Consider the following 72,089-nt stretch of genomic DNA (forward strand, 5'->3'; position numbering starts at 1 on the left):
GCCTCCTATTGAATAATCGTTGGCATCTAGTGGGTATACCAGAGTGTCAGCACATTGCTGACACCCTGGTATAAACGGCTGACATAAGTGATGCGATGTCAGCCGTTTAACCCTTTCCATACAGCGGTCCGTACGGACCGCTGTATGGAAAAGGTTAACAGCCTTTGCAGCCCCCCGATAGGAGAGGGAGAGAGCCCCCAGACAGCCCCCCGAGAGCCCCGTCCTTCCCCGTCTGCGCAGTTCTGACCACTACTGAGCAGACGGGGAAGGTTCCCATGGCAACAGGACGCCTTCTCAGGCATCCTGCTGTCCATTGTGCTGAACAGATCTATGCTAAAGGCATAGATCTGTTCAGACAAAGTGTAAGTTAGCCCTCTTTCACACTTGCGTTGTCCGGATCCGGCGTGTACTCCATTTGCCGGAATTACACGCCGGATCCGGAAAAACGCAAGTGAACTGAAAGCATTTGAAGACTGATCCGTCTTCAAAATGCTTTCAGTGTTACTATGGCAGCCAGGACGCTATTAAAGTCCTGGTTGCCATAGTAGTAGTGGGGAGCGGGGGAGCGGTATACTTACAGTCAGTGCGCCTCCCGGGGCGCTCCAGAATGACGTCAGAGCGCCCCATGCGCATGGATGACGTGCCATGCGATCACGTGATCTATGCGCTTGGGGCGCCCTGACGTCACTCTGGAGCGCCCCGGGAGCCGCACGGACGGTAAGTATGCTGCTCCCCCGCTCCCCACTACACTTTACCATGGCTGCCAGGACTTTAGCGTCCCGGCAGCCATGGTAACCATTCAGAAAAAGCTAAACGTCGAATCCGGCAATGCGCCGAAACGACGTTTAGCTTAAGGCCGGATCCGGATCAATGCCTTTCAATGGGCATTAAATTCCGGATCCGGCCTTGCGGCAAGTCTTCAGGATTTTTGGCCGGAGCAAAAAGCGCAGCATGCTGCGGTATTTTCTCCAGCCAAAAAACTTTCCGGTCCGGAACTTAAGACATCCTGATTCATCCTGAACGTATTTCTCTCCATTCAGAATGCATTAGGATAAAACTGATCAGGATTCTTCCGGCATAGAGCCCCGACGACGGAACTCTATGCCGGAAGAAAAGAACGCAGGTGTGAAAGAGCCCTAAAATACAGTGGGTCTGGGTCAAAAAAATGTAATAAAATGTGGAAAAAAGTTAAGATAAAAAAAAACACATTTATCACTGAATAAAAAACAAATAAAAAAATACACTACACATATTAGGTATCGCCGCGTCCGGAACGACCTGACCTATAAAATGGTCATGTTACTTTCCCCGCACGGTGAACGCCATAAAAATAAAAAAATAAAAACTATGAGAAAATTGAAATTTTGCCCACCTTACTTCCCAAAAAAGGTAATAAAAGTCATCAAAAAAGTCGCACGTATGCCAAAATTGTAACAATCAAACCATCATCTCATCCCGCAAAAATCATACCCTACCCAAGATAATCGCCCAAAAACTGAAAAAACTATGGCTCTTAGACTATGGAAACACTAAAACATGATTAGGTATACATATTAGGTATCGCCGCGTCCGTATCGACCGGCTCTATAAAAATATCACATGACCTAACCCCTAAGGTGACCACCGTAAAAAAATAAAAATAAAAACTAATTATTGGAACTCAAATTGGCTTGGTAAGCTAAGTGACCCCTGACCTACATACACAGGTGAATCCAATTATGAGAAAGAGTATTTAAGGGGGTTGTTGAGGAAGGGTGGCGCGTATTGTGTGGGTGTGTGTGTATGTATATGTATTGGCGGTGCAGAGGACGATGTGCGCAAATGCGCCCAGCACCTGCGCCCATCCGCCTCCGATATTCCCCAGGGGCTCATTCATGCCCCTGTGGGAATTCATATAGTGTGGCCCGCGAATGCCTATACATATACACGTGCCCATTTAATAGGTGATGGGCCCCTTTAATATGTTGTGGGCCCCTTTAATATGTTGTGGGCCCCTTTAATATGTGGTGGGCCCCTTTAATATGTGGTGGGCCCCTTTAATATGTGGTGGGCCCCTTTAATGTATATGTGGGCCCCTTTAATGTATATGTGGGCCCCTTTAATGTATATGTGGGCCCCTTTAATGTATATGTGGGCCCCTTTAATCTCTATACATGATATATATAGATATATATGTCCCCCTTCATGCCCCCTGAAGTAAATGCCACATACACAGCCCCACATACATTAAACCCCCCCTACATGGACCCAGATGCATCAATGTGAATGTGGCCCAAGCATTCACATTGATGCATTCTGAGTAAAGGCGCCAGGATGACCGGATAAGGTCCGGTCATTCTGGTGACCTCAAAAGGATTCAGATTCTAATGAATCTGAATCCTTTTGTTCCAATTATCTCCAGCCCGGCTGGAGATAATTGGAGCATAATAGAGAAAGTGGAGACACCTCCGCTCCCTCTATTATGCGCATTCCGGCATCGCAATTACCATTGCGATGTCCGGAATGCTAAGAGCTGCAGACGGGAGATCAAAGGATCTCCCGCCTGTCAGCCAGTACACGCGGCCCTGCGGCGCGCGTGCAGGGATGCGCGGGCAGGCGCGGTGACGTCATCTCACCGCGCCGGCCCACGTGTTCCTCACAGTGGTGCGCGCTCGCGCGGCACTGTGTGGGCGGTACGGAGTGCGGGCGGCTGGACATATAAGTCCGGCTGGCCCGACACTAGAGGAAGAAGAGCCGGCCGCCCACCTTACCTGGAGAATCATCCCCTGGACTGACGAGCCCCCCTGGACAACGAGCAGGACCCTAAGTATCTTTATTAACCCCCCCCACTATCCCACTAACGATACCCCATTAATCCCCACTATCCCACCAACGCTATCTACCCCCCCACTATCCCACCAACGCCACTCTAAGCCCCCCACAATATAATACCCCTTCCATACCCCCCATTATTTGTATACCCTTGCCATCCCCTGATATACCCTCATTCCCCTGGTGACCCCTGCCATACCCTCATTAACCCTTGCCATCCCCTGATATTAACCCTGGCCATACCCTCATTCCCCTGGTAACCCCTGCCATACCCTCATTTCCTTGCCCCTGGTTATATTAACCCTTGCCATACCCTCTTTCCCTTAGTTATCACCCCTGCATTGGTTTGTGGTCTGCTTTACCCCAGCACGACCACCGTCAACCCTCGTCGTGCCCCCTAGGGATAGAAATTAGTCAGGTGGGTGGGTTGTTATACCTGTATGTGTGTATTATATAGTTAGTTTGTGGGTGGAATTTGGGAACGTGTAGTGTAGTTGAGTATTGTATATTTAGTGCTGTATTGTTACTGTATTGTGTGCGTAGTGTTAGTGTGTTAATAAATACTGTGTTACTTGTACCCTTTGTAGTGTGTACTTGTTAGCGGTAGTAAGTAAGGCGCATGCAGCTAGTATAGTGATTGGTGTAAGGCATAGCAAAGATATTGTGTTATTGTAATATAAAGGTATAAATAGGCGGAGTCTTCACTAGACGGCTCCTCCTATTTAGGAATATTAATTATCGACATTTGCATAATATTGGTCATTAATATTCCCCCTTTACAGGGGTCAATTGCAAGTTTCCCTCCTCTTTTAATTTTCTCTGAAGAGTAGCAACATAGGGGTCACAAAACAACTCTCAAATGACCTGAAGACAAAGATTGTTCACCATCATGGTTTAGGGGAAGGATACAGAAAGCTGTCTCAGAGATTTCAGCTGTCTGTTTCCACAGTTAGGAACATATTGTGGAAATGGAAGACCACAGGCTCAGTTCAAGTTAAGGCTGGAAGTGGCAGACCAAGAAAAATCTCGGATAGACAGAAGCAACGAATGGTGAGAACAGTCAGAGTCATCCCACAAACCAGCACCAAAGACCTACAACATCATCTTGCTGCAGATGGAGTCACTGTGCATCGTTCAACCATTCGGTGCACTTTATACAAGGAGATTCTGTATGCGAGAGTGATGCAGAGGAAGCCTTTTCTCCGCCCACAGCACAAAAAGTGCCGCTTGAGGTGGGTTAAAGCACATTTGGACAAGCCAGCTTCATTTTGGAATAAGGTGCTGTGGACTGATGAAACTAAAATTGAGTTATTTGGCCATAACAAGGGGCGTTATGCATGGAGGAAAAAGAACACAGCATTCCAAGAAAAACACCTGCTACCTACAGTAAAATATGGTGGTGGTTCCATCATGCTGTGGGGCTGTGTGGCCAGTGCAGGGACTGGGAATCTTGTCAAAGTTGAGGGACGCATGGATTCCACTCAGTATCAGCAGATTCTGGAGACCAATGTCCAGGGATCAGTGACAAAGCTGAAGCTGCGCCGGGGGTGGATCTTTCAACAAGACAACTACCCTAAACACTGCTCAAAATCCACTAAGGCATTTATGCAGAGGAACAACTACAACGTTCTGGAATGGCCATCTCAGTCCCCGGACCTGAATATAATTGAAAATCTGTGGTGTGACTTAAAGAGAGCTGTCGAGGGGGGAGGGTTGGGTTTTTGAATACGTTAGGACTGTTATGTTGGTTGTTCTAATATTGGATTGCCCTTATGATAAGACATCCTCCGATTGATATTTCTGTATATCGCTTGTCAAAATGTTTTTGAAAAACGTTTTTGTAAACATTGGAAGGATGTATACTGTATGTATAACTGATATTGGTCAAACTAAATGAATAAAATTTGGTTTAAAAAAAAAAAAGAGAGCTGTCCATGCTCGGAAGCCATCAAACCTGAATGAACTAAAGATGTTTTGTAAAGAGGAATGGTCCAAAATACCTTCAACCAGAATCCAGACTCTCATTGGAACCTACAGGAAGCGTTTAGAGGCTGTAATTTCTGCAAAAGGAGGATCTACTAAATATTGATTTCATTTCTTTTTTGTGGTGCCCAAATTTATGCACCTGCCTAATTTTGTTTAAACAATTATAGCACACTTTCTGTAAATCCAATAAACTTAATTTCACTTCTCAAATATCACTGTGTGTGTCTCCTAGATGATATATTTAACTGACATTTTTTATCGTAACAACCAACGATTTATGCAGGAAAATCATGACGATTAACAAGGTTGCCCAAACTTCCGCATCCCACTGTATATGTGGTGAAGCTCTTTTTGCTGTATGGATCGAATTATGTAGTGGTGAAATTTTTTATGTGAAACAGGCTTTTTGGGGGTAAATTGATGGGTGATTGTAGACCTCCTTTTGCTGTATGGACCGAATTACGTTGTCGTGGGTCCTTTAAACATAATGAAGATGTTGATGACAACACACCAGCAGACTTTGCCTTTACCATCTATTCACAATTAAATCAAGCAGCTTCAGTAAGTTGAAAACATTCATGTGTTTTTATCTGCTCCGTCTGCATTCGATCTCCACAGCACAAAAAGACATCACAGGAGAGCCTCTGCTTTGGAGTCCAAGTCCAGTTTCTTAAGATCAGGAGTTCCATCAGAATTGTGCGTAACATTCTTGCTCCCTGTGCAAAGCCATAACAAAAGGACTCCGTAGGCAAAGGAAAAATATATTTGTCGTTTAGCGTTGCACTTATGTGTTAAAAAGCCTTGTGTAGTGTAAAAGTTGAAAAAAATAAGGGCCTTTTTGCCATTCAGCGGTGCACTTATATGTGGTAAAGCCCTTTTTGCAGTGAAATTCTTTATGTGACACAGGCTTTTTTGGGGAAAATTTACGAGTGATTGTACACCTCCTTTTGCGGTATGGACTGAATTACTTAGTGGTGAAAATCTGTATGTGACACAGGCTTTTTTGGTGAAAATGTATGGGTGATTGTATATCTCCTTTTGCGGTATGGACCAAATTACATAGTGGGGAAATTCTGTATGTGACACAGGCTTTTTATTGGAAAATTTATGGGTGATTGTACACCTCTTTTTGCTGTACGGACCGAATTACGTCGCTGTGGGTCCTGCAGTAAACATAATGAAGACGCTGATGACAACACACCAGCAGACTTTGCCTTAACCATCTATTCACAATTAAATCAAGCAGCTTCAGTAAGTTGAAAATATGCATGTGTTTTTATCTGCTCCATCTGCATGTGATCTCCACAGCACACAAGACATGACAGGAAAGCCTCTGCTTTGCAGTCCAAGTCCAGTTTCTTAAGATCAGGAGTTCCATCAGAATTGTGCGCAAGAATCTTTTTCCCTGTGCAAAGCCATAACAAAAGGTCTCCGTAGGCATACACATCAGAGGAAGCTGAAGCTGGTTGCCCCAATTTTATTTCAGGAGCAGTAAACAGCGGGAAGCAAATAGAGGTGGCTGAACTCCGCTGCTCTGTATCTCTTGTGAAGTCAATGTCTCCAGCTATGCCCATCTCACGATTTACAGCAAATACATTATTTTCTTGTAGAGATCCAAGAATTATGTTGGAGGCATGTAGTGTATGCAAGCCACTCTCACGCTGTTCTGCACAGGTTTGGATGGGCGAACGGAGTCACATGGGGAGGAATTGCTCTGTGTCTTTCAGCAAGAAATCAAATCCTGCCTTTCTCCGCGACAACTAAACATCGAACAGAACCGGAACCAGCAGATGATGGCATACTTGGAGTGCACCCTGACAGCCGTCATTGAAGTTCCACTGGACTACTGGACAGCCAAACTGGATTTGTGGCCGAGTTTGCCCTGGAAAAACTGTCCTGCACAGCCAGTAGTGTGGCATCAGAGCGGGTGTTTAGTGCGGCGGTACCCCAAGGAGAACTCGTCTGTCCACCCTAAATGTGGAGAGACTGACCTTTGTCAAGATGAATCAGGCGTGGATCAGCCAGGATTTCCACCCACCAATGCCTGATGCATCAAACTAGATCATCCATGGTGCCACACCAACACTTTGACAAAAGAGACCGGTTTCTTCTGGCTTCCTACCTCAGCTACTATTATGATGCTGCCACCCGCCTGATGCCACACATCTGATGCCAAGTGCTTCTTCTTTCACCCACCATCTTCAGATGGTACTGGTATTGCCTTCCACCTCCACACTATGTCACCTTGCCACTCTGTGGCCTCCTGATGCTGCTGCCACCTCCACACTATGTCACCTTGCCACTCTGTGGTCTCCTGTTGCTGCCGCCACCTCCGCACTATGTCACCTTGCCACTCTGTGGCCTCCTCATGCTGCCGCCACCTCCACACTGTCATTGGGCCACTCTGTAGTCTCCTCATGCTGTTCCCACCCTCCACACTTCATGACTGGGCCACTATTTAGCCTTTTTGGCTTGGATGACATCATCATTTATTTGACCCTTCTTCTGATCTGTCTTCTGTCAGAAGGAAGTAAAAAGGATCTGTTGTGCGTCTCATATCTGTGTAGCAGCTGTAAGGCCTGTATGATCCAATCAGAATTGGCTTTTGATTTGGTAGCCAAAAGCAGGAGTGGGTACAAAACACAGAAGACATGCAAATATTTTGTTCACGTGTCATCTCTGTTTTGGATCCACTCCTGTTTTTTTGGGCATTAGCAATACTGATGGATAACTGACCAAATGCTGACCGAGTGAAGGCGGAAACTCAACAGACAGGATCCATTTTTTTGGGTTATTGTTCTGACGGAGCAGAGGAAGGGCAAAATAATTTGTGACGTCCAAACAAACTTACTGCTGACATCCTCTCCACTCTGTCGGGGGGCTCTACTTGTATAAGCGTTTAATAGAACAAGTTCTGTAGACATCTATGTGGATTCAGCTGCCGACGATGTAAAAGAAGTGCACTTCTTCTTGGCGCTAACATCGACCTGTAAGGCGGAGTTCATACTTGAGTTATGTGGTCAGGTTTGGCCCGTGACTGCCCAAATAAGTGAAGTGTGCAGTGATTTTAAGAGCGACGCCTGTCATCTGCATGTCATACTGACTCATCGTTTTATTTCACTACTAAACCAGAATCCCTATGTGTGTTACTGCAAGGCAGTGTTCTACACCACTATAAAAGCTCTCTGCAGCCAGAAATAGCAGATTTTAACAAAATTCGCCGCAAATATATTCGGATCAAACCGAATTTTTTTTAAATGTGCTCATCTCTAATCATTAACAAAATAATTAAACGAAAGAAACAACAGGGCACAACAGCTAACATGCCCCTTCATGTATGGCAATTAAAAACAACTCACAGTCAACTACAAATTTTCAGCACTAAAAGCTGATGTCGTTGGTGGCACAGTATACAAATATGTATCTCATTGTATGATGGGATTGGTAGGGATAAAATGGAAAACACGACTTCCGGTTCCGGCGCTGGGATGCAGGAAGGAGCTCCGGCAGTCTCCCACCTGTAAAATCACCTCCGCTTCTTCTAAAATCTGCAAGAGGGGGACAGGAGAAGTGCAGTCGGATCCCCCAACTCACTGGGTCCTTTAGTACATGGACCGTTATCTCCTGCGGAGCGGTAAACGGAGGATCTCGAAAAGCAAGAGCAGTGAAGCGGGCGGCATGCTCAGTAAAATGGCGGATAAGCGCTCTTCATCACCAGTCCCGGCAACTCAGGAAAATGGTGAGTCGCTGATTCAGCCCAGCTTGCAAAGCGAGCCCCCGCAAATTGATTATAAATCTCTGGCCATAGAAGTGGCCAAACATCTGGCACCAGACATCAGGGACACTTTATCCAAGACGCTGCAGCAATTGCATGAAACAGTGTCCCAGCATGACGCAAGGCTCGATGAGCTAGAGCAGAGAATGTCTCAGGCTGAAGAGGAATGCATTTCCTCTGCCCAGAAGATAAGTGGACTATTTAAACAAAATACCATTTTATTAGACCGGATTGAAGACCTTGAGAACCGGTGCAGGCGAAATAATTTGCGACTTCTGGGCCTACCGGAAACGGGTAAACCACAGGCTCTTATAAACCTGTGTGAAAGGGAGCTACCGCTGGCTCTGGGGCTGGAGGGATGCCACAAAGTGGAAAGAGCGCATAGAATTGGCCCTGCAACTGAAATGCAGCAGGGAGACACGTGGCGGAACGCCTAGACCCCGTCAAGTGATAATGTAATTCCTGGATTACTGTGATAAAGAATCAATATTACGTGCCTTTAGATCCAGGAAGGAGCCATTGAAGATGATGGGGCACACAATTCTGCTGTTTGCAGATTACTCTACTGCTGTGGCGAAGAAAAGGAAAGAGTTCAGCCAGATTTGCTCTACTCTATACCAGAGGCGGATAAAGTTCCAACTATTGTATCCAGCCAAGTTGAGGGTAACACATCCAGATGGAACTGTGTCAATTTATAATGATCAGAACATGTCCTTGTTACAAATCATTATTAGAATATTACCGTATATATTACAAACTCTGTCAGTCTAGTATAAAACGACTCAGAAATCGCAAAGAATTATTCAGCTTGATGCTACTTAATAGTGACAACACAAGTCTTAGCACTCTTAGCATTCAGTTCATCAGACATGATTAGTTTGGATAATACGCAGTTCTATAGCAGCACAAAAATAATTGATAATGTGTCTGTATTATCAACACTGTTTCTGTTATCACATGAAGAATGGACACCTTAAAGGGATTCTGTCACCAAGTTTTGGGTTATAGAGCTGCGGACATGCACGGCTAGATTGCTGCTAGCATGTCCGCAATATATCTGTCCTATAGGGCTGTGTGCTTTTAATTTCTTTAAAAAGGGATTTTATACATATGTAAATTAGTCTTGTATGTGTCCAAGGGGCTGTACGAACCTTTCTGGAGCCCAGCCACGCCCGCCTGTGAAGGAGCCCAGCACCGCCTATGTCCTCCGAATCTCCTCCTTTCATCAACTATAGATTGCCGTAATCTCGCGATACGCGAGCTCGCGCATGCGCAGTTCTTTCCCTGAGGCTGATGCCAGCACAGGGAAGGAACACTAAACCGGGATTACGGCAATCTATAGTTGATGAAAGGAGGAAATTCGGAGGACATAGGCGGTGCTGGGCTCCTTCACAGGTGGGCGTGGCTGGGCACGGCTGGGCTCCAGGAAGGTTAGTACAGCCCCTTGGACACATACAAGACTCATTTACATATCTATAAAATCATTTTTTAAAGGAATTAAAAGCACACAGCCCTATAGGACAGATATATTGCGGACATGCTAGCGGCGATCTAGCCGTGCATGTCCGCAGCTCTATAGCCCAAAACTTGGTGACAGAATCCCTTGAAAGGAGTAAAACCACCTCCCTAAGCTCCAGAAAGGGTCCTTTTAGCCTCTGTGGCCATGATGTCAGAAAAAACAGTGTCTGAGATATGTCCAATCACAAGCGCTATTTAATCCTTAAACAGGTGAGGGTACTTCAGAGTCTTGTATTTAGAGAGAGAATACTTGGCAGACTTTATGTAGAAAGGTTCTGGATGTAGGACGCAGCATAGAAGAAGGGATGCAGTACTTATTGCTGTGGTAAACTGGAAAGAGAAGCAAGGTAAGCATGAGCAGAGAATTGGGAGGCAGTGAGACTGTAATCTTAGATATAACTGGTGGAAATGGATTAGGGAGCACCACATCATCTTAGAGGAAGAGAATTTCATTGGAACCGAAGATGAAAATTGTCCTTAGTCATTGATCACTTTTGGGAACAGAAGGTGATCCCAGTAGGGAGAGAGAAAGATATTGCAGCAGATATTTTCAAAATATTGTTGAGGGACAACGATTCCATTGTAGCAAGATGGAGGTTAAAATGCTTTTATGTGCATTTATGATGGTATATTGCACCAATGCAAGAGCATTGAAAGAAAGGAATATTTGAGAAGGTTTGGGGGCATGGGAGGGAGATACTGGTTGAGCCAGCAGAGGGTGCATACCCCCTTCCAATTCAGTCCAGGGGAGCACCTACCCTTTCTGCTGTTTGAAGCGGAAATTGAAATTGCACTCTGCCCACCCCCCGGCAAATTCTTAAACTAATCTCTTCCCTCCTTACATTACATACAGCCAGCCAGGGGCGTGAATAAAAATCATTGGGCCCCATGGCAAGAATCAGAATTGGGCCCCCTAACTCCGCCCATTACACACCCCTGGCTCCTTCCCTGCCAAACCCATTTGCTAACCTTTTGAAACAGTTATGGAAAAATCAGATGCACATCCCGGCGGCCATAGGCTCCAACTATTGCACCAGCATCCTCCCCTGTTTACCTCCAGCGGCACAGTGCCTGACGAAGGCCAGACACGTCCGAAAACGTTTGCACAACATTTTTTGGGGCCGCATATCCATTGAAAATAAAACCAATGAAAGAAACCCATTGCTGTGATTTATGATTTTGATGATAACGGGGCTGGGAACCCTATCTACGGCAGAAAAAAGCAGTACAGCCACAAAGTTTGGTACAAAAATGATGATGAAGTCATCACGATGCCTGCGCCGGCCTCTGGTAGGCTACAGGCACTAGGCCTGGAGCCTTTCAGAGGGAATGGTGAGACAGGGAGGCATCTTTCCAGTGCAGTGTCTCACCGCAGCATTCAACTGTATCGCTGTCCTGAGGACGGTGGTACAGTTGAATATAGAGAGATGAGCGCTTCTACAATGGAAGCGCTAATTTCCCTCGGCCCTGCTGTCACCTCCCCCATTTTCTCCAGGTCCATGCCACTTTCTGCCCCTGTCCCTCTGCTGTGCAATCACGTGCCCCTCTGGCATCCATTCACACATCCCATTACTATTCTCTCAAATGCCCCCTGTAAAGAAGAATTTATGTCACATAATCCATTTTTCTGGCCTACTTCTTCTGCATAGATGTCAGCAACACTGAGCTTTTATTTATTTTAAGCATTTATATGGTGCTGCTATGTTCCACAGCGCTTTTACAGACATCAGCATCAAGCTGTCCCATTTGGGGCTCACAATCTAAGTTACCTATCAATATATCTTTAGAGTGTGGAAGGAAACCCACACAAACACGGGGAGAACAAACAAACTCCATGCAGATGTTGTCGCATTCAAACCTAGGACCCCAGTGCTGTGAACCACCAGTGCTAACCACTGAGCCACCTGAGGTTGTGCCTAGAATGTATCACCTCCACAGTATGTTATAAATAACAAATTTATTCTTCTCCTTTGAGGTCTTGATGATAGTAACTTCATGAAATTTGAGAGCCATAACTTTCTTTATTGGTTGGTGTAGCGGTGTTTGGATGCATTCACAAAGGTAGATTTTGTGGCTGAGATTTCTGTGACTGACATTTAGTTTTATTCACCTAAATGGGGGTTTTCAAAAATCCCTGCACCTGCTGCAAAAACAATCCCTTTCTGATGAATGGAACTAGTTATAGAGCAGGATGGCCAATGCCGTAATCATTCCCTTGCTCCTCCACCTCCTCCTCTTCCAGTGGCAGCTCCTCATCCTTCTTCTCCATGGCAGTTTCTCCTTGTGGATCCCCAACAGCTACAGGTCAGGCAGCAAAATGCATTCACTTTTCTTCTTCTGCCATCCCCTGCTGTATGAGCTTCAGCATCTGTTCTAAGAGAAATATAAGAGGAATTAGATTGTTCATGCCACAGTTGTCCTTACTGACAAACTTTGTGGCCTCTTCAAAGGGCTTTAACAATCAACAGGTGTCTTGGATGTGCTGCCACTGCACTGCCAATCGATAATATCATCCTCTTTCTTCTCAATGATAATGTTGCACCTTTTCAAACTTAGTTGGGACAAACTGAAGACATTGCTACTGACAGTTGACTTTGGAAATAATGTAGTATCGGCACCACTAACACATTTGGGCCTAATGTCTTCTGTGCGTTAAAATATGCAGATTCAGAAAAAAGCTTTCGGTAGTGTAAAACACAAGTTGTCAACCTACTATGCAAATATTTTTGAATTTATTGGATTTTTTAAATGCAATTATTTCCTCCCCATCCTACCAACACTTGAAGTGCCTGAAGATGCACATACACAGATTTTGGCCTAGGAGTTCATGTTATCAGTTAGAGATGTAAACCCAAACAAAAAAAATACATTTGCTATCTAGTTTCGATGGTAAAACATAAAACATGTGTTTACAGTTTTGAGCTTACAACCCCCACCCAAACAAAAAAAAGTATTTCTGTTAAAATGAAAAAAAAAAAAAAAAAAACTTTAAATAAATATGCTTATGATGTTCTTGAGCCTCAGCTCCTCACTTCTCACTCCCTGACTGACCCTGCCTTCCCCTGTTCTACACAATTATTCTTCGTTCTAGCCTTTCCCGTCAATGTACCTCACAGTAGAACAGCAGCTTGATTGTGATTGTACACTTTCCATAAGATCATTTTCTTTCAGACACTGCTATGAGCCATTTTACTGGATTCGTCTGAAAAAAACAAAACCCTGACGTTTCAGGTTTGGCTGGCGGATGCAATTTTGGAAAGTTCGTAACCTGGCTCGTTACACACTGGCTCGCTCATCTCTGCAGGGTACAATACAGTACCTGAGCATCTGAAGTGAAGCCAGGCCCTACATTTAGGCTGGCAAGGGCCAATAACCATGGGGCTTCCCATCCTGATAATGCTAGCCTGCTGCTGTTTTGTTGTATCTGGCTGGTTATGCAAATAGGGGGGGCCCCACACTTTTTTTTTTATAAAAAAAAAATGCTAGGGGTCTCACAGACTCCAGACACTCCTAAATACATACAGACCCCAGACCCCCTAAAACTTCAGATTTCAGGAAACCTGCAATGCAAAACAGAGACCACCACTCTTAATACAGATCTGTCCTCTCCCTGTACACTGACCCCAGAAATGACCTACCCTGCATATAGACCTCAAACCTGTCAGCAGTTTACACTATTGCTTGTCTCATCTACATGTCTACTCCAGCCCTCCTATATACATAACCACAACCCTCCTATAACACAGACCACTGACCAGATTATTTTTCCAGATATGCCAAAACAGCCTCTTACAGCTCCCAGTCAAAACCCCCAAATTACATTTAAAAAAAGAACAGATCATGTAAATTAATAAAGATGTTCCTGTCATGGAAACTTACTAAACATACTCAAGTCTCCAAGACTTGAGTATGATGGCAAATGATTGGCTGAATTTCAATCATGCCATGTAGTTTTAAGTTTTCAATGGACAAAAAGCTGAAATTTTTCAACCTGGCTGATCACATTTTTTCAGACAGAAGTTACTGGCCACTGCAAATTTTTCAAAAGTGTTTTTTCTCATGAACATCTTTAGAAAGTGTAGGTTCTGGAATATGCCTTCTTCCAAGCATAGAAATGGGGTTGATGCATTGCATTAACAAAATGCAAGGCTGGTTTTAGGTGGCCTCGACCTCCACAGTTCTACTGAACGGAAGTTCATCAAAGTACAGTTCCGCAAAGTTTGCAAAAATTTCTGATTATTGCTGTATTTTTCTAAACTCATAAAAACCATGACATGACCAAGACAGGTTACTTTCAAAAGGTCAGTATTTGTAAGCCAAAACCAGTGGAACCTACAGAGAAAAAGGATAATGGAAAGTTTAAAGAGCATATGTCAGCATGATCAACCCTTTTAAACCAGGCATACAGCTGATAAAAATGATACCCTGGTTATAACATAAGTTACCCCATTGATGAGAAAACTGGATTTTTATTCATATGTAAATAAGATTATTGGAGCACCGAGGGGCTGGAGAGAGCCTTCAAAGCACCAAATGGTTACTCCCCTTGAGCTTTAGTCCCTGCTCCTTCACTGGATTGAAAGCGCTGGATTTCTGGTCCATCCCACTCTTCTTATGCCTGCTCCATGTGTCTCAGTCTCGCCCCTTGCACAGTGCATCTTTTGCTGCTCGCCAAGCAGCCCAGATTCACACTTAGCAAGCACCGAGACCTATTGCCCTGTCAATTTAAGGGATGGGTACTCCACTTTAGCTTTAGTCTCTCCCCCTTCCCCTGGATTGACCACACTAGATTTCTGGTCCAGCCCAGTCTTCTTATGCCTGCCCCATGTGTCCGAGCCACTTGCGCTGTGTGTCTTCTACTGCTGTCACGGCCATGGTCATGGTCGTGACTCCTCAACCGCATGCTGTTGCCTGCGGTTTGTTATTGGGTGTTCAACCACAGGTGAGGGCCGCTAGTGTGCTGCCTCACTTGTGGTTGCCGCGGGCAACAAGTTATTTTGTATTGTCGCAGTAGAGCAGCCTGAGCTGGTGCTAGGAAGCTTGCGGCAATGTTCATGCGGTTGCACCTAGCAACCTCGCAGTTAGGGGTGTGTGTATGTTATGCACTTTGTATGTCTGGTGTGCACGAAGTTTATGTTTGGTGTGCACTGTGACTCTTCCCTTCACTGTGGCTGCCCGTGGCAACATTTGGTTTGGATGTGTACATGTGGTGGCAGTGTCTCGGCCTTCTGGCTGACTCCCAGGACATGGTTGCCACCCATGTCGTTGCCTGCGGTAACAGCTGCAGTGTGATCTTCTTTTGGACACTTCCCCTTTAAGTGGTTTCACTCCCTGGTTAGTGTTGGAAGGGTTAATTCCCTCTCCTGTGTGTGTGTGTGGGTGTGGCCACTTTGGGCTATAAAGCCTCTTTGGAGATCAGAAGCTGAGGGGTTCTTCAGCCATGCTTTGCTGGAGACACCCTCCTGGTAATTCCATCTGCCAGTGGGGGCCACCCTTGTGGTCATAAACAAATTGTTATGTATTGTTTATACACGATGTTATGAGGATGTGTTTGTGTGTCATGTCTATTCTTTGCAGCGTATGGTTTCCTGGTGTCCTGTGTGGTGTGTGTGCTCTGTCGTTTGTGTTTGTGGACAGCAGCACTGATACTTGGGTCCCAGGCTCTGTGTCTGTGGCAGGTAGGTGTTAGTACTAGTTGCACTTACCTGCCATTGCCATATGCCTGTTTCAGTTTCCCCTGTCTTGATAGTTTGGCCATCTTTAGACTCCTATTTCTCCATGTCCAGGAGGAGCAGGTAGTCTACCCAGCTCCTAGCTTAGGGACCTGCGGAGGGCTAGTAGGGACCCGAGGTTCCAGAGCATGAGCCCTCCTACCTTCAAGGTCGGCTCATGTCGCTAGGAGTTAGGGTCAGATTAGGGAAGCAATAGGAGGTGACCTGCTCCCTAATTCTGTGGTTCTGGCCAAGTCGTGACTACCATCTTCTCTCATCGCACGGCTGAGGGTTTTCCCCATCCTCAGCCGTGACAGCTGCTCATCAAAAAGCACAGATTCCCACTTAGCAAGCACCAGGTCCTTTCACCCTGTCATTCCAAGGGAAGGGACTAAAACTGAAGGGGTATAACAATCTGGTGCTCAGAGGGCTCTGGCCGACCTTTTGGTGCTCAAGTAAGCTTATTTGCATATGAATAAAAATCAGCTTTCTCATCAATGGGACAACATACTGTCATAATCAGGGTATTGTTTTTATAGGCATGATCAACACTATCCGGCTGTATTCCTGGTTTAATAGGGTCTCAAAACTAACTGATATTTTATTTTTTTGTAAATTTGTACGTTTTGACCGGCCTTGCATGCTATAGTCTAAATGAGATGAATACAAAAGTCAATACAAGACATGAGTATTTATTATATTTTTCTACAGTCGTAGTGCAGAAAAAAATTAAAGGATATGGCATGAGGATTCTTTATATTAGAGGTGTATGCATTCACTCTGTGCAAAATACATTTTTTTATTATAAACTTATAAAATATGATCATTCTTGTAACAAGATATTTTGTAGGTGAAGAGTGGCTCCTCTATAGCTCCCTCCATCATGTAGACTCCACTTTAGATTGTACCGGTGTCATTAATAGAGCACCAATGTAGCAAGAAACACAGTTTCACCAGAAATTTCAGTAACTGCCTTATAGTACAATTTATTTAGAATACATTTTCACAGTTGTTAGTGGTGTTTATCAAACCACTGCTCAAAACATGTATTTCCCATTGAAATAATTTGCTACATGAGAACAGTTTCTATAGTTTTTTTGCTAAAATACTTGCATGTAGTATCCTTTCCCCTCCTACATCCAAAACTGATACATATTGGAATGGTTGTTGGAGCTCATGTGTGCCTAGCTTGATTTATTCATATATTCCACTAGTGCCATTCACTTATCTACCCAGCTTTACTGGAGTGTTTTCTCAGATATCAAAAATTTAGTATTTTCATTCTGCAGTAAAGGGCTTCAGTAGCTTTTTTTTTATTTTATCTATTGGGGGCAAGCAAAAGGCATTATTTCCGAAAACAAATGCCTACCGCACTCCCACCCAAAACACATACAAAAATTAGGCCCCATGCACACAACCGTATTTTTGGTCTGTATTCGATACACATTTTTTGCGGATCGGATGCAGTCCCATTCATTGCAAAAGATGTGGACAGCACACCATGTGCTGTCTGCATCTGTATGTCCATTATGTGGCTCCACAAAAAAGAATAGCCATTTGTAACATAGTGCCGGACCCATGGAATGGGAAAATGTGGGATGCATGCAGCTGGTATCTATGCTGTGCGGATCTGTGATTTGCAGACCGCAAAACATATACAGTCATGTGCGTGAGGCCTTAAAGAGATTGTCCGTTTTTTACTATTGATGACCTAGATGATAGGATAGGTCATCGATATCAGATCGGCGAGGCTCCGACTCCCGGCAACCCTGCCGATCGGCTGCTCTTGTACAGGTGCTGCCTTCTCTGCTCTGTTTACCTGCTCGGCGCAGCAATTGTGGTGGTGAGCAGGTGTAATTACAAGTATGGCGTCCCCATTCACTTGAACAGACAGAGCAGTCCTATAGAAGTGAATGGGAAGCCCTTACTTGTAATTACACCTGCTAACCACTGCAATAGATGCAGTGAGCAGGTAAACAGGAGCTGATAGTTAGGAGTGCCGGTAGTCAGACCCTCACCGATCTGATATTGATGATCTATCCTTAGGATAGGTCATCAGTAGTAAAAAGCAGACAACCCCTTTTTAAAGTAAATCTACCCTGTGTGACAAAGGTTCAAAAATGACAATCATTGTGTGATCTAGTTGTCATTTTTGCAAAAATGGCAGCAGCAATGGAAAATAAAATTACCGAGTTTCCAGATTTTGGGTGGAAATATCCTTTCAAATGGCTGTTACTTATGAGCAAGGTTTTCCATAAATGGGTTGTCTGATGAATACAGTATCATTATATATGCCCTGTGAGGGAAAAAGGACATCATAGAGTGGGGTCCCTCCTCCGGACTCCCATTCTGGTGGCCCTGGTTCATCCATGTAGTTCGCAAATTTATGTGTAGCGTTGTAACATAATAATCTCTGAAAAAAACATAACTAATTTATATGTTTTTCGACTAGATGTATTTAGATTGCTACAGATGTCTAATGAAATTATATTTACTAAAAAAAGAAAATATTATGTAATTTTTGTAAGATAAATACGGTATGTACATTTTGACACAGACTATTGATATTAGTGTTCTAGTGCAAAAATGTACAAACACAAATTTATATATAGATTTTATTTATTTTTTTAGATTAGCCAATACCTGAGTAGTAACAGTTTATCAGTGAATTCACACAAGGCCACTTGCCCATATAATTTGAAGCTGTTTTGTAACAGAACTCTTATTTTGATTCCTCAGAGGTTTCCTTGGGAAGTCTCCCCATTGTATAGAATTCTTCATTTGGTCGCAAGTCAGTAAAGTGAGCAATTCGGTTAGCCATGGCAAAAAATGCAGTGACCATAGCTATATCCCATGCATCTTCACGATCAAAACCATGTTCCTCAAGTTTGCTAAAATGCTCTTCAGTTATATTTTCTGGCTTGGCAACTGCCAAAGCAAACTCCAGAATGGCCCGTTCTCGAGGGCTGAGATCTGCGAGCTCAGGATTGACGATGACCTAGAGAAAGGAACACCGTTTAATCAAAGCAGTAATACACAGTATAGTATTACACACCAGTTAAAACATAACATCTCTTAGATACATAAAAGTCTAAAACTGTCCAAGGAAGATCTTCAACCCAATCCAAATCTAGCTGGGGCTGGATCAAATAACTTTTACATGTTTATAAAAATTTAGATGCAATGTGGTACTAGAAGAATTATGAAAAAATAATTTCCAGGAATGAGCGCAATTTAGGGTTGATCTACCGTACTACTTTGACCATAGCACACTTACCAACGTTTTAGTTGGAAAAACAGGGTATCTAACCCCTGCCCTGGGAACATCCACTTATCAGTGAATTTTACATTAACCCTGTCCATTTTTAGCCAGGGACAGCATTAATTTGCCAGGACTGTTTCTGAAAATCAGGACAGTCGGCAACTACAGCATAGTCTTACTCACTTAGGGTCCCATGATGTAGAGATTTTAGAGGTTCTTTCCAGACTTTTTTTTCCATATCATGATCACTGAAGAGTCTGCATAGCTCATACCACTAATCCAGTTGATAAAGCTTATACCATATGTCAATGCATATTCCTGCCCTAAATTGCATGTTTGGTGAATACAGAGGCGGATACACGGGTATTATGTAATAGAGATAGGTACACATTGGAGACGTACAATGCCTTAAAGGGGTTTCTGGCTGATCGGATGTTCTTTCACAACTTGTACCCCTGCCAATCAGCTGTTTAGGTGCTGGAACTTCATAGCACAATCAACCTTGTAGTGGAGGAAGCTTGTTCCTACAGCACTACTCCCATTGACTTCTGCCAACGGAACTATGCCCATATACCCGATCAGTGAGGTGCGGGACATCAGACCCCCATCCATCATTTAAGGCCCTCACTTAGTAAAGGTTGGACAGCCCCTTTAAGTCTGGGGCATAGGTCACTTCAAATTGGGACCCAGATGTGGCAACCTTAACAAAAACATCTGCAGAAAAGAAACTCGATAAATAAACTCACCTGTAGAAGATAGTATGTAATATACTTATCATATCGAAGTTGCATGGATTGGCCACTCACATGACACTACCCTTCTAATACTCCTGCTTCAGACAATGTCATGTCTGTTACCAGGTTTCTGAGCCATGGACAGCAGGTCCCTTCCACAGCCCAGGACAGGAGAGGGCCTGTGGAGGGTACCAGAACTATTCCTCTCCATGGCGCATGCACCGATGGCAACGATTCGGGAGCTTGCACATTTGATAAGGAGAGACATAGTTTTGATCCCTTTCACAGTACCTCCCCCATCCTGGGCTGTGGAAGTGACATCCCATCCATACCCAGCAGCAGAAACTTGGTAAAGAATGTGATGTTGGCAGAAGCAGGATTTTCGGAAGAGGAGTATCACTTGACCGGGTTACCCAGCAGCTGATCCATGCAACTTCAAGACAGTAAGTATATTACAAACTTTCTTCTACAGATGAGTTATGTGTAATTAAGGTAGTTTGCAGAGCACACTGGGCCCTGCAATACCCCTTTTAGGTTCCCACATACATGAAGTTGGCTTTTGTTTCAGAAAAAAAAAAAAAAACATCAGAATTAGCCTATTGATTTTCTTTGCCACCATCAGTTTTGCCACTTTTTTCTGGTATGTCATCTGGTGTTTTTTGCACATGCTCGCCTAGATTTACTAATTCTAATGATGGCATAAGCTTACATAGACTGTCTAGTTATGCACTAGATTTATCATAGGGAATCAGGCTGGATGAGAAATCTGGTGCAGTGATAGACATTTTTCTTTGGCTCAATGCCAGCTATTGATTGGCTTACTTTGAACCAGATTTTTACATCAGAATTGTGGCACACTATTGGAACAACCGACACATGTTAGGCTGTGCCCCTTGTTAAGCAAGTCAAGGAAAAAAATTTAGAAACCCTAGATGTGTCAAGATGCACCACGTTTTAGGCATAAAAAATGGTCTAAATGTAAGACAGCTCGGAAGCTAGCTTACATTTAGAACTGGCGCTGGATGCACAGAAGTTATAGATAGGCTGGCGTCTATACATAAGTTCAGCGAAACCCTAACAAATGTTTTACGTATTCACCCTATACTGCTGGGATATTTTTTAACACTATGGGGTTATTTATAGCAACCAATCAGATTCCACCTTTAATTTTCCAAAGCAGCGGTCCAAAATTAAAGGTGGAATCTGATTGGCTGCTATGGGCAACTTAGCCAGTTCTACTTTACACCAGTTTGATAAATGACCCCCTATATATATCTAAATAGTTACGTATTCATGGTTATGTGGAGAGAACTCTGTCTAATAACTTGAATGGGTCCGTGATTCGTTTGCACCGCAAAAAAATAGTACAGGTTCTATTATTTTTGTGGTACAGAGGCACAGAAAGAAACCACAAAGAAGCACTGCATAGTGAATGGGTCAAAAAACGGTGCAAAAACGACTGGGGTCCGTATATTTGCTGGCTGCAATACGGGCCTGGCCGGCACACGTTACTGTGCATGAGCCCTAATGGAGTACTGCAATATAGACTTTTCTGTCCTAACACTGTGACTTTGTCAGTTACTCTAACGCTGGGTTCACACCTGAGCGTTTTACAGCGCGTTCCTACGCGCTGTAAAACGCACAACAGGCAAGAACCAATGATTCCCTATGGGAAGGGTTCACACCTGGGCGTTTTACAGCGCGTACGATCGCGCTGTAAAACGCCCGACGCTCAAACAAGTACAGGAGCTTTTTTTGGCGCGTTTGACGCGCGTTTGGGCCATAGACTCTTTGGACAACACTGCTGTCAAACGCGCGTTCACTATTAAAAAAAACGTGCATAAAACGCGCGACAAAAACGCGCATAGAAACGCGCGTTTGAGAAACGCCTAGGTGTGAACCCAGCGTTATGCTAAGGGTACTTTTACACTTGCGGCAGAGGATTCCGGCAGGCAGTTCCGTCGCCGGAACTGCCTGCCGGATCTGGCAATCCGGACGCAAACGGATGCATTTGTCAGACTGATCCGGATGTGGATCCGTCTGACAAATGCATTGAATTACCGTATCAGTCTCTCCGGTGTCATCCGGAAAAACTGAACCAGTATTTATTTTATTTTTGCATTTTTAAAGGTCTGCGCGTGTTTTGCCAGAACACTTAATGCCGGATCCGGCACTAATACATTCCAATGTAAATTAATGCCGGATCCGGCATTCTGGCAAGTGTTCAGTATTTTTGGCCGGAGAGAAAACTGCAGCATGCTGCGGTATTTTCTCCGTCCAAAAAACGCAAAAGGGACTGAACTGATGCATCCTGAACGGATTGCTCTCCATTCAGAATACATTAGGATAAAACTGATCAGTTTTTTTCCGGTATGGAGCCCCTGTGACCGAGCTCAACACCGGAAAAGAAAAACGCAAGTGTGAAAGTACCCTAATAAATATGAGCAAGATATCCTACTCTTGCACAACTTGTTATATGGCTCATTCCCCGTTTACCTACTACTCTTGATTCTAAGTCCCTAGGCATTCTCATCCGTCTGCTTGGTGCATAGAGTCTGAACTACGCACTGGGACCTTTATAATTGGTTATTGCTATACTGATGATTGGCACCTAGTGACATGCAATCTTTGATCTGGCTAGTGGGACCAGCACCCCGTAGATGAGATCATAAGAGATTTTAAAACCTCTTTTTGCAACTTCTTTTGCCAGTGCCCCATAGAACCCTAAGGACGTCTGTACACGGCAAACATGTTGTCGGGGAGGGCGGGCGTATGGTCTATGGTTTTAATTGCAATCACTGCCGCATAGTATTGCTGGCATTAACTACAAGAATTGTTTTCCATGAATATTTAGGGACATTTATTAAGACTGGGGTTTCCATATGGCAGTATAATCCCCTGTGCACTGGACTAAGATGCGCTTAATTTATTAAGAGATGCCTCTTTATAAATTAGGCGCATCGCTGGAACTACATGTGCCAGAAACTACGTCAGCTAGGGGTTGGCATAGATTTGAGCTATAGCTTATGTTAGTTTCTGGCATCAGTTGTAGTAAATCTGGAAGGCCACAATAGGCCTCTCCCACTAACTGCCACCCCGCTCAAAAAGTCATAAAGTATGGCACACAAATGGTGTTCACCATAATTTGGGGACTTTTTAACACCACAATCGTGGCATAAATACTTTAATAAATGTCCCTTCCTTTAAAGGGTTTACAGTGTGGCGGTGAGTCCCATCCTCACTGTAATATTACATATTTTCATTGCTAGTTCCTATTTAGACTGGTGGTCATACTACTTCATGTAGGCTTCTTGGTTATCAGGATCTGGAGAAAGCCGGCCAGGAGTACCACTGAGACCTCTACATGGTGGGACCCAACACAGTAAGTTTTTGTATGGTGGAAGGCTGATCCTAGAACTGAGCTGTAACTTTGAAGATGAATTCCATCAAGTCAGGACTCCAGTGTTTTGACCACCATTGGTAGCACGCAATAAGAGATGATATGAAGCTGAGATTTACCTGGTCGGCTAATGTTCTTTTCTTGGAATAGATTCTGTGTAATGCACTATGAGCAGTTACACAATAAGGACACTTGTTGTTTGCACTGGTGGCTACAATGATTAGTTCCTTGTCAGATTTGGAAAGATTTCCTACAAAAAAAAGATGTTTTTTAATTTTACAGCCTCCCTATGTAAGCATGGGACCATGATTGGATTTAATTGTTGATCATCACATACAACATAAATTACATTTAGAATTTATTGTGGAGAATATATTAAAGACGACAAATCATTTACAGATAAAGCACCCCGTGAGGATACACACTATTAAAGGGGTGGCTTTACTATGGCAATCAGACTTTATATGCCCTGTACCACCAACTTCCCAGTATATGTGCGTCAATCACTCCCAGGTAATGTGGAAGCCAAAGCGCAACACTCTGCATTTCTGACAAATTTACAATCTTATTATTTAAAGGGCATCTGTCAGCAGTTTTGTACCTATAAAACTGGTTAACCTGTTACATGTGCGCTTGGCAGCTGAAGACATCTGTGTTGGTCCCAGGTTCATATGTGTCCACATTGCTGAGAAAAATTATGTTTTAATATATATAAATGAGGCTCTAGGAGCAACAGGGGCGTTACTGTTACACCTAGATACTCTGCTCTCTGTGTAACTGCTGTTACCTCTCCACTTTGATTGACAGAACCAAACGTGATGATTTTTACACTGCTTGGACCTGTTATTTAAAGTGCAGGGGGGGCAGTTGCAGAGAGACCTGAGCCTCTAGGTGTAATGGCAGCCCCACACACACACACACACACATTGCTCCTAGATTCTCATTTGCATAAATTAAAACATAATTTTTCTCAGCAATGCGGGCACATATGAACATGGGACCAATATAGATGCCTTCAGCTGCCAAGTCCACATGCGACAGGCCAGCCAGTTTCTCTGTTCTCCCACCTCATTCCACGCCCTGCCATCCTTGATTGACAGGCCAGCGTTCGTCTTCTCCTGCGGGCCCTTTGTGCTGGTTAAACGGCACTGCGCAAGCGCGAGACTTTCCTGGCACACAGGGCCGGCAGGAGAAGACGAACCCTGGCCTGTCAATCAAGGATAGAAGAAGGTCGTGGAATGAGGTGGGAGAACAGAGCCTCTAGGAGTAGGAGCAACGCCGCCCCCCCTGCTCCTAGAGGCTAATTTGCATATTACAAAAGTAAGAATTGTGCAGCAACGGGGCCATCAATAAACATAAAAATAGCAGAGTTGGATTCTGCAGACATTTCTGGTAACAGAAACCCTTTAAAGGAAATCTGTCACCAGCGACTTCCTATGAAACTGTTTGCATAGACCCATAGCTGTGGTTCACCTGATGATTGCCTTTGGTGCAGTGAGTGCGTCACTATTGCTCTTTTTGCACCCAATCTCCACTCATTTCTGTGGCCAGAACCTCCCTGGCTGCTTTGATTGACAGGGCCAGGCTGTGGCAAAGCAGTGGGGGAGGGGCTGGTCACAGAAAGGAGCAGAGATTGGTGCAATGAGGGCATCATCATTGCTCTTGTTGCACCCAAAGGCCTAATTTGCATATTAAAAAGTATCATAACTTGGGAACAGAGCTTCAAAAGAGAAACAAAATAAACAATGGAAAGAAGAGGAAAAACCGCGGCTCTACAATACATGTGCGATGCACGCATTATTAGAAGCAATTACGGGATGCCAGGAAGCGCTGCATTAGGGAGATGGTAGAAAGTAAGTGGTACAGTAAGTGAGTGTTACTTACATTACGTTATTTAACAAGTGATCATAATATATCTATGTGAGCACAGGTTTTTAATGATAAGCGAGCAGTAATAAGGGGACAGTGCAAATCTATTTTTACCATCAAAATTGCGCACAAGTCAAAGGCTCATATTGGATGTATGGAGGATGTATATGCTTAACCACTTCAGCCCCGCTAGGTGAAACCCCCTTCATGACCAGAGCACTTTTTACACTTCGGCACTACACTCCTTTCACCGTTTATCGCTCGGTCATGCAACTTACCACCCAAATGAATTTTACCTCCTTTTCTTCTCACTAATTGAGCTTTCATTTGGTGGTATTTTATTGCTGCTGACATTTTTACTTTTTTTGTTATTAATCAAAATGTAACGATTTTTTTGCAAAAAAATGACATTTTTCACTTTCAGCTATAAAATTTTGCAAAAAAAAACGACATCCATATATACATTTTTCGCCAAATTTATTGTTCTACATGTCTTTGATAAAAAAAAAATGTTTGGGCAAAAAAAAAATGGTTTGGGTAAAAGTTATAGCATTTACAAACTATGGTACAAAAATGTGAATTTCCGCTTTTTGAAACAGCTCTGACTTTCTGAGCACCTGTCATGATTCCTGAGGTTCTACAATGCCCAAACAGTAGAAAACCCCCACAAATGACCCCATTTCGGAAAGTAGACACCCTAAGGTATTCGCTGATGGGCATAGTGAGTTCATAGAACTTTTTATTTTTTGTCACAAGTTAGCGGAAAATGATGATTTTTTTTTTTTTCTCTTTTTTCCTTACAAAGTCTCATATTCCACTAACTTGCGACAAAAAATAAAAAATTCTAGGAACTCGCCATGCCCCTCACGGAATACCTTGGGGTGTCTTCTTTCCAAAATGGGGTCACTTGTGGCGTAGTTATACTGCCCTGGCAATTTAGGGGCCCAAATGTGTGAGAAGTACTTTGCAATCAAAATCTGTAAAAAATGGCCTGCAAAATCTGAAAAGGTGCACTTTGGAATATGTGCCCCTTTGCCCACCTTGGCAGCAAAAAAGTGTAACACATCTGGTATCGCCGTACTCAGGAGAAGTTGGGGAATGTGTTTTGGGGTGTCATTTTACATATACCCATGCTGGATGAGAGAAATATCTTGGCAAAAGACAACTTTTCCCATTTTTTTATACAAAGTTGGCATTTGACCAAGATATTTTTCTCACCCAGCATGGGTATATGTAAAATGACACCCCAAAACACATTCCCCAACTTCTCCTGAGTACGGCGATACCAGATGTGTGACACTTTTTTGCTGCCAAGGTGGGCAAAGGGGCACATATTCCAAAGTGCACCTTTTGGATTTCACCGGTCATTTTTTACACATTTTGATTGCAAAGTTCTTCTCACACATTTGGGCCCCTAAATTGCCAGGGCAGTATAACTACGCCACAAGTGACCCCATTTTGGAAAGAAGACACCCCAAGGTATTCTGTGAGGGGCATGGCGAGTTCCTAGAATTTTTTATTTTTTTCGCAAGTTAGTGGAATATGAGACTTTGTAAGGAAAAAAGAAAAAAAAAGAAAAATCATCATTTTCCGCTAACTTGTGACAAAAAATAAAAAATTCTAGGAACTCGCCGTGCCCCTCACGGAATACCTTGGGGTGTCTTCTTTCCAAAATGGGGTCACTTGTGGCGTAGTTACACTGCCCTGGCAATTTAGGGGCCCAAATGTGTAAGAAGTACCTTGCAATCAAAATCTGTAAAAAATGGCCGGTGAAATCCGAAAGGTGCACTTTGGAATATGTGCCCCTTTGCCCACCTTGGCTGCAAAAAAGTGTCACACATCTGGTATCGCCGTACTCAGGAGAAGTTGGGGAATGTGTTTTGGGGTGCCATTTTACATATAACCATGCTGGGTGAGAGAAATATCTTGGCAAAAGACAACTTTTCCTATTTTTTTATACAAAGTTGGCATTTGACCAAGATATTTTTCTCACCCAGAATGGGTATATGTAAAATGACACCCCAAAACACATTCCCCAACTTCTCCTGAGTACGGCGATACCAGATGTGTGACACTTTTTTGCAGCCTAGATGCGCAAAGGGGCCCAAATTCCTTTTAGGAGGGCATTTTTAGACATTTGGATCCCAGACTTCTTCTCACACTTTCGGGCCCCTAAAAAGCCAGGGCAGTATAAATACCCCACATGTGACCCCACTTTGGAAAGAAGACACCCCAAGGTATTCAATGAGGGGCCTGGAGAGTTCCTAGAAATTTTTTATTTTTTGCATAAGTTAGCGGAAATTGATTTTTTTGGTTTTTTTCTCACACAGTCTCACTTTCCGCGAACTTAGGACAAAAATTTCAATCTTTCATGGACTCAATATGCCCCTCACGGAATACCTCGGGGTGTCTTCTTTCCGAAATGGGGTCACATGTGGGGTATTTATACTGCCCTGGCTTTTTAGGGGCCCGAAAGTGTGAGAAGAAGTCTGGAATATAAATGTCTAAAAATGTTTACGCATTTGGATTCCGTGAGGGGTATGGTGAGTTCATGGGAGATTTTATTTTTTGACACAAGTTAGTAGAATATGAGACTTAGTAAGAAAAAACAAAAAAACAAAAAATTTCCGCTAACTTGTGCCCAAAAAAATGTCTGAATGGAGCCTTACAGGGGGGGGTGATCAATGACAGGGGGGTAATCACCCATATAGACTCCCGGATCACCCCCCTGTCATTGATCACCCCCCTGGTAAGGCTCCATTCAGACGTCCGTATAATTTTTACGGATCCATGGATCGGATCCGCAAAACACATGCGGACGTCTGAATGGAGCCTTACAGGGGGGTTATCAATGACAGGGGGTGATCAGGGTGATCACCCCCCTGTCACTGATCACCCCCCCTGTAAGGCTCCATTCAGACATCCGCATGATTTTTTACGGATCCATGGATACATGGATCGGATCCACAAAACACATGCGGACGTCTGAATGGAGCCTTACAGGGGGGTTATCAATGACAGGGGGTGATCAGGGTGATCACCCCCCTGTCACTGATCACCCCCCCTGTAAGGCTCCATTCAGACATCCGCATGATTTTTTACGGATCCATGGATACATGGATCGGATCCACAAAACACATGCGGACGTCTGAATGGAGCCTTACAGGGGGGTTATCAATGACAGGGGGTGATCAGGGTGATCACCCCCCTGTCACTGATCACCCCCCCTGTAAGGCTCCATTCAGACATCCGCATGATTTTTTACGGATCCATGGATACATGGATCGGATCCACAAAACACATGCGGACGTCTGAATGGAGCCTTACAGGGGGGTGATCAATGACAGGGGGGTGATCAGGGAGTGTATATGGGTGATCACCCCCCTGTAAGGCTCCATTCAGACGTCCGCATGCGTTTTGCGGATCCGATCCATGTATCCATGGATCCGTAAAAATCATGCGGACGTCTGAATGGAGCCTTACAGGGGGGTGATCAATGACAGGGCGGTGATCAATGACAGGGGGGTGATCAGGGAGTGTATATGGGTGATCACCCGCCTGTCATTGATCACCCCCCTGTAAGGCTCCATTTAGACGTCCGTATGCGTTTTGCGGATCCGATCCATGTATCCGTGGATCCGTAAAAATCATACGGACGTCTGAACGGAGCCTGACAGGGGGGTGATCAATGACAGGGCGGTGATCAATGACAGGGGGGTGATCAGGGAGTTTATATGGGGTGATCATGGGTGATCAGGGGTTTATAAGGGGTTAATAAGTGACGGGGGGGGGGTGTAGTGTAGTGTAGTGTAGTGTGGCGTTTAGTGCGACTGTACTGACCTACCTGAGTCCTCTGGTGGTCGATCCTAACAAAAGGGACCACCAGAGGACCAGGTAGGAGGTATATTAGACGCTGTTATGAAAACAGCGTCTAATATACCTGTTAGGGGTTAAAAAATTCGGATCTCCAGCCTGCCAGCGAACGATCGCCGCTGGCATGCTGGAGATCCACTCGCTTACCTTCCGTTCCTGTGAGCGCGCGCGCGCCTGTGTGCGCGCGTTCACAGGAAATCTCGCGTCTCGCGAGATGACGCATATATGCGTGACTGTGCGCAGGGCTGCCACCTCCGGACCGCACATCTGCGTTAGGCGGTCCGGAGGTGGTTAAAGGGAACCTGTCACCGGGATTTTGTGTATAGAGCTGAGGACATGGGTTGCTAGATGGCCGCTAGCACATCCGCAATACCCAGTCCCCATAGCTCTGTGAGCTTTTATTGTGTAAAAAAACCGATTTGATACATATGCAAATTAACCTGAGAGGAGTCCTGTCCCTGACTCATCTCACAGACCGGACTCTTCTCAGGTTAATTTGCATATGTATCAAATCGTTTTTTTACACAATAAAAGCACACAGAGCTATGGGGACTGGGTACTGTGGATGTGCTAGCGGCGGCCATCTAGCAGCCCATGTCCTCAGCTCTATACACAAAATCCCAGTGACAGGTTCCCTTTAACTTCCAATGAAGTGACTATTAAGACAGTGTTTTTCATCTAAACGGCATATATAAGTGTACTACCCATAATTACCTGTATCAGTGGACTTATTGGGGGATATCATTCATTTTATATGTATATATTTTATTGTATTTTATCCATTTCCATTTATTATTACATATTTGCATGTCTTGAGAGCCGACATTATATTGCTATTTAAAAGAAAAACTGTGTTTTAATCAGGTGAACTAGATCTATGTGTCTGTGCACAGTTCAATAGGGAGGTCGCTGGTGACAGATTCTCTTTAACATCTGACTATTTATTTTAAATTTTCCTGCGACATAAAAACAATTAGAAATCAGCATTCCCTTTAACCCCTTTAGGACTCAGCCTTTGGACGAGGCCATTTTTTGCAAATCTGACCAGTGTCATTTTAAGTGGTGAGAACTTTAAAACGCTTTGACTTATCCAGGCCATTCTGAGATAGTTTTTTTGTCACATATTGTACTTCATGACACTGGTAAAATGAAGTAAAAAAAAATAATTTTTATTTATAAAAAAAAATACCAAATGTACCATTTTTTTTTTTTAAAATGCAACATTTCCAAGTTTAAATTTCTCTACTTCTTTAATACATACTAATACCTTCAAAATGAGTTATTACTTTACATTCCCCATATGTCTACTTCATGTTTGGATCATTTTGGGAATGATATTTTATTTTTTGGGGATGTTACAAGGCTTAGAAGTAAATCTTGAAATTTTTCAGAAATTTTCAAAAACCCAATTTTTAGGGACCAGTTCAGGTCTGGAGTCACTTTGCGAGGCTTACATAATAGAAACCACCCAAAAATTCCCATTCTAGAAACTACACCCCTCAAGGTATTCAAAACTGATTTTACAAACGTTGTTAACCCTTTAGGTGTTCCACAAGAATTAATGGAAACTAGAGATACAATTTCAAAATTTCACTTTTTTGGCAGATTTTCCATTTTAATAATTTTTTTGCAGTTACAAAGCAAGGGTTAACAGCCAAACCAAACTCAATATTTATGGCTCCAATTCTGTAGTTTACAGAAACACCCCATATGTGGTCGTAAACCAATGTACGGGCACACAAGGAAAGGAATGCCATACGGTTTTTGGAAGGCAGGTTTTGCTGGACTGTTTATTTTGACACCATGTGCCATTTGAAGCCCCCCTGATGCACCCCTAGAGTAGAAACTCCAAAAAAGTGACCCCATTTTAGAAACTACGGGATAGGGTGACAGTTTTGTTGGTACTGGTTTAGGGTACATATGATTTTTGGTTGCTCTATATTACACTTTTTGTGAGGCAAGGTAACAAGAAATAGCTGTTTTGGCACCGTTTTTATTTTTTGTTATTTACACCATTCATCTGACAGGTTAGATCATGTGGTATTTTTATAGACCAGGTTGTCACGGACGCGGAGATACATAAATATAAAAAAAAGGATACATATTCGGTAAGTTTTACACAATGATTTATTTTTTGAAGCAAAAAAAAAAAAATCATGTTTTAGTGTTTCCATAGTCTGAGAGACATAATTTTTTCAGTTTTTGGGCGATTACCTTGGGTAGGGTATGATTTTTGCGGGATGAGATGACGGTTTTATTGGCACTATTTTGGGGTGCGTGTGACTTTTTGATTGCTTGCTATTACACTTTTTGTGATGTAAGGTGACAAAAAATTGTTTATTTAGCAGGTTTTTTTTTTTTACGGTGTTCATCTAAAAGGGGTTAGGTCATGGGATATTTTTAGAAAGCCAGTCGATACGGACGCGGCGATACCCAATATGTATACTTTTTTTTAATTTATGTAAGTTTTACACAATAACAGCTTTTTTTGAGCCATAGTTTCTTTTTATTTTTGGGAGCGATTGTCTCAGGTAGGGGGTCATTTTTTTTTTTGCGGAATGAGCTGACGGTTAGATTGGTACTATTTTGGTGGGCAAACGCCTTTTTGATCGCTTGCTGTTGTACTTTTTGTGATGTAAGGTGACAAAAAAATGGTTTACTTAGCAGTTTTTATTTTTTACAGTGTTCATCTGAGGGGTTAGGTCATGTGATATGTTTATAGAGACGGTCCATACGGACGCGGCAATACCTAATATGTATACTATTTTTTACCAATTTTTTTTAACTTTATTTGGGGAAAATGACATTTTTATTTATTTTTACTTGAAACTTTTAATTTTTGGGGGAGGGCGGGACTTTATTTTTTAAACTTTTTTTTTCACTTTATTTTTTGTCCCACTTTGGGACTTGAACTTTTGGGGGTATAATCCCTTTACAATGCATTCCAATACTTCTGTATTGGAATGCATTGGCTGTATGAGTAATACTGTGTGTATTACTCATACAGCTTCTGGCCTGTGACATCCAGGGGTCTGGATCTAACAGACACGTCACAGGAAGGCAGCGGCGATGCCTCAGGAAGGCAGCAGCGATGCCTCAGGAAGGCAGCAGCGATGCCTCAGGAAGGCATCGCGCTGCCTTCCATGCCATCGGGTCCCCCCTACAGCCCCATGGGGACGCCGGGCAGCGGTGATCGGAAATACACATGACCTAGCGGTACGTCATGTGTCCTTAAAGGGAACCTGTCACCAGTTTTATGGTGTCCTAACTAAGGGCAGCATAAATAAGTCACTGATTTGCTTAGCAAAATGCTGGGTCACTTTCTTTAATTGACCCAGTCAGTCAATCTGCCAACATCTTGTATTGAAAAGCTCCAGCTGATAATGATGATTCATGTTATTTTCCATATGAATCAGCAGCAGGTGGGCAGGGGAGTGGCTATAGCCATTAATTAAATAAACGCTGGACTCAATGGCATCACGCTGGACTCGAATCAGCTCATTAGCATGCGGCATCTTTGTGTGTATATTATGAGGTAACCATCTGTCACACCAGTAAGTGAATACATCTAAGGCACTTTTTAGTAGGTAATGATTGTATATAATTAGTTAGATTATAATCAAATATCCACATGACAGGTTCCCTTTAAGTACCAGGACAACATGCCGTAACGGTACATCATGTGTCCTGAAGAGGTTAAAGGGGTTATCCTGGAAAAGATAATGAAGACTTATCCTCAGGATAGGTCATTATCACATCAGCGGGGGTCCAAGTCCCAGCATCCCTGACGATCAGCTGTTTGGAGGGTCCGCTGCGGTCACCGGAGCTCTAGTGAGCGATTCTGGCTCCCAGCAGCTTTACAAGGACCGCGCCATACATCATATAGCGGCAGTGCTTGGTATTTCAACTCAGCTGCATTGATTTGAATAGGGCTGAGCTGCAACTAGGCCATGTGACCGATGTACAGTCATGTCACTGACCTAGGAATAGGCCGCAGTGCTCAATGCCTCTTCTAACAGCTCGAACAGGAGTCCCAGATGTTGCACCCCCGCAGATCTGATACTGATGACCTATTCAGAGGATAAGTCATAAATATATTTTCCTGCCTAACCCCTTTAAGCTGTGTGCTGTGAAAAGGAGAAGGCTAAAACAGACTAACCAGGATTAACAAGCAGTATAACAGCTTTATCTGCTGCACTATTTGGAATTTGTTTTAACTTTTTATGAATTCTAGAGAACACAGCTTCAAGGGAACAGTGGCAGCAATTGTGGGTGCATATGCCTGCTTCTGATATGATAAAAGTGTAATATCCATTGAGGCTGAGACTATATGATTAAATACATATTAGTACAGAGATATTATATATATATTAGTCAAATAAAAGAAACAAATAAGGAAGCTACACTGTATTCTGTGTGCTCCACAGAAATGTTCACTCAGTCGAATTCCTATGCCTGCTTACACACAGCACCATTCAGTAAACTCACTTATTTTCAGCTAGTTTACAGTAAATATTTCCGTGTATATGCACTGACATAGAAGGACAGTAAATCACACAGTAAAAATGTATTTACCACTTTCCTTGTTCATAATGATGTCATAATAAGCAAAAAATGCTCTGAACTCATTGGGCCGGTGTGCCATAACTTTGAAAATATTTGGTAAAAAGCCACCCTAAAGAGAAGAACAGATGTGTAAATAATCTATATAAGCGATAGTATAATAAGTATAATCTTTATTTATAAAGGGCCAACATATTCCGCAGCACTTTATGACAAGATGAACGAGCAAGTGGACTATTTTTTATTTTATTACCCACAAGGCATAAAAGATGCTGAAAGTGGTCCCCGTTCACGTCCATGCATCTTTGGGCACGTCGGAGGATGTTGGCTGATACTGTTTGCAGCTCTTCAGCAGTGATGCTGCAGAAGAAAAAATTTCCTGCTTTTTCCAACAAGATGGGGTAACATGTCGCACTTCACAGATCTCACTGGCACAGGTTCATGAACTGTTTACGGAGGAGCGAACTGTGAGTAAGGGGTAATGGCCACAAAGTTCTCCAGAACTGTCCACATGAGATTTTTATCTGTAGAGAAATGTAAAACAGAAAGTGTCCCCTAACAATCCACATCCCCTGGAGGAACCTAAGGAGAACATCACAAACACTATCCGCAGCATCACAAGCAGTATCAGCCAACAACATCCGACCTGCCCAAAGATGCATAGACGTGAACGGGGACCACTTTCAGCATCTTTTGTGACTTAAGGGTAAATAAAAAAATAAAGAAAATAATCCAGTTGCTTGTTTATGCTGTCATACTATCACAGGAGGTGGGGTACTTTTTCGAGGGCTACCCTGTACTTACCTTGTATTGATTTTATGGTTCATTATTAACCACTTGCCAACCACACAGACTCGAAACATCTATGCGCTCAGCGTAATTCTACAAGAACATTCCTGATCATCCATGCAGAATTAGCAGCTGCATGGTAATCATGCAGCTGTGGGAGCAGGGAACCTGCTGTCAGTCACAGCCAGGCTTCCCATAGATAAGGCGGGGACGAATTCTTACCGTCCCTGTCTTCTCCATTGCGCTATACACAATGCTCCATTTCTATCGGTCATGTGATCACTGGGGGTTGAGAGTCTGCATGAGCTGCTGAGTCTTAGCAGACTCAGATCAGCTATGCAGTAAGGCTCAACAGCCTTGGTAAAGCCTGTAGAGGCTGTATTCCTGATGTAACTGGCGCTAATATTGTAACTGAGGCTAACTAGAGAAAAAGGCAATAAAAAAAGTGGTATAAATGCCCCCCAAAGATTTTGTATGACCTAATGGGGAAAGGGGATGTAATGACCGGCAACACACACAGGGAGGAAAACAGGGAAAGCCCTGCACAAGGGAGAGGGAAAGGTGGTGACCCCTAACTCACCTTGCAGCTGGTACCTGCCTGCCCTGTCGTCCCTAGACGGGTTCCTCACCCGTGCGGCGATCACGTGCCTAAACCCTGGCTTTCCCTGAAATGAGCCCTAGATAATGAACGGGCCGGTGGGATCGCTAGTCCTCACCACTGCACTAAGAGGGAAACACCAGGGAGAGGACAGACAAACACAGACAAACACAAACACCCAGGTGGACGGCAACAATTGTCCACAAAGGTCCAACAGGGATCCGGAGGGTAGCGTTCTAAGGCAACACTCAGAGAACGCAGCAACACAGCTCCAGTGGGTCAGAATAGATGTCCAGGCAGGAAGCTCTATATCTGGCAACCAGAGAAGTGTGAGAGGGGAATATAAGGAGGATTGGGAGTGCTGGACAAGGAACAGCTGAGAGAAGGCGCTACGGATCCCTGAGTGAGCCAAAAGGGTTTGTAAAGCAAACCCAGAAAGCTACAATAAGGAAACTTCCCTATCTGACATAGAGCGTGCAGCCAACCGCTGCGACCTCCTGACCCCGGGTACAACGGAGTCAGGCGTGGCTCTCGACACCCTCGTGACAGTACCCCCCTCTCTACGAGGGGCCTCCGGACACTCAGGACCAGGTCTCTCAGGATGAGAGGCATGAAAAATCCGGACTAGCCTGTCGGCGTTTACCTCAGACGCAGGAACCCACATTCTTTCCTCGGGACCGTAACCTCTCCAGTGCACCAGATATTGGAGAGAGCGGCGGACCCGACGAGAATTAACAATTTTGGATATCTGAAATTCCAAACTACCATCCACGACAACAGGAGGGGGTGGCAGCGGTGACGGTTCTAGAGGTGGAACATATTTTTTGAGTAACGACTTATGAAAGACATTATGGATTTTAAAAGTCTGAGGTAACTCCAGGCGAAAAGCCACGGGGTTGATGATGGCTACAATCTTGTAAGGACCAATAAACCTAGGACCCAGTTTCCAAGAGGGAACCTTCAACTTGATATTCCTTGTAGACAGCCACACATAGTCATTCACTCCTAGGTCCGGACCTGGCGACCGTCTCTTATCAGCCATGCATTTGTATTTACCTCCCATATTTTTCAAGTTAGCTTGCACCTTCTGCCATACTGATGAAAGAGATGACGAAAACCGTTCCTCTTCGGGAACCCCAGAAGACCCCCCCTGTACTTTGAAAGTACAGAATTGGGGATGAAAACCATATGCACCAAGAAAAGGTGACTTGCCAGTGGATTCCTGACGGCGATTATTTATGGCAAACTCAGCTAACGGTAAATATGACGACCACAACTCTTGGTTTTCAGACACAAAACATCTTAGATATGTCTCCAGGTTTTGGTTGGTACGCTCAGTCTGTCCATTCGACTGAGGATGGAAAGCTGAGGAAAAGGACAAGTGAACCCCTAAACGGGAACAAAAAGCTTTCCAAAATTTAGAAATAAACTGGGTTCCCCGGTCCGAAACAACATCGGAGGGGACCCCGTGAAGCTTCACGATCTCACTGACGAATACCTGAGCAAGAGTTTTAGCATTAGGTAGTGCGGGTAACGCAATAAAGTGTGCCATTTTGCTAAACCTGTCCACTACTACCAAAATCACTGTTTTACCCGCAGACAAAGGTAAGTCAGTGATAAAATCCATAGACAGATGTGTCCATGGTCTATTGGGAATGACGAGTGGTAATAGAGACCCTGCAGGACGTGTATGTGAAACTTTTGCGCGCGCACAGGTAGAACAAGAAGACACAAAATCCAATACATCCTGACGCAACCTTGGCCACCAAAAACGACGAGACAATAGCTCTAAGGTTGCTTTACTACCCGGGTGCCCAGCAAGTGCCGAATTATGATGTTCCTTTAATAATTCGAGACGTAGGTTCAACGGTACAAACAACTTCTCTGAAGGGCAAGATACCGGGGCGTCCCCCTGGGCCTCTAACACCTTCCCCTCCAAAGCAGAGTGTACCGCAGAAACAACAACTCCTCTTTGTAGAATGGGTACCGGATCACTCACATTACCCCCTCCAGGGAAACAACGAGATAGTGCATCAGCCTTGGTATTCTTTACCCCAGGACGATAGGTAATCACAAAGTTAAACCTGGTAAAAAATAGCGACCACCTAGCCTGTCTAGGGGTGAGACGCTTAGCTGATTCGAGGTACAGCAGATTTTTGTGGTCCGTAAACACAGTGACGGGGTGGACTGCCCCCTCTAAAAAGTGACGCCACTCCTCAAACGCAAGTTTAATAGCTAACAGTTCCCTATTGCCAATATCGTAGTTCTGTTCCGCTGCAGATAGTTTTTTAGAAAAGAAAGCACAAGGACGCCATTTGCCAGGAGACGGACCCTGAGACAGCACCGCCCCCACTCCCACCTCTGATGCATCGACTTCAACAATAAAAGGCTGAGAGACATCAGGTTGGACTAGTACAGGTGCTGAGGTAAACCTCTCTTTTAGAGAGGAAAAAGCAACTTTAGCGGCGTCAGACCATTTAGAAAAATCAGTCCCCTTCCTAGTCATGTCAGTAAGGGGTTTTACGATCACCGAATAATTTTTAATGAATTTCCTATAGAAATTCGCAAAGCCCAAGAACCGTTGTAGTGCTTTGAGGTTCTCAGGAAGATCCCAATCCAAAATTGCCTGGACCTTCCTAGGATCCATACGGAAACCTGACGCAGATAAATAATAACCTAGGAATTGTATCTCCTGAACGGCAAAAACACATTTTTCAATTTTAGCATATAATTCATTCGTCCGTAGGACCTGTAGTACTTGTCTGACATGCTCCTCATGTGTTTTCAGATCAGACGAATAAATTAAGATATCATCTAGGTATATTACCACAAACCTGCCGATTAGATGACTAAAAATGTCATTAACGAAATGTTGAAAGACGGCAGGAGCATTGGTCAGGCCGAAAGGCATAACTAGATTTTCATAATGCCCCTCAGGGGTGTTAAAAGCTGTCTTCCACTCATCCCCCTCCTTGATACGAATCAGATTGTAGGCCCCCCTAAGATCGAGTTTGGAGAACCACCTAGCACCCGCAATCTGGTTAAACAGGTCAGGAATGAGAGGAAGAGGGTATGGGTCTCGGATGGTTATCCGATTTAATTCACGAAAATCTAGGCAAGGACGCAGGCCCCCATCTTTCTTTTTAACAAAGAAAAACCCTGCAGCCACGGGTGAAGAAGAGGGTCTGATGTGTCCCTTAGCCAAACTCTCGGAGATATAATCCTTCATGGCTTGTCTCTCTGGACCTGAAAGATTATATAACCTGGTCTTGGGTAATTTTGCGCCGGGAATGAGGTTAACCGGGCAATCAAAAGGACGATGAGGTGGTAACTTCTGACAACCCTTTTCAGAAAAAACGTCCTCAAAGTCCGAAACAAATGTAGGTAGGGTAGTTATGGAGGCGACTAAGCAATTGCTATTTAAGCAATTTTCTCTGCACGGCTCACTCCACTCCAATATCTCCCTGGCCTGCCAATCCACCACTGGATTGTGCGCTACCAACCAGGGTAGGCCCAGCACCACCGGAGTGGGAAGCCCCTCCAGAACATAACATGAAAGCATCTCGTTATGGTGGTCCCCTACCCGAAGGTGTAAATTATGAACGATGTGGGTGAGGTTTCTCTGAGACAGAGGAGCAGAATCTATAGCAAATATGGGAATAGGTCTCTGTAACGTACAGAGAGACAAACCCATAGTGCGGGCAAAATGGGCATCTATCAAATTTACCCCTGCTCCACTGTCTAGAAAGAAAGAAACAGTCTCTGTCTTATCACCAAAAACAATAACCGCTGGCAACAAAAATTGCGATGTACGTATGGAGGAGACGTATACCCCCCGGCTGACATCCTCCACACAGCCTGGGGTTAGTAGTTTTCCGACGGTTTTTTTGTTTCTGAGGAAAGAAGGACAGACGTTAATGAAATGACCCCTCTCCCCACAAAAAAAACAACCCCCACGCCTACGGCGAACCTCAGGAGGACGGACCTGACGAGTAGTTCCTCCTAGCTGCATAGGCTCGTCTATGTCCGTACAGACTAACTGCTGCTTGGGAGGGGTTATCAATGGCTCCGGTTTTTTCAACCTGTCCCTAAGGCGTCTATCTATACGGATAGAAAGGGACATAACTGCATCAAGGGAAAAGGGGGTCTCATACAATGCAAGCGCATCCTTAACCCTTTCGGATAACCCAGAGCAGAACTGACTCCTGAGAGCCGGGTCGTTCCATTGGGTATCCGTAGCCCACCTACGGAAGTCAGAGCAATACTCCTCTACCGGCCGCTCTCCTTGTAGGAGTCTCCGTAATTTTGATTCAGCCAGTGCGACTCGGTCAGGGTCGTCATATATGAGACCCAAGGCCCCGAAAAACTCATCCACTGACCGAAGAGCCTGGGAATCAGTAGGTAAAGAGAACGCCCAGGACTGCGGGTCCCCCTGCAGCAGGGAAATAACAACACCCACCCGCTGTTCTTCATTACCAGAGGAGTAAGGACGCAGTTTAAAGTATAGTTTACAGGCCTCACGGAACGTCAAAAACTTGTCCCTTCCCCCAGAAAATCTGTCAGGGAGAGGGACCTTGGGTTCCGCAACAACCTGGTTACCAGTAGCAACCGCTGGGCTTGCGGTCTGTTGTAATTGCTGCTGTTGCTGGAGGACCGACGCCTTCAATCCTGCCACCTCCAAAGACAGGCCATGAAATTGTTCGGACAGAGCAGCAATTGGATCCATACTGGATTCTAAGTAGGTAAAAAAAAAAAATATATTTTTTTTTTATTTTTTTTTTACCTACACAAAAATAAGGGCCAGATATAATGTAATGACCGGCAACACACACAGGGAGGAAAACAGGGAAAGCCCTGCACAAGGGAGAGGGAAAGGTGGTGACCCCTAACTCACCTTGCAGCTGGTACCTGCCTGCCCTGTCGTCCCTAGACGGGTTCCTCACCCGTGCGGCGATCACGTGCCTAAACCCTGGCTTTCCCTGAAATGAGCCCTAGATAATGAACGGGCCGGTGGGATCGCTAGTCCTCACCACTGCACTAAGAGGGAAACACCAGGGAGAGGACAGACAAACACAGACAAACACAAACACCCAGGTGGACGGCAACAATTGTCCACAAAGGTCCAACAGGGATCCGGAGGGTAGCGTTCTAAGGCAACACTCAGAGAACGCAGCAACACAGCTCCAGTGGGTCAGAATAGATGTCCAGGCAGGAAGCTCTATATCTGGCAACCAGAGAAGTGTGAGAGGGGAATATAAGGAGGATTGGGAGTGCTGGACAAGGAACAGCTGAGAGAAGGCGCTACGGATCCCTGAGTGAGCCAAAAGGGTTTGTAAAGCAAACCCAGAAAGCTACAATAAGGAAACTTCCCTATCTGACATAGAGCGTGCAGCCAACCGCTGCGACCTCCTGACCCCGGGTACAACGGAGTCAGGCGTGGCTCTCGACACCCTCGTGACAGGGGAGGGCATAAAGTGTAAAAAAACAAAAAAATACTGGTTTAGTTTACCGGTAAATCCTTTTCCAGGAGTCCGACATGACAGCACCCATGGAGGTTGTCCTATTGATCTCTGTAGGGACAGGAAGCGAGAGAGATTAAAAGGCCCCCTCCCCTCCCACTCTCCAGTGTTTTTTCAAATTACTACACCGGATAGGATCCAACACCTTTATTAATACAATGTTATATTCACACTGTTTACAACGCTGGAACCAGCATAACAGGGAGGGTAGTACAGGGTGCTGTCATGTCGGACTCCTGGAAAAGGATTTACCGGTAAACTAAACCAGTATTTCCAGGACGTCCCTCCATGACAGCACCCATGGAGAACTAACAACTGAATCTCCTAGGGGGGGGGGGGGGGGGGGGGACTACTGCCTGAAGGACTTTTCGCCCAAAGGCCAAGTCCTGTCCGGCCAATACATCAAGCCTATAATGCTTAGCAAAAGTCAGGAAGTTAGACCAGGTTGCAGCCTTGCAAATCTGGTCAATTGTAGCGTCGGCCCTTTCGGCCCAGGAAGTTGCCATCGCTCTCGTGGAATGTGCCTTCAGATTTAAGGGGCAGGTCATTTCCTGCAGTCTGTATGCTTCTCTGATGGTGTCCTTAATCCAACGTGCCAGCGTCTGTTTTGATGCTTTCAAGCCTCTATTCTTCCCACCGAACTGGATGAACAGATTACTTGATCTCCTCCAGGAACTGGTTCTGTCCAGATAGGCTAGGATTGCTCTTCTAACGTCCAGCCTCTGGAATCTTTCCTCCTGTATATTTTTGGGAAAGGAACAAAATGAAGGGAGTGTTAGCTCCTGTTCTCTATGGAAAGTAGAGACCACCTTGGGAAGAAAGGCTGGATCGGGCCTCAAGATTATGCGGTCATCCAGGATCCTTAGATAAGGTTGTTTAATTGATAAGGCCTGGATTTCCCCTATCCTGCGGGCTGTGGTTATAGCCAGAAGAAACACCGCTTTTAGAGACAGAAATTTTTCGGATATCTGCCCAATCGGCTCAAAAGGAGGATCGCATAACCCTTCTAAAACTATGTTTAGACTCCAGGGGGGGACCGACTGTCTCAAGGTGGGTCTCAATCTAGAAGCTGCTCTTAGAAAGCTTTTAATCCACCTATGATCTGCAAGGGGAGTATCGAGACAACAGCTGAGAGCCGAAATCTGTACTTTGAGTGTGCTGGGTTTCAGACCTGCATCGAACCCCTCCTGAAGGAACTCTAAAATACAACCCACCGTGGGGGATCTGGAATCTGTATGGTTCTGTGACAACCAGGATGAGAACTTCTTCCAGATCTTGTTGTATATTGCTCTTGTGACAGGTTTGCGGCAGCTCTGTAAAGTTGAAATTACCTTGTCCGAGAGCCCTTTATTCCTTAAGGTCTGCCTCTCAGGATCCATGCTGTAAGGTTCAGTTTGTCCAGGTTGGGGTGAAACAGAGGACCTTGCGATAGAAGATCCTGTCTTTTTGGAAGGGATATTGGATCCCTGATGGACATGGTCTTTAGAACCGAAAACCAGGCTCTCTTGGGCCAAGCTGGGGCTATCAAAATCAGCGTGGATGAGCACCCTCTCAATTTCTTCAGGATCTGCGGTATGAGGAGAAGTGGGGGAAAGGCGTAGGCTAGACTCATGTCCCAAGGTTGGGAAAGAGCATCCACCGCCAGTGGTCCTCCTCTTGGGTCTAGCGAGAAGAAATAGTCCAGCTGAGTATTTCTGCTGGACGCGAATAAATCCACCTGAGGTCTCCCCCACTGCTGGCAAATCAACTGGAATACCTCCTGGTTCAATTTCCATTCCCCTGGCCTGACTAACTGTCGGCTGAGAAAGTCTGCTGTGCGATTGAGAGATCCTTTCAGGTGTGTGGCTGAAATGGATAAGATCTTTTCCTCTGACCAGCTGAAGATGAGATCCGCTAGCTCCTGGAGATGAGGATTCTTCGTCCCACCTTGTCTCTTTATGTAGCAGACTGTTGTTACGTTGTCCGATAGTATTCGGACATGATGGCCTATGAGGAGATGTTCTGCCGGTCTCAGGGACTCCCAGACCACTTTTAATTCCCGGTAGTTTGAGGATCGTAGGGAGTCTGTGTTGGACCAACTGCCCTGAAAGAACTGATCCTCTACGTGAGCCCCCCAACCCTGGCTGCTTGCGTCCGTGGTTAACGTTCTGAGTGGTAACGTGTTCCAGGAAATCCCCCAGGACAGGTTTTCTGCTAACAACCACCAGGAGAGGGAGCTTACTGCCCTGTCTGAAAGGGATATCCTGGCGTTTAGCGATCTGTGGTCCTTGTCCCAAGAAGAGAGGACCTCCGCCTGGAGAGTTCTTGAATGGAACTGGGCCCAAGGAACTGTTGTGATGCATGAGGTCATCAGACCTAGGACCTGCATGGCTTCCCGTAGAGTCCGTTTTTTCTTTAGTTTGAAGGCTCTTATTCTTTCCCTTATACTGACCTGCTTGTCCTGGGGAAGAAGAGAATATTGGGTCACGGAGTTTAGGAGGGTTCCTAGGAACTTCTTTTGTGTTGCTGGGTGTAGGTCTGATTTCTCCAGGTTTATTTTCCATCCTAGACGTGTGAGTAAAGATAGAGTCCTTTCTTTGTGAAGCTCTAACTCCTCCTCTGAGTCTGCCACAAGCAGAAAATCGTCTAGGTAGGGAATTATAGTTACCTGTCTCTGTCTTAGATAGGCAACTATCTCCGCCACTACCTTTGTAAAGATGCGTGGGGCTGATGAGATCCCAAACGGGAGACATTGGAACTGGAAATGCATAATCCTGCCGTCTTTCTTGATTGCGAACCTCAAGTATTGTTGGTATTGAGGGTGAATGGGGACGTGGTAATAAGCGTCCTTTAGGTCCAGGGTGCATAGGAACGCCCCTGGGCTTATCAACGGAATTGCGGATTTTATTGATTCCATCTTGAAGTGGTGGTGTGTTATCCATTTGTTTAGGAATTTCAGGTTGATGATGGTTCTCTTGGAGCCATCCGGTTTGGTTATGAGGAAGAGTTTTGAATAGTGACCCTTGAATTCTTCTGAAGGAGGGACTTGTACTATTGCGCCCAAACTCAGAAGTTTTTGGATGTCCGCTAGAAGTTGATTCTGCAGGGAGGTCGACTGAAATATTGTGGCCTGAAAGAGATGCGGAGGGGGAAGGCGAAACTCTATCTTGAGCCCTCTCTGGATGGATTCCAGGATGTATTGGTTCTTGGTTATCCGGGTCCATTCTTCCCAAAAGAACTGGAGTCTGCCCCCTACTGGTCTGGCGTCATTGTTTCTCAGGCCTGGAGTTGGGATTAAAGAGGAAACCCCGACCTTTTCCCCCTTTGGGGTAGCTCCACCTTCCCGTTTTCCCTTTACCTCTGGGAGTGCCCTGGAAGCTGCTGGTCGTCTTACGAAAGGGCAAGGGTTTCTTGCCTTTTTCCTCCGGAAAACCCTTCTTTCTGTCTGCTGTTTTCTCCAGGATCTCGTCCAGTACTGGACCAAAGAGGCGAGAACCTTTAAGAGGTAAGGCGCATAATTTATTCTTGGAGGCTATATCCCCTGACCAGGGTTTTAGCCACAGGGCTCTCCTCGCCGTATTGGTTAGGGAGTCTGTTTTTGCTGCAAACCTTATGGACTCTGCCGAGGCGTCTGCTACAAAGGATGCGGCCATCTTAAAGAGAGGTAGTGATGCCAGAATTTCTTCCTTAGGGGTGTCCCGCTTAAGATGTTCCTCCAGCTGGTTCAGCCATAAACACAGAGATCTGGCCACGGAGGTAGCAGCAATATTGGTATTTATGGTGTTGGCCGAAACTTCCCATGTTCTTTTGAGCAAACCGTCGATCTTCCGATCCATTGGTTCCTTTAGCTGGGCTGAGTCTTCAAAGGGGAGAGTGGTTCTCTTTACCACCTTTGCCACTTGAATGTCAACTTTAGGAACTATATCCCACAGTTTTGTGTCCTCTGAGTTGAACAATAGTCTGTTCTTAAACTCCCGTGGAATGTACAATTTTCTATCAGCATCTGCCCACTCGTCTATGACTAGGTCCTTTAAGGTCTCGTTTACCGGGAACAATTTTCTCTTCTTAGCTTTTAAGCCGCCGAACATCTCGTCCTGTATCGAGCGAGTCTGTTCTTCCTCCTCTATATCCATTGTCTGCCTTACGGCCGACAGGAGGGGATCTAGATCTTCTTGCGAGAAGAGATATCTTCTCTGGTCGTCGGCCATATAAGACGAGCCCTGGTCGTCATCTCCCTTTGAAGTTTCCCCTTCTGACAGATATAAACCTTCTTCCTCAGAATCTGACTCCCTAAGAACACGGGGTCTCTTGGGGGGAGGGGAGACGGCACAGGGTTTCTGTGCTATACTAGAGCTGGCCGCTTGGATCTCCTCTTTCACAATCACTCTCAGATCAGCCAAAAGGGAGGATTGTTCTTCTCTGAGAATCTTTGCCAGGCAGTCACTACACAGGGCTTTTACATGTGCGTCCCCCAGTCTCTTTGAGCATAGAGCACATCTTCTGGGTTTCTTTCTGGGTTCTCCCAGCGTTTTAACCGTGGTGTCTTTCTCTCCCTGGTATGGAAGAGAGAGAGACCATTAGTCCAGTGCAAAGAAGAGAGAGAGGGACCGGAATACAAGCCTCACTTTACTTACATGACTCGGGGTAGGGATGTCTGCGCTAGTGTCCTGCATAGCTGACATCTGGACCTCCATACCACGTCTGGACAACAAACTGACACACAATTTATGTCCTACCTGGTCCACCCGTTGCCGCGCGGCTCCGCCTCCTTCAATCCAGGTGGGGGGGGGGGACTCATTCAAACGAAGAGTCGACCCCCCCTTGCGTGCATTCCGCCGGGCTCAGCGTTCCCTGGGCGCCGCCATCTTTCTTCCGCCCATGTGACCCGTACTTCCGGTCACATGGGCTGCACGTCAAACGGGAGGAGCGCCGAGCGCAGGAGCCGCAGCCGATCCCAGAGCTCCCGAACCCGGAAGAAGCGGCCTCGGCTCCCTGATACCGCGGCCACCCACAGAGCTTGATGCGGGAAAGAACAGGTATCGGGGGAAGCTAGGGGACCCCTACCCAGAGAGGTGCTAGCCCCAGGGCCCTCCAGAGCCTGAAGAGGAGAGGGAGACCCCCCCGACCAGGCTCGGCCCTGAAATAGATTCCCAGGGTAGGGAAAGATTCTCTCTGCTCCGATCCCTGTAGGGACAGGAAGAACACTGGAGAGTGGGAGGGGAGGGGGCCTTTTAATCTCTCTCGCTTCCTGTCCCTACAGAGATCAATAGGACAACCTCCATGGGTGCCGTCATGGAGGGACGTCCTGGAAAACACCACCACATGCTACACCGCAAATTCTTGTCCAGCCTCTGACTTACCCATGTGTCCCCTATATTGAAATGACTTGTGAAAAGGGGACAGAATTCAATACAGTATTTAAGTTGCCCTTTGTGCTGTTAAAAATGTGGAAGATAGACTATTGTGGAGAATCTTGAGAATAAGCTGGTCACAAATTATCCCCCTGCTGGGGTCACCAGCAGTCAGTAGTTATATGTGGAGAAACCCTGGCAACATGTGTTCATGTTCTCTGCAGCTCCATCACAGACCAGCGAGCATACCACAGTCCCCAGTCAAGTCAATGAGTTAGTTGTATGTCCGATGCAGGACAGGACGGGTACTCTAGAGTGAGAGATGTTCTTTGTACCGACTAAGAGATAAGGCTCATGTCAATGAATTCAGAATTCCCTTACACGGTATATGAAAAAGTACTTTAATAAGCGACAGGTTCCTTCCTGTAAATACACATTGCTTCTAAGTATCATTACCTTTCTCTCTACCTCTTCCATTATTTCCACCATATCATAGGGCAAGTCTTTTTTGTATGGTACAGGATAGCGACTGACAGATCTAGGTCCGTCAGACTGTGTTCCATATGTATAGCGTCCTCCTGAAATAACTCCAGATGACCTCCATATTCCATAGGAAACATTTCCTGGCAAGTTCTGAAACACAAAGCATATTTTCTAATTGTATTGATATTGATACCTTTCACTTAGCGATCTGATGCTTCATTCTGGAGCAAAAGTACATTTGATCTATATGCAAATGAGCTGTTAAGTGCACAGAGGGCAGGCCCAAGCCACTCTGAGCACCCTTGCTCCTCTGCCTTCCTCTGGCAGCCCCTCCATCTCCTTCTTTATTGCAACAATGGATGGCCAGTCGTGATTTTGTGCCTGCCTGCCTATCACCCAACAGTGGGACCCGAGCAATCCATCTGCCCATCTTCTTGGTCTCCTTCTTGATTGATAGGGCCATTAGAAATGACTATGCAGGAACATGGCCCTGTCAATCAGGAAGGAGAGGGGGAGAGCTGCTCCTGGTTTAACAGTGAATTTCCTTTTCACAGACTCCCTTTAAAGGGAACCTGTCACCATGAAAATGCATTGTAAGCTACAGGCAGCTGTTATAGAGAAGGAGGAGCTGAGCAGACTGATATATAGGTTTACGGGAAAAGATTTAGTATAACTTGTATTTTATTCATTTAATCTCCTGCTCATTCTGGGCTTTGAAGTCAAGACGTTTACTTTTACTGACAACCCACTCTCTATGACTGTGCATGCACATATAGCTGTCAATCACTGCAAGGACCGCCTCCTTGATTTTAAAGCCCAGAATGGGCAAGAATATAATTGAATGAAGTACAAATCAGTAGTTTGATCCAACGGGTGCTCAGAAGAGTATACTGCCATGGATTGGTAATAAAGCAGTCATGTGATTAAACCATGTGACGGGCAGCCGAGGACCCAGTGACAAGGACAAGGACCCAGGACATATCCTATTTTGTCTGTTTTCACTGCCCACCAGTCCCCATACAAGTCAAGGGAGTAGTTTGAACAGCCATTTGTCAGAAAGGCAGATGTAAAAAAGGGATTGTTTTACCATTTTTAATGGCCAATTTTTCATTACTGACGTGTGAATATAACCTTATTTCTGAGGTTGAAACTACACACAGCTATTTTGTAGCATTTTTCAGCACTTGTGTATTTATTGACATTTTCTAATATTGCAATTTTTGCTAATAAAAAAACTAACAAACTACAGCTCAAATTTGTCTGTGTAGGACCCCTTAGTGGGAATATACAGTGCATTTGGAAAGTCTTCAGACCCATTCACTTTTTTCACATTGTTATGGTGCAGCCTTGTGCTAAAATTAAAATTTATGTTATTGTATTTGAAAAACTCAAAACTGTTTGATTAAAAAAATTATTTCCCCCCCATAAGTCTGCACCCAATACCCCATAATAAGAAAGTGAAAACAGAATGTTCAAAATGTTTGCTAATTTGTTAAAAAGTGAAAACTATTCAGACTCTTTAGACTACCTGTACACATTGTGGATTATGTGTGGTTTTTCTGTGCAGCATAATACAGTATTAGTACTACGGTAGTAACTGCAGCATAATACAGTACTAGCAACGTGTATGAGATTAGACAAATCTTATGTATACTTTACTTTTCTCTTCCATGTGGAAATTAACCTGTCGTGCAGATTTTGAAATCCAAATGTCAATTCTTTGTGAGGATTTCACCCTTTGGAATGTAAAGGGCGAGATCTTCAGCAAAACTGCATCAATTCCCCGCAAAAACCGCAAGTAACATGTTCGATTTTTGGTGCACAAACGCACATAAACCTTTGCAGATTTTCCATTTGTAAACCTGAACCAGTGTGCACTCAGTACTTATTTAAAGCACCTTTGGCAGCAATTAGTCTCCAGTCTTCTTGGGTATGATGCCACAAGGTTTGCACATCTAAACTTGGGGATTTTCTGCCATTCTTCCCTACAGATCTGCTCAAGCTCTGTCAGGTTGGATGGGGACCATTGGTGGACAGCCATTTTCAGGTCTCTCCAAAGATGTTTGATTGGGTTCAATTTAGGGCTCTGGCTGGGTCACTCAAGAACATTAAGGCTACTTTCACACTTGCGTTCGGAGCGGATCCGTCTGGTATCTGCACAGACGGATCCGCTCCTATAATGCAAACTATGGTATCCGTTCAGAACGGATCCGTCTGCATTATATTTCAGAAAAAAAAATCTAAGTCTAATTGTTAGTCAGACGGATCCGTCCTGACTTTGCATTGAAAGTCAATGGGGGACGGATCAGTTTTAAATTGCACTATATTGTGTCAACGTCAAACGGATCCGTCCCCATTGACTTACATTGTAAGTCTGGACGGATCAGTTTGGCTCCGCACGGCCAGGCGGACACCCGAACGCTGCAAGCAGCGTTCAGGTGTCCGCCTGCTGAGCGGAACGGAGGCGAAACGGTGCCAGACTGATGCATTCTGAGCGGATCCGCATCCACTCAGAATGCATTAGGGCTGGACGGATCCGTTCGGGGCCGCTTGTGAGAGCCTTCAAACGGAACTCACAAGCGGAACCCTGAACGCAAGTGTGAAAGTCGCCTAACATAGTTGTCTATAAGCCACTCCTGTGTTGTCTTGGCTGTGTGCCTAGGGTTATTGTCTTGTTGAAGGGTAAACATTCGGTCCAGAGGAATCTGGATTAGGTTTCCATTAAGAATATTTCTGTACTTTTCTTCATTTAGCTTTTCCTCAATCCTGGCCAGTCTCCATGATGCTGCCAACAACATGCTTTACTGTAGGGGTGGTATTGGACAGGTGATGAGCAGTTCTTCCAGACTCTTAGGCCTCTTTCACACGGGCGTCATTTTTTTTGCCCGGATAAGAGCCGGGTGCGTTGCGGGAAAATGCGCGATTTTTTCTGCGCAAGTGCAAAACATTGTCATGCGTTGCACTCGCGTGAGAAAAATCGCGCATGTTTGGTACCCAAACCCGAACTTCTTCATAGAAGTTCGGGCTTGGGATTGATGTTCTGAAGACTGTATTATTTTCCCTTATAACATGGTTATAAGGGAAAATAATAGCATTCTGAATACAGAATGCATAGTAAACCAGCGCTAGAGGGGTTAAAAAAAATTAAAAATAATTTAACTCACCTTAGTCCACTTGATCGCGAAGCCCGGCATCTCCTTGTGTCTCCGCTGCTGATGAACAGGACCTGGGGTGAACTGCTCCATTAAATACAGGTTAAGGACCTTCGATGACGTCACTCCGGTCATCACATGGTACGTCACATGATCTTTTACCATGGTGATTCACCATGGTAAAAGATCATGTGATGACCGGAGTGACGTCATCAAAAGGTCCTTAAGCTCTATTTAATGGAGTAGCTCACCCCAGGTCCTGTTCATCAGCAGCGGAGACACAAGGAGATGCCAGCTTCGCGAGCAAGTGGACTAAGGTGAGTTAAATTATTTTTTATTTTTTTTAACCCCTCTAGCGCTGGTTTACTATGCATTCTGTATTCAGAATGCTATTATTTTCCCTTATAACCATGTTATAAGGGAAAATAATAATGATCGGGTCTCCATCCCGATGGTCTCCTAGCAACCATGCGTGCAAATCGCACTGCATCCGTACTTGCTTGCGGATGCCATCCGATTTTCACACACCCCATTCACTTCTATGGGGCCTGCGTCACGTCAAAACCGGAAAATATAGAGCATGCTGCGATTTCAACTGAACGCACAAGTGATGCGTTAAAAACATCGCTCATGTGCACAGCCCCATAGAAATGAATGGGTCAGGATTTAGTGCGGGTGCCATACGTTCGCCGCACGGATCGCACCCGCACGGAAAACTCGCCCGTGTGAAAGGGGCCTTAGAATTGAGGCCAAAAAGTTCAATCAGAAATCTGGTTTCATCAGACCAGAGAATCTGGTTTCTCACAGTCTGAGGATCCTGAAGGCTACCTGCACACATTTCAGATGCTTGTGCAGAAAAAACACGGTATAATATAGTACCAGCAAAGTGAATGAAATTTACACAAATCTCATGTACACTTAGCTTTTTTACATGTGGAAATTGACCTGCTGTGCAGATTTTGCCCTTTTTAATGCAAGGGTATGATCTGCGGAAAATCTGCATAAAGACTGTACCAAAAACTACAAGTAATACATGCCGTTTTTGGTGCGGAAACGCACAGAAATCTACACAAAAAACGCATGGGTTTTCTGTTTTTGAAACCTGCACCCATGTACTTTTTTGCAAACTCCAGGTGAACTTTTATGTATCTTTTACTGAGGAGAACTTTCTTTCTGGCTATTCTGCCATAAAGCCCAGATTGGTGGAGTGCTGTAGCGATTGTTGACCTTTTGGAAAGTTTTCCAATCTGCACACAGAATCTTTGGAGCTCAGCCAGTGACCATTGGGTTCTTGGTCTCCTTTACCCCTGATTACCAAGTTCCTGGGAGTGCACGTTTCAGGGCACCAGTCCTGGAGGAAAAACCACAGTGTCACTGGCCAAGAAGACCCACGAGTGCCTCTATTTTTTCCACAAGCTAAGTACAGTTGAAGTACAGCGCTTATACAACATCTTGCCGTAAGACTCTCCAGCGCATTGTGAGAGCGGCGGAGAAGACTGTCAGCATCTCTTTCCCCTAGCTTCAAGAGATATATAGTACTCGTCTCACTAGGAAAGTCATCGCTATGGCTAGTGATTCTACTCACCTGCTACATACTGTAGCTTTTTCAGACTGCTGCCATCAGGGAGGAGACTGCAGAGTCTTTGGGCCAGACCCAGCAGACAGTTACTCCAGCTCACAGTTCAGCTTTACTTGCACACGGGTTGCCAAAAAGATGTGCTAAATATAAGAGCTCTATGCCTCTTAATAAATTTGACAAATAAAAAATTCAAATTAAGGCCTCATGCACACGACCGTGCCTTTTTTTGCGGTCCGCAAACCGCGGATCCACAAAAAACTGAAGCCGTCTGTGTGCCTTCCGCAATTTGCAGAACGTGCGGCCCATTGTAGACATGCCTTTTCCTGTCCGCAAAACAGACAAGAATAGGACATGCTATATTTTTTTTGCGGGGCCTCGGAACGGAGCAACGGATGCAGAGGGCACACGGAGTGCTGTCTGCATCTTTTGCAGCCCCATTGAAGTGAATAGGTCTATGGGACTATAACTACTACGAATGGGTCTATGGGACTATAACTACGGTCGTGTGCATGAGGCCTAAGTCTATGAAAGGGGTCAGAATGGGAACACTCACTGCCACACGCGGTGAGTTTCTCCAATTGAACTCTTGTACCTGCACATGATGCAGATTAGCATGGGGAAAATCTGCACCAAAACCACATGAACACACACAAGTCCATACTTTTTATCACTGTTTTGGTGTATTTTTTATGCGGTTATCAGTGCGGATTTTCTGTTTATGTTAACAACATTAGTATTGAGTGAATCAAGCTTCGGATCTTCGAACACTTTGATTTTAATGCTGTCTCCATACAGCCCTAGTCCTTTTTTTTCCCTTTACGTTCCGTTTTTTGCGTTCCGTATACGGAACTATTCATTTCAATGGGTCCGCAAAAAAAAACCCGAATGTACTCCGTATGCATTCCGTTTGCGTATTTCCATTTTTCTGTTCAAAGATAGAACATGTCCTATTATAGCCCGCAAATCACGTTCCATGGCTCCAATCAAGTCAATGGGGCTGTAAATAAAAAAAAACGAATGGATATGCAATGCATCCGTAGGTCTTCCATATCTGTTCCGTTTTTGCAGAACCATCTATTGAAAAGGTTATGCCTAGCCCAATTTTTCAATGTAATTACTGTAAATACAATGCTTCTGTTTCCGTTTGCGGTCCGCAAAAAACAAAAACCAAACAGACAAACGGAAAGGCAAAACAGAACGGAAGCGGAACGGAAACACTACTGAAACAAAAGACGGAAAAATTGAGCCATTTAAAACGGACCGCAAAACACTGAAAAAGCTATACGATCGTGTGCAAGAGGCCTTAAAATGTATTGACTACATGTAGGCAAACGTCGTTTCACCCAAAGTCACGTGAGACTTCGGTGAATTAATTCGGCATTCATTTGAAAAAACATTTAAAAAAACATTTTAAAATTAGGTATATGAAGTCTGGTTTGGTACTGGCTGGTACCTCGGTACCAAAGCCGACATCAGATTCCTAATTTTAAAATGTTTTTAAAGATGCAAAAATGAATACCGAATTAATTCACCGAGGTCTTGTGCGACTTCGGCTGAAACGACATCTGCCTACCTGTATGCAATACATTTTAATGATGTACGGAAACCGGTCTATGACAGCATTAACGCTGGGTTCACACCTGAGCGTTTTACAGCGCGTTCCTACGCGCTGTAAAACGCACAACAGGCAAGAACCAATGATTCCCTATGGGAATGGTTCTCACCTGGGCGTTTTACAGCGCGTACGATCGCGCTGTAAAACGCCCGACGCTCAAACAAGTGCTTGAGCTTTTTTTTGGGCGTTTGTCGCGCGTTCCCGCACATAGAAATTCGGGAACGCGCGACAATGTGTGCACCCCTGTCTCTGTATGCGCGATTGTAAACGCCCGTACAATCGCGCATACAGAGCGCTCGTTTCAGAACGCTCAGGTCTGAACCCAGCGTAAAACCGAAGTGTTTGAACCAAACGACTTCAGATCTCTGATCCGAAGCTCTATTTGCTGAAGCCTAAACAACACCATTGAAGCCTATGGGGAAAATAACAATTTATAAAGGTGAGGAATCGCACACACAACTTACATGCTGTGGATTTCAAAATACGCACAGAAGGTCAATTTCTCCACGGAAGAAAAAAATCAAAGTGTACGTGAGATCTGTCAAATCTCATTCACTTTGCTGGTATTGTATTAAGCTTTATTCACACATCAGTGTTTTCTATCGGTAAGGCCTCGTGCACACGACTGTTGTGTGTTTGGCAGTCCGCAAAACACGCATGGCGTCCTTGTGTGTTCCGCAATATGCGGAACGGCATGGACAGCCATTGATATAACTGCCTATTCTTGTCCGCAAAACGGACAAGAATAGGACAAGTTATATTTTTTTTGAGGACTATGCTTTCCGCATCTTTTGCGGCCCCGTTGAATTAAATGGGTCCACATCTAAGCCGCAAAAACTGAGGCTTGTATGCGGACCAAAACAGTCGTGTGCATGAGGCCTAAGGCCTCGTTCACACTTCAGTGTTTGGTCAGTGATTTCCATCAGTGATTTGTGAGCCAAAACCAGGTGCAACTCTTTCCCTTCTACCTCATGTCTGTGGAGGCTCCACTTCTGGTTTTGGCTCACAAATCACTGATGGAAATCACTGACCAAACACTGAAGTGTGAACGAGGCCTAAGGCCTATTGCACACGGCCGTTTTTTTCCCCCGTTTACTGGCCGTTTTTTGTGTTCCGTATACGGTCCGTATACGGAACCATTCATTTCAATGGTTCCGCAAAAAAAACTGAATGTACTCCGTATGCATTCCGTTTCCGTATTTCCGTTTTTCCGTTCCGTTTTAACATAGAACATGTCCTATTATTGTCCGCAAATCACAGTCCGTGGCTCCATTCAAGTCAATGGATCCGCAAAAAAAACGGAACACATACGGAAATGCATCCGTATGTCTTCCGTTTCCGTTCCGTTTTTTCTGAACCATCTATTGAAAATGTTATGCCCAGCCCAATTTTTTCTATGTAATTACTGTATACTGTATATGCCATACGGAAAAACGGAACGGAAAAACGGAACAGAAACGGAAACAAAAAAACGGAACAACGGATCCATGAAAAACGGACTGCAAAACACTGAAAAAGCCATACGGTCGTGTGCAATAGGCCTAAGGGAGAGATCTGCACCTGTTCTGTGTTTAGAGCCGCACCTGGTTTTGGCTCACAATCACTGATGGAAATCACTGACAACACACTGGGGCACATTTACTAAGACCAGCTTTCTACGCCAGTCTTAGTTTTCCCCTTGCACTGTCCTTACGCCTCTTTCACACAATCATGATTTCCATCCGGTTGCCATGCCTGAAGTGAACGCATAGCACCCGCACTGACTTTTTCACGCAGCTCTGGTTCCATAGAACTGAATGGGGCTTGCATGAAAAACGTATTGCATTGGGATGCAATGGGGGAGATTTATCAAAACTGGTGGAAAGCAAATCTGGTTTAGTTACCCAAAGCAACCAATCAGATTCCACGTTATATTTTTCAGAGCTCTGTTGGAAAATGAAAGGTGTGATCTGATTGGTTGCTATAGGGAACTAAGCTTTTCCTTTACACTAATTTTGACAAATCTTCCCCAATGCATTTGGGGAGATGTAGTCTGTAGTTCTTAGATTTTTTTCATGAACGTGAAAAACACATAAAAAAAGCTGATTGAACCCTCGCAGAAAAAAAAATGAAACACTGAACGAAATTGCCAACAAAACTGACTGAAATTGCATGCAAAACCATCAGTTTTTTCCTGAACCGATCGCTCATGTGAAAGAGGCCTTAGATTAATCTAATTTATGACAAGGCATGCAATCCTTGCGCTTATTGTAAAAACAGGCATAGTTTTTTTCTAACATTTACGCTTTTTTACATCCCTGACATGGCCCCATCCCGCCACACAAAATATTGTCGAACGCCTGTTAAAAAAGGAGACTTGTGGCTATTTTACACCTAAAATAGTACCAAGTACCTTAGTAAACGTTCTCCACTGATGTGCGAACGAGGCCTAAAGGAATTTTACTGAACTTGTTTAATCAGTACATCATAAAGTGCCACTCCACAGTAAGCCCTTGTATGAATGGGATAGCACACTCCTGGGGATGAGAAAACTTCTATTTTCAAGTTCAGCGTACAAGGTTCAGGTTTTCGAAGAATTTCATTATGGATTCTGCTACCACGGACCATAAGTTATCGTCCGTGGTAGCGGAATCCAGAACGGAATTCTTAGATAACCCGAACCTTGTACGCCGAACTTGAAAACACAAGTTCACTCAACACTACATACATGTTCTGTACTGGAATACTACTGTGGCCTCACAAACATTTCATGCTGTAAGATCCTGGTAAGCACAGTCGTGGAGATGGATCACAGTCTAGAAGGCCTTTCATGGTGCTGGGAGCATGCATTACATGGGTGTCGTGTGGCAGGTTACTCACAGTCTGGAGGGGGATTCTGCTAATCTTCCATAGACTAGTGAGGAGCCTCATGATAATCCAGCTGCTCCTGTCACCTCTCACACACAGGCTGCACAGCTAGTGTTTCCTGGTTCAGGGTCAGACGAGCCCCCACCCCATATAATGAGCCCTCCTCTCTGCTGCACGCCCATACAAGCTGCTCTCCTGTCTGTGCTTCAGTCCTGCAGGGCAGTAATGCAACAGAGACAAGTACTCACGCTGTGTAAAAACTGTCAAAAATCATCAAAATGGTGGGTTCAAATCACATTTTATGTCTCTATTTGATGCCTACGTTAGAAAAAAAAGGATGCAAAAATGTAACACACCACGTTCTTGTATCCTGAACAGTCCAGTAAAAAAAAAATGTGTGTGTGTATATGTATATATATATATATATATATATATATATATATATATATTATTTTTTTATTTTTTATTTATTTTTTTTACAATAGAACTCTATGGTGAACAGATGCCACTGTATTGCCATCAGTATTGCTTCAGTAATCATCTGGATTTACATGTGCATTATTCCTTCCTGCATTTTTGATGCACTCCCATAGACTATAGTATGCTTATTTGGAAACAATAAACTTCAGTGTTTTTCTAATAGGGCTAATGACCGTTTTTTTCATCCACATCCTATTAACATTTTGTGCAGACTCATTTACTTCAATGGGGCTGCAAAAGATTCGGACAGCACACCATATCCTGTCCGCATCCGTTTGTCAGTTCCGTTACACCCACAAAAATATAGAACATGTCTTAGGGTACTTTCACACTAGCGTTATTCTTTTCCGGCATAGAGTTCCGTCACTGGGGCTCAATACCGGAAAAGAACATATCAGGCATATCCCCATGCATTCTGAATGAAGAGTAATCCATCAGGATGTCTTCAGTTTAGTCATTTTGACTGATCAGGCAAAAGATAAAACCGTAGCATGCTATGGTTTTATCTCCGGCGAAAAAAGCTGAAGACTTGCCTGAATGCCAGATCCCCATAGGAATGTATTAGTGCCGGATCCAGCGTTCAAAATACCGGAATGCCAGATCCGTCCTTGCGGTCTGCGCATGCGCAGACTGGTAAAAATTTGAAAAAAGATACAAGATGGATCCGTCTGTCCGCATGACAAGCGGAGAGACTGATCCGTTCTTGCAATGCATTTGTGAGACAGGTCCGGATGCGTCTCACAAATGCTTTCAGTCACATACAGATCGGCGGATCCGGCGGGTAGTTCCGACGACAGAACTGCTTGCTGGATCACACTGCCACAAGTGTGAAAATAGCCTTATTCTTGTCCGAATTATGTTCTATTATGGGCCAGACATTCTGTTCCGCAAAATGCGGAAGGCACACAGCTGATATCTGTGTTTTGCGGATCCGTAATTTGCGTACGGCAAAAATGGCTATGGCCATGTGCATGAGCCTATACTGACGGCAAATATACACCCATGTGAATAGCTCAGTACTTTAGCAGCGGATATGCGGATTGCAAATACGCTGGTATGAAAGATGCCCATAGAAGACAGTGCTGCTTATGCTCGACACCAGTTAAAAGCTGGCCATATACAAGATAGATGTTGGCTGAACCTGCAGATACTGGCGGGAACAGATGACCATCTAATGTGTGTGCTGGCCTCGAAAATGTTCCCCGACAGCAGATGTTGGGGTGATAAAGGTCAGGCTGTTGGATTTCAACTGCTGATCCTTTTGTTCTCCGTGAGATAAGATTAAAGGGATTTGGCAGTGGTTTTCTTACACTCAGGATACATTTATGTTCAGCAAAGGATGCATGCAGAGGTCATAACAGCGTGGGTTTCCTAAGTTTTAGGTATGCTGGTACAAAGTATAGGTGTGCTGTTCTGTTTGTCTGCCTGTGAACTGACATCTGCCGATCTACCGATTCTGACCCTCTGCTGCCTGACCTCACCTTAGCCCATTTACAGTATTGACCCTTTGATGCCTGTCCTGACCTCCAGGCTAGTTTCACGGATTCACACGTACTCTGCCCACCCTGGCTTCGGCCTGTTTCCTGACTACAAGTATTGCCCAATCCTTTCATGTTTTGCAACGCTTTTTACTATTGATGACCTATTGGCGGGGGTTTCAATCCCAGCATCCCCATTCACTTCTATGGGATGGCTCTGTCTTTTCAAGTGAATACTACAGAGCCATGCCATAAAAGTGAATGGGGACGCCATACTTGTTATTACACCTGCTCTCTACTGCTATTGCTGCGGCGAGCAGGTAAACAGAGCAGTCGCTGTTTGATGCGCCTGTTATGTAGAGGCGCCGGCCTATACATAACTTAGGTGCTTTACTGGCAGCCGTGATACTTGCTTAAACCTAGGCCATCTCCATTGCTGGCGTAGTTTCGAGTAATTTTCTATGCCAAAAACAGAAATGATGAATCAGATGGGCCCCACTCCCTTCACCGCCCACACCACGCCCCCTTTTCTTGGAAATGGAGTAAGTGGTGTACACGGGGAAAAGGCTGCACAGGGAAACATCTGCGCCTTAAATACACCAAAAAGTGGCATATCTTTTTTTATAAATAACCCCCATAGTTTGTAAGGCTGAAAAAGACATCTGTCCATCCAGTTCAGCCTGTTATCCTACAAGTTAGGTAAAAGCCAATTTTGCTGATTTTAGGGAAAAAAAATTCTTCCCGACTCCAATCAGGCAATCAGAATAACTTCCTGGATCAACGACCCCTCTCTAGTAGCTATAGCCTGTAATATTATTACGCTCCAGAATACATCCAGGCCCCTCTTGAATTCCTTTATTGTACTCACCATCACCACCTCCTTAGGCAGAGATTTCCATAGTCTCACTGCTCTTACCGTCTTTCCTCCAGACGCAGAGGATGTCCCCTCGAACCTGTATCAATCTGGCATCAGGGGCATCACTAGTTTTGGCCTGTTGCCTGGATGCTTGGCCTTGTAAGTAAAAATAGTGCAGTTAAATTTAGTAACTAACAGGAATATACAGTGGGGAAAATAATTTTTATCGTAGGTACACTTCAATTGTCAGAGGCGGAATCTAAAAAATATCCTGAAAATCACATTGTATGATTTTTAAATAATTAATTAGCATTTTATTGCATACAATAAGTATTTGATACAATAGAAAAACCGAACTTAATATTTGGTACTGAAACATTTGTTTGCAATTACAGGTCTGACGTTTCCTGTATTTCTTGACCAAGTTTGCACACACTGCACCAGGGATTTTGGCCCACTCCTCCATACAGATCTTTTCCTGATCTTTCAGGTTTCGGGGCTGTCGCTGGGCTACATTGAGTTTCCATTCCCTCCAAAGATTTTCTATTGCGTTCAGGTCTGTAGACTGGCTAGGCCACTCCAGGACCTTAAAGTGCTTCTTACGGAGCCTTTTCAGGTTTTTAGAGTAGGCTTGAAATATAAACCCTACTCCAAAAATAAGCCCTAGTTACAATTCAATAAAAACTGTGTTCAAGCAGCTATACATGTAAAAAATAGAGTACAGCAGGACAGAAGACCCTTAGGCCGTTTTTCACGGTCGTGAGCGGTCCGTGGAACCACGGGCTGGATTCCTGTGTCATTGGTTGCTATGACGCCGTGCGCTCCCTGCTGCCGTAGTACAGTAATGCACTGGTATAGATCATACCAGTGTATTACTGTACTGTGGCGGCAGCAGGGAGCGCACGGCGTCATAGCAACCAATGACGCCGTGCGCTCCTGCTCTTAGCAGGAATCCAGCCCGTGGTTCCACGGACCGCTCACGGCCGTGATAAAAAACGGCCGTGTGCATTCGGCCTTATAGAAAGAAAGCAGAGACCCTGAAAAAGAATTGCACCCCACAACGATAAGGGTTAGCTAACGCCAGGTACCGGTTGCCACACTCGCATCACTCCATACCAGAGCCCACTAAGCAGGGGAGGACTGGCAGCCTTAGTCCTGGGGGGCAAATCTAGTCAAGTGGCCCATTTTTAGCCCCGCCCATCATTAAAAGCCCCTCCTACATATAATAGGCCACTCCCAACACACACTGTACAGCTGACATTTTATAGTTGCGGCCTGTCTCTACACATCATACGGAGAGGGGAGGTCTGTCCTGGCTGCACTGCCTGCTTATATAACAAGCTACAGCCAGGAAGCTCCTCCGCTCTCCTCCCTACCCTGATCCTGCTCAAGGCCTGTGGTTCCCCCCACCATCTGCCACCCGCCCGTGGCCTGCTGCCCCCTTTCGTCATCCTCACCCAGTTCTGAATCCTCCTTCTGCAAATGGCAGGAGGAGGAGCCGGAGCATCTCCTCTCCTACATAGCACCACATACCTCTTACATCCAGTGATGTCACCTTTGTTGTAGACGTTCTCTTTCCTCATCTTCTCCATTCAGACCAGACCGCCATGATGATTTTTCTGCCATCTCCCTTCACTGCAGAGATTGAGAAACAGACATTAGTTTCCTGCCACCCCCAATACTATACTGCAGAAACAGTCCCCCTGGAAATACAAACTACCACACAGATAGTGCCCCCAATACTGTACCCGCTATGCCCCCAATACTATACTGCAGAAACAGTCCGCCTGGAAATACTACTACCCCACAGATAGTGCCCCCTTAAACAATTATTGGCACACAGCGCTCTAAAAAATAACTGCGCCCAGACACTAATAGTATAAAGATAATGTCCCCCAAAAATAATTGTGCTAAGCTGATACTATGCCAGGGTGCCCCCAAAGTAACAATGCTCCCCAAAATCCCACCAATAGAAATAATTCTCTGCCAGAGCACACTTAGTAGTAATAATGCCCCCATAGTGCCCTAGTAATCATGTTCTTCATAGCCCCTAGTAGTAGTAAAGCTCCCCATAATACCCCCTAGTAGTACTAATTTTCCCTATAATATGACAGTACATGAAATACCCCTGCTTAGTGCCCGCAGTTGAGCTAATGTCCCCATAATGTATGCCAGTATAAAATACCCCTATATAGTGCCCCAGTAAATGCCCTCATACTGCTCCTCTCCCCCTTCCCCATAGTGTCCCCATAATATGCCAGTAAAAAAATGCCCCTTAGTGCCCCCAGCAGATGCCCCTATAGTGCTCCTCTCCCCCACAATGTGCCAGTAAAAAAATGCCCCCTTAGTGCCACCAAATGCCATAGTGCCCCCCATAATGTTCCAATACAAAAGGCCCCTTTAGAGCCCCCACTTCCCCATAGTGCCCCCAAATAATGCCCCTATAGTAGCACCAGATGCCCCATAGTGCTGCTCTCCCCTAAAGCCCCTTTAGAGCCCCCAGTTACCCCCATAGTGCTCCTCTCCCCCATGGTGCCCCCGCATAATGTGCCAGCAAGAAATGCCCCCATAGTGCCAGCTCCTCCAATAGTGCCAGCTCCCCCAATAGTGCCAGCTCCCCCCTATAGTGCCCCCCCATAGTGCCAGCTCCCCCTATAGTGCCCCCCATAGTGCCAGCTCCCCCTATAGTGCCCCCCATAGTGCCAGCTCCCCCTATAGTGCCCCCCCATAGTGCCAGCTCCCCCTATAGTGCCCCCCCATAGTGCCAGCTCCCCCTATAGTGCCCCCCCATAGTGCCAGCTCCCCCTATAGTGCCCCCCATAGTGCCAGCTCCCCCTATAGTCCCCCCATAGTGCCAGCTCCCCCTATAGTCCCCCCCCATAGTGCCAGCTCCCCCTATAGTCCCCCCCCCCATAGTGCCAGCTCCCCCTATAGTCCCCCCATAGTGCCAGCTCCCCCTATAGTCCCCCCCATAGTGCCAGCTCCCCCTATAGTCCCCCCCATAGTGCCAGCTCCCCCTATAGTCCCCCCCATAGTGCCAGCTCCCCCTATAGTCCCCCCCATAGTGCCAGCTCCCCCTATAGTCCCCGCCATAGTGCCAGCTCCCCCTATAGTCCCCCCCATAGTGCCAGCTCCCCCTATAGTCCCCCCCCATAGTGCCAGCTCCCCCTATAGGCCCCCCCATAGTGCCAGCTCCCCATAGTGCCAGCTTCCCCTATAGTGCGCCCCATAGTGCCAGCTCCTCTTATAGTGCCCCCCACAGTGCCAGCTCCCCCTATAGTGCCCCCCATAGTGCCAACTCCCCCTATAATGCCCCCCATAGTGCCAGCTCCCCTTATAGTGCCCCCCATAGTGCCAGCTCCCCCTATAGTGCCCCCCATAGTGCCAGATCTCCCCCCCCCATAGTGCCAGATCTCCCCCCCCCCCATAGTGCCAGATCTCCGCCCCCCCCCCATAGTGCCAGATCTCCGCCCCCCCCCCCCCATAGTGCCAGATCTCCGCAAAGAAGAAAAAAGAAGAAAAAATACTTACCTCCATCAGCAGCGTGTGCTGCCGGCGTCGCGATGATAATGACGTCATCGCGCTTCCTGAGCCGGCCTCTGATAGGCTGCAGGCATTAGTGCCTGCGGCCTATCAGAAGAACAGGGGAGGGACACGCCTCTCCCTCCCCTGCCCCACAGCCCGGCCGCAGCGCAATTACATCCAGGGCCGCGCCGCCTGTGGTGATCGGCGGTGCGGCCCTGAAGAATAAAAAATTATTTTTTTTTTAGACGGGCGGCCCAGCGGCCGTTTATTTAGGGCGGCCTGGGGGGCAATTGCCTCCCTGCCCCCCGGCCCAGTCCGCCCCTGCCACTAAGGCCTCTTTCACACGGGCGTGAGTTTTTTTGCCCGGATAAGAGCCGGGTGCGTTGCGGGAAAATGCGCAATTTTTTCTGCGCAAGTGCAAAACATTGTCATGCGTTGCACTCGCGTGAGAAAAATCGCGCATGTTTGGTACCCAAACCCGAACTTCTTCATAGAAGTTCGGGCTTGGGATTGATGTTCTGAAGATTGTATTATTTTCCCTTATAACATGGTTATAAGGGAAAATAATAGCATTCTGAATACAGAATGCATAGTAAACCAGCGCTAGAGGGGTTAAAAAAAAATAAAAAAAAATTTAACTCACCTTAGTCCACTTGCTCGCGAAGCTGGCATCTCCTTGTGTCTCCGCTGCTGATGAACAGGACCTGGGGTGAGCTGCTCCATTAAATACAGGTTAAGGACCTTCGATGACGTCACTCCGGTCATCACATGGTACGTCACATGATCTTTTACCATGGTGATTCACCATGGTAAAAGACCATGTGATGACCGGAGTGACGTCATCGAAGGTCCTTAAGCTCTATTTAATGGAGCAGCTCACCCCAGGTCCTGTTCATCAGCAGCGGAGACACAAGGAGATGCCGGCTTCGCGAGCAAGTGGACTAAGGTGAGTTAAATTATTTTTTATTTATTTTTAACCCCTCTAGCGCTGGTTTACTATGCATTCTGTATTCAGAATGCTATTATTTTCCCTTATAACCATGTTATAAGGGAAAATAATAATGATCGGGTCTCCATCCCGATGGTCTCCTAGCAACCATGCGTGCAAATCGCACGGCATCCGTACTTGCTTGCGGATGCCATCCGATTTTCACACACCCCATTCACTTCTATGGGGCCTGCGTCACGTCAAAATCGGAAAATATAGAGCATGCTGCGATTTCAACTAAACGCACAAGTGATGCGTGAAAAACAACGCTCATGTGCACAGCCCCATAGAAATGAATGGGTTAGGATTTAGTGCGGGTGCCATACGTTCGCCGCACGGATCGCACCCGCACAGAAAACTCGCCCGTGTGAAAGGGGCCTAAGGCTGTCACACAGAGAGCGGGAACTGGTAGTCCCGCAAATGCTGTCACACACAGAATTGGTAGCGCTAGTCCCACTGACATCACTCCACTCCGGCTGCTTCCGGTCACCAGGGGTAGCTGCTGCAGTGGAACACAGCTGGAAGAGGAAGTGATGTGACAGTGATGCGTCTTTGACGTGAGTGATGTGTTTGAGGAGGTCTGGGGAGTGAGTGTTCATGAATTCCAGCTAATGTAGACTGTTATACAGTACATGGAAATAGGATCTCAAGAAATTCATGATAGAATACAGGGTTTGGAGAGTTAGGCCTCATGCAGACGACCTTTGTTTCATTCCGTGTCCGTTGTTCCGTTTTTTGTGATTTTCTGCGGACCCATTGACTTTCAATGGGTATCTTGAAAACTCGGCTAATGCACCGTTTGTCATCCGCGTCCGTGATCCGTGGTTCCAGTCTGTCCAAAAAATATAACCTGTCCTATTTTTTTCACGGAAAACGGTTCGCGTACCCATTCAAGTCAATGGGACCCTGAAAAAACGCACACAAGATTTTCATCCGCGTCAGCGTCCGTTTTTTTCCTATCATTTGCATGGCTTTTTTTTACTTTCCTTCATGTCTGGTGATCCTCCAAAAATAAAGGAAGACACACTGAAACGGATCACGGAACAACGGAACCCCATTTTGCGGAACGGAACACAACAACGGTCGTGTGCATGAGGCCTTATGCTGATGCTCCTGGAAGTAATGACATGATTATATTTCAATAAATGTAGATTTTTTTCCCTCAAGAATAAATGTGTGCTTGTTCATGGAAAAAAAAAAAAAAAGACATCCCCTGAAAATAAGCCCTAGCCCTTTTTTTCGGAGCAAAAAATTATATAAGACCCTGTCCTATTTTTGGAGAAACATGGTAATACAGGTAAGGCTACTTTCACACTTGCGCTTTCCCTTTCCGCTATTGAGATAGGATCTAAATAGGGGGGGAAACGCTTCCGTTTTGTCCCGATTCATTGTCAATGGGGACAAAACTGAACTGAATGAAACGGAATGCAACAGAATGCATTCCATTCCATTTGGTTGCGTCCCCATTGATGTGGTGCAGAGCAAGACAGATCCGTTCTGACACACAATGTAAGTCAATGGGGACGGATCCGTTTCCTCTGACACAATAGAAAATGGATCCGTCCCCCATTGACTTTCAATGGTGTTCATGACTGATCCATCTTGACTATTTTAAAGATAATACAACCGGATCCGTTCATAACAGATGTCGGCAGTTGTATTATCAGAACGGAAGCATTTTTGCTAATCCATAACGGATCCAGCAAAAACACTGATGTGAAAGTAGCCTTATAAGTGCAGAGTAGGAGGGCTTCTTAAAGAAAGTCTAACAGGTTGGTGAGAGCCAGAATTCTTACTGGTTGGTATTTTATGCAATAAAATGCAAGTTAGTTATTTAAAAATCATTTATTTTGTGATTTTCTGGAATTTGTTTTAGATTCTGTCACAGTTGAAATGTACCTACAATAAAAATTACAGAGAGTGCTGAACATGGCGAGCACCGGTGCAGTGTAGTGACGCTGCCTGCATGATGATGCACCGCGGCCCTCACACACTTATACGGCTCTCTAGTTTCAGGGATATCCCGTGGGGGGTCGGTGACTCTAATACAAGGGACTAACTGGGAGGCGGCTGCGGGGGGGAGCCCTGGCTGCAGCTATAGCCAGCTCCCTGATCCGGCAGGAGAGGCAGGCGCGGGAGTCCAACAGTGACCGAGTGTGCACGTCCAAGGGCCGCACCAGCCCCAGCAAGGACGGCCGGTCACTGTGCGAGAGGCATGTGCTGGGAGTGTTCATGTGCTGGTTTTCTCCTGAGGCCTGTCAGGAGAAAACCAGAACCCCAGCTGAAAGGAATTGTGACAAGGTTATTCAGCCAGCAGTGATACTTCCTGCAGATGCACCCAGATGGCAGCATTGATGGCACTAAGGACGAAAACAGCGACTACACCCTCTTCAATTTAATTCCTGTGGGTCTCCGAGTGGTTGCAATACAAGGAGTCAAGGCAGGACTTGCCGTCAGTGGTTCTTAGGACTCAGTAAAGAAAGACAGATCATGAAAGGGAATCGAGAGAAAAAGAGCAAACCATCATCACATTTTGTACCAAAACCTATAGAAGTGTGCATGTACAGAGAGCCATCGCTACATGAAATTGGAGAGAAGCAAGGACGTTCAAGAAAAAGTTCAGGGACACCAACCATGAATGGTGGAAAAGTTGTTAATCAAGAATCAACATAGCCAAAATCCTGCCCTGTCCTGAGAGTGAACCCTCTGGAAAGTCAGAAATAATACATATGCAGCACGCCAGACCTGCAGGGTATTGCGACAGTGAGGTCACAGTTATGGGCAATCGAGGGTTACTCGCTTTTCTGAGGAGAACCCTGGGCAGGCATGCGACAGTGAAGGAGAGGTAGACACTAGTTCCTCTGAGGCACACTTGGTAAATAGGGACCAGGCCTGATGGTATGTGAGGTGCCCTGGATGTTGCAGGTATTTTGAGTGCCTTAGGTAAGGTCCCTTTAAGGATCGTGACGCCAGTGCCTGTAACTGTGGCACACCAGTTTGCAGGAGGATTAATGGAGTACACAGATGGTAAACCAAACGTTGCTTTACTTCAGGAAACAATCCAACTTTATACAATCAGTTGCAGTGGTGTATAATGCAGTGCTTACAGTACATATGCACAGCAGGTTTACTTCACAGCACAGCAGGTTTCAATCTTGCAAGATACTTGGAGGGTAAACAGTTAATGCTTTGCAGTACAATGCTGCTCTATCCCCACAGCTATTCTAGCTGGCTGGATCCCAAGGCCCGGATGCCTGATTGCTGGCTTAAATCCTTGGTATATAAATCCTTCCTCCAGTATTGGCACTTGCTTAAGGTTACAATACCTTGGTTTTCCTAGCTGTCTTCACTGCTGGATTGGAAAGGTGACTGCAGGTTTCTCCCAGGAGGTGCTCTCCTACTACTGGGGTATCTCAACTGAGCTATCCTTAGCATCAGGAGCTTCAGGCTGAGTCCTCTAGTCCCCTGGAATACACTCCCTCTCCCCTGTCTGGGCCGTCCTATAAATAACTAGGGCTCTCTAGCTCCCTCTAGCGTCTGGGAGGCTAAACTGCACCCTGACAGGCCTGACACCCAGTTAACACAGGGAAAATGCATACACATGACAGTAAATGCAATAAACGCATTAACCCTTATGTAGTACCCACTTTTACCTAGTGGGACACTACATACACCCACGCTATGACGTTGCCCGTCCTCGGCGCAACATGAGGGGTCCGCCCATCTGGAAGCGGCAGCCTGAAAGACAAATGGAGAACAGGCATACACAGTAATCACCACATTACCAATATAAAAAATTACAGACAGTGTCACTAAAAGGAGTGGTGAAAAGGGGCGTCGTTCTCTTCTCTCAGGATAATGTAAGGGAACAGGGGAGCTGACCTGGTGCAGCGTATTAATAATACCAGGATAGTCCATTATAAGCAAATTGTCCATAATAAAACGGTAGTAGTCCATAGAAAATGTAAAACATTAAATAACAATTCTTGGAGGCTCAAAGCATATAAATGAGTCCGTACCCAGGTTTAAAGTGACAAGTGTAGCCAAATATAAAGCAGAAGCAGAGGTACCAGATCACAGAGGCTCACATACGGTGGAGTCCATCTCTGGGCACATTTCTTTAAAATAGTAGCAAGATCTCAGAGGCTCATGTGCATTAGAGTCTATCCCTGAGCGCATTTCCTTTAATATTTACGTTGCATAATAAAAGTGACAGCACATAAAAATAGTCCACATTATTCAAATGGCACATATAAAAAATAAGTGCTGCAATACCCTTAACCTGAAAAGGGGGTTAAAGGTGCAACATACAAATAGGCACGACTGGATCCAAATATTGCAGAAGCAGGCAGGGGGTCCTGTAAACAATATGGCCTTGCTGCAATTGGTATTTCAGTGGTTTACCGCCTCCACTGAGCCGTGGGTAACTGGCAGCAGCAACAGAGGGCCAAAACGACAAAGGACTCCTGTCCTGGAAAGGGTTAATCCATTTTATTAGGGTCCCTTGGCAAAATAAATCAAATCAATGGCCTAGCAGGCCAATTCACAGGGGCATGTCATATCCACTTGGCATCACAGTGGTGCTCCCTGGCTCCATTTGCAGATTGGGCCTGTAGTGAGAGTCAACAGGCGGATGTGCCCACCACACAGTATTGGGGGGCAACTGCAGCATGAAAGGACCCCTAATAGGTATTGGCCCCATAGGCCTAGGGGTGATCACGGTTGCTGACCGCACCGGTGCAGGCATGACAATTAAAGGGCTGCTGCACTGACCTGGGTACCGCTGCTGCAAGCGGTCCGGTGGGTTCCGGGACAACTGGCTCTGCGCGTCGGTGCACAGCGTAGGAGGACCTCACCGCAGGTGCTGACACTAAAGATGGACGGCTGACAGGGGCAGGTACTCTCACCTCAGACCCGGAGACGTCCGAGTCCTTAAGTCCTTTTTCCTTCTGGTCAGGTGGAGTCCGGATCCTGGCGGAGGCAATCTGGCGCAGCTCACGTAACTGCTTCTCAAGCCGCACAATCTGGTCGTCCAGGCTTTCAGTCTCAGGATCGCTGTCCTCCGATGTCGCCGCTGGCACTTGTGAAGTAGATGGCGCGTCCCGCACAGCCGCTGCAGGTTCAGGTGAGGCGTCCGCTCTCTTTCCTTTTCGGATGTTGTCCAGGGTAGCGTGGAATCTTTCTGCATATTCTAATTTGCGGATGGTCTTCTCCCTGCGAGGCAGCTCAGGTGAGGGTTGCAAACTCGCCCATTTTTCCAACACGCTCGATCCTTCTCTGGAGAGCGACAGGGCGGCACCAATAATCGCAGATAGATCCTCCCATTGCTCTGGGAGGCCACCCCCCAGGTACTTCAGTATGGGGAGGCGGAGTCCATTTCTGCAGACATGCAAATGTCCAGACAGGGCGGTGGTGCGGACATATAGCCTTTCCCGCACTTTTCAGCAGAAGGCGCCAATTTTTACCGCCAATTTAGTATGAAAATGACGCAGCAATAATAAATCCAGTCAGTTTCTTTAGGCGGCCATCTTTTTTGAGCAAATCGCTGTCTATTCACTGACAGCAAGCGGTGGCTTAAACAAACGGCAAACAGTCTATACAATATAATCTTCACACCGCAGATTATTACAGTTCTCTTTGGCCCAGCAATTTTTCAATAAAAAACAATTAGGGCTTGGTCACTTTAAGGCAAATAATGGCACACAGTTTTTGTATCCGCAATGGCGCAGGAATGATCGTATCCTGTTCGTGACGCCAATTTATGCAGCACGCCAGACCTGCAGGGTATTGCGACAGTGAGGTCACAGTTATGGGCAATCGAGGGTTACTCACTTTTCTGAGGAGAACCCTGGGCAGGCATGCGACAGTGAAGGAGAGGTAGACACTAGTTCCTCTGAGGCACACTTGGTAAATAGGGACCAGGCCTGATGGTATGTGAGGTGCCCTGGATGTTGCAGGTATTTTGAGTGCCTTAGGTAAGGTCCCTTTAAGGATCGTGACGCCAGTGCCTGTAACTGTGGCACACCAGTTTGCAGGAGGATTAATGGAGTACACAGATGGTAAACCAAACGTTGCTTTACTTCAGGAAACAATCCAACTTTATACAATCAGTTGCAGTGGTGTATAATGCAGTGCTTACAGTACATATGCACAGCAGGTTTACTTCACAGCACAGCAGGTTTCAATCTTGCAAGATACTTGGAGGGTAAACAGTTAATGCTTTGCAGTACAATGCTGCTCTATCCCCACAGCTATTCTAGCTGGCTGGATCCCAAGGCCCGGATGCCTGATTGCTGGCTTAAATCCTTGGTATATAAATCCTTCCTCCAGTATTGGCACTTGCTTAAGGTTACAATACCTTGGTTTTCCTAGCTGTCTTCACTGCTGGATTGGAAAGGTGACTGCAGGTTTCTCCCAGGAGGTGCTCTCCTACTACTGGGGTATCTCAACTGAGCTATCCTTAGCATCAGGAGCTTCAGGCTGAGTCCTCTAGTCCCCTGGAATACACTCCCTCTCCCCTGTCTGGGCCGTCCTATAAATAACTAGGGCTCTCTAGCTCCCTCTAGCGTCTGAGAGGCTAAACTGCACCCTGACAGGCCTGACACCCAGTTAACACAGGGAAAATGCATACACATGACAGTAAATGCAATAAACGCATTAACCCTTGTGTAGTGCCCACTTTTACCTAGTGGGACACTACACATATAATCTGACACAAAAGGTTTCCGCTGACTTCTTTTTTTAAGTCAAGTTTTCTTCTTTGGATAGAACAAAGAAATGGAAATTGAATTGCCTCTGCAATGTTTTAAACCAGTCAGAAGCATAAAACCTGAAGAAAACTCCTCAAATCTGGACTCCATTCCATTTCTGAGAAGTTTGCTGTATGATCAAATAAGTTCCCATCTCTGCATAAAAATATACAATAAAGATGTTACCTTTAAAAAAAAGTAAAAAATTAAAAATTACAGACCTCTGCATTCTTTGTAGGTGGGAAAACTTGCAAAATTGCCATTGTATCAAATATTTATTTTCCCGACTGTAAATGTTCTCTTTCCCTTTTCTTCACCATCTGGGCCAGACAATCATGATGATATGTCCCAACAAAGGCTCAACTGTATAGAATTTAATTGCCAGACATTTTGTTCTTTTAGCACCCTCCCTACTTTTTCTCGACCTCTATACAAACTCACTATCCATAGAACAAATAATCCCTCCCTCCACTTGGTGCGCCACACAGTAAAAGTACCCTCTTAAACAATAGATGGGCCCCCTTTAGCCCCACTAACAGTGTTTCTCGAAGTGCCCCACACAGTAATAGTGCCATATTGTTGCCCCCATACAGTAATAATAATTGTGCCCCAATACTGTAGAAGATCCTTCTCCACTAATGCTGCCCTATGTACCAATGAAAACAAAAATAGACAAAAACTGGGCTCCCGCTGAGCTGAGGAGAAATCTAATCAAAATCCCTGCTATCTGTGATCTACTGAACATGGGTGTATCAAGTGGAACCCTGCCATTTCTGCACATCTTTGGGAGCCATGCCTTTGTCTGCTCCTGGGACTGCTGTTTTAGTACTGCTGGTACTGTGACTGCTGTGCATCTGAAGGCCTACCTGCCATGCTTGGACCTTGGACCACAGTGTGCAGAAACTGGGGACCACCTCCTGATCCCTTCCTCCTCCCTTATGCTTAGTTCTGTGATACGGAGTCAAAGACCTTCCTGCGACTGCTTTCAGGGATCTAGGTGGGGAGAGTCTATGGCTTGTTACCTGTATACATCCTTGACAGGTCTGCATGACTGGGGACTGGTGCACAGCAGGCTTCTGGTACCAAGGCTGTCTAAGCAGGGAGTTGCTGCCTGTGATTGGAGCCTCAGCTCTCTGCAGCTTAGGCCCCTGGATCCTGCTCCTGTGGAAGGGCCTGTGGTCACTACCAACATTGGGGTTCCTTGTTGCCCCACAACTCTGCAACTGATCCACAACAGAGTCTTGCCCCATGTTTTGGACCGACTACTCTGCCATTTACAGTGGGGAGAATTTTATTTTGAATTATTTGGACCTGGGTCAGCTAATTATCATACTGTTTCTAGCCCTTTGGAACCTGGGGGGTTAAAAGCAACTATTTGCCAACTATAATAACAAGACACATTTTGTTATTTTGTTTTCTGAGGCAATACCGCCACCAAGTGGTCATTTTGAATATAACACACCTGCAGAACTTAGATGAATCTGTCATCCCCATTTTGGAATATTAACTGCAGTAATATATAATAGTAGTACTGCAGATAAGGAGTCCAGATCAGTATTTTTTGATTTTGCTACTGGCATCCTGACTATATATTTAAACACAGCTTTGAGTGCTGAAAGCGGGTGAATTGGGGGCAATAGGAAAATAAAACCTTATGTGCAGTATTACTCATAATTTGGCAAATATATGACAAACATCATTACTTTATATAGATGTTGATGGCAGTGACCACTAACTCACAAAAGACAGTGGAGCTGGAAGCTAGGACTCTATGTTGTGATTTGGCCTCCCTTTCGGAGGGAGGAAAACAGTCCCCCATTATGCTTTGATAGTGAGGGTCTAAAAACATGGTTTTACAGTAATTAGACTGCTTGATGTCAATGATATGCCTGTCAGTGCGTAAGCAAGCAAGCATAGAGGTCACCATTCTAGCCAGCGTGCCAGAAGAGACAGTTCTTTCCGGCTCCGCCACCCACTGAGATGATCGGTTGTCGTGGCCAGTGCCATCGTCATCATCATCCTCCTGCTCCACCAACTCCTCCTCCTCTTCTACCAGCAGTGGCGACTCTAGGAACAATATATAGGGGGGGGGGGGGGGGCACGTAAGATACAACAGTCAAAAATGGGTGGGCACTAATAATTTTCACCACTTAATCATACTACTGAAAAAAACTAAATAAGTATATATAAATAAGAGAGTATTGCGGTATGCAGGGATATAAAATATATAATAAAACAATTTACTTACAAAGAAGCTATTTAGTCGTCTGCTGTGCCGTCCTTTGCTTGCTTCCGCGGACTCTTTCCCTTCCTTTCTGTCTCTCCTCAGTGCGCAGGCGCACTGTTATGGGGGGATCTGTGGATGACACACTGTTATGGGGGGATCTGTGGATGACACACTGTTATGGGGATCTGTGGATGACACACTGTTATGGGGGATCTGTGGATGACACACTGTTATGGGGGATCTGTGGATGACACACTGTTATGGGGATCTGTGGATGACACACTGTTATGGGGATCTGTGGATGACACACTGTTATGGGGATCTGTGGATGACACACTGTTATGGGGGATCTGTGGATGACACACTGTTATG

At 45.2% G+C, this 72,089-nt stretch overlaps 1 protein-coding gene and 1 pseudogene across 1 annotated transcript; one reads left to right on the forward strand and one right to left on the reverse strand.

Moving 5' to 3' along the window:
• Positions 1-17,089: 17,089 nt before the first annotated feature.
• LOC122921090 lies at positions 17,090-55,557 on the reverse strand. Its single transcript, XM_044271008.1, has 5 exons — positions 55,427-55,557; positions 46,195-46,371; positions 33,515-33,614; positions 23,317-23,447; positions 17,090-18,799 (listed from the first exon to the last, which is right to left on the reverse strand). Exons 1-5 carry the CDS (start codon positions 55,475-55,477, stop codon positions 18,524-18,526), a joined length of 735 nt encoding a protein of 244 aa, XP_044126943.1. The 5' UTR covers positions 55,478-55,557; the 3' UTR covers positions 17,090-18,523.
• A 9,453-nt stretch (positions 55,558-65,010) lies between these two features.
• LOC122931822 lies at positions 65,011-65,435 on the forward strand (annotated as a pseudogene).
• Positions 65,436-72,089: the final 6,654 nt, after the last annotated feature.

Source organism: Bufo gargarizans, chromosome 1 (assembly GCF_014858855.1).
Source record: "Bufo gargarizans isolate SCDJY-AF-19 chromosome 1, ASM1485885v1, whole genome shotgun sequence".
Lineage (NCBI taxonomy): Eukaryota > Metazoa > Chordata > Amphibia > Anura > Bufonidae > Bufo > Bufo gargarizans.

Excerpts from the sequence above, each read along its gene's own strand:
- LOC122921090 (XM_044271008.1), bottom strand. The coding sequence starts at position 55,477 with ATGAGGCTCCTCACTAGTCTATGGAAGATTAGCAGAATCCCCCTCCAG. Across the intron at positions 23,448-33,514 it reads CATTATGAACAAGGAAAGTG|GAAATCTTTCCAAATCTGAC; the intron begins GTAAATACATTT and ends TTTTTTTTGTAG. Across the intron at positions 18,800-23,316 it reads AAAGAACATTAGCCGACCAG|GTCATCGTCAATCCTGAGCT; the intron begins GTAAATCTCAGC and ends TCCTTTCTCTAG.